At 44.5% G+C, this 70654-nt stretch overlaps 5 protein-coding genes, 1 long non-coding RNA gene and 1 pseudogene across 9 annotated transcripts; 4 read left to right on the top strand and 3 right to left on the bottom strand.

The window, feature by feature from the left end:
- Positions 1 to 19487: 19487 nt before the first annotated feature.
- LOC123451790 lies at positions 19488 to 24156 on the bottom strand. Its single transcript, XR_006632501.1, has 3 exons — positions 23740 to 24156; positions 22118 to 23555; positions 19488 to 19913 (listed from the first exon to the last, which is right to left on the bottom strand). It is a non-coding gene; the product is annotated as an uncharacterized LOC123451790 (long non-coding RNA).
- LOC123451789 (auxin-responsive protein SAUR36-like) lies at positions 21373 to 22035 on the top strand. The gene has a single exon (XM_045128330.1). The coding sequence runs from the start codon at positions 21463 to 21465 to the stop codon at positions 21898 to 21900; it is 438 nt and encodes a 145-aa protein (XP_044984265.1). The 5' UTR covers positions 21373 to 21462; the 3' UTR covers positions 21901 to 22035.
- An 8654-nt stretch (positions 24157 to 32810) lies between the features above and the next one.
- On the bottom strand, positions 32811 to 38446 carry LOC123451788 (aquaporin NIP1-3-like). Its single transcript, XM_045128329.1, has 4 exons — positions 38083 to 38446; positions 37148 to 37570; positions 36184 to 36245; positions 32811 to 33237 (listed from the first exon to the last, which is right to left on the bottom strand). Exons 1-4 carry the CDS (start codon positions 38386 to 38388, stop codon positions 33027 to 33029), a joined length of 1002 nt encoding a protein of 333 aa, XP_044984264.1. The 5' UTR covers positions 38389 to 38446; the 3' UTR covers positions 32811 to 33026.
- A 159-nt stretch (positions 38447 to 38605) lies between these two features.
- Positions 38606 to 40441, top strand: LOC123397068 (annotated as a pseudogene).
- A 7987-nt stretch (positions 40442 to 48428) lies between these two features.
- On the top strand, positions 48429 to 51605 carry LOC123451786 (CASP-like protein 5A3). 2 transcript variants are annotated; one of them, XM_045128325.1, is made up of 4 exons: positions 48429 to 48829; positions 50868 to 51000; positions 51158 to 51376; positions 51467 to 51605. In XM_045128325.1, exons 1-3 carry the CDS (start codon positions 48564 to 48566, stop codon positions 51356 to 51358), a joined length of 600 nt encoding a protein of 199 aa, XP_044984260.1. In that variant the 5' UTR covers positions 48429 to 48563; the 3' UTR covers positions 51359 to 51376; positions 51467 to 51605. The 2 variants fall into 2 exon arrangements, with proteins under 2 accessions (XP_044984260.1, XP_044984259.1); XM_045128324.1 differs by having other exon boundaries at positions 51158 to 51605.
- Positions 51456 to 54752, top strand: LOC123451787. Of its 3 annotated transcripts, XM_045128328.1 has the most exons (10): positions 51456 to 51548; positions 51854 to 52224; positions 52351 to 52399; positions 52503 to 52684; positions 52802 to 52861; positions 52936 to 52987; positions 53544 to 53908; positions 54032 to 54124; positions 54218 to 54275; positions 54402 to 54752. In XM_045128328.1, coding segments are annotated over exons 1-7 (771 nt in total). In that variant the 5' UTR covers positions 51456 to 51546; the 3' UTR covers positions 53599 to 53908; positions 54032 to 54124; positions 54218 to 54275; positions 54402 to 54752. The 3 variants fall into 3 exon arrangements, 2 of the variants coding, with proteins under 2 accessions (XP_044984263.1, XP_044984261.1); XR_006632500.1 differs by lacking the exons at positions 51456 to 51548; positions 51854 to 52224; positions 52351 to 52399; positions 52936 to 52987 and having other exon boundaries at positions 52657 to 52684; XM_045128326.1 differs by lacking the exons at positions 51456 to 51548; positions 51854 to 52224; positions 52351 to 52399; positions 52503 to 52684; positions 52802 to 52861 and having other exon boundaries at positions 52936 to 53908; positions 54209 to 54275.
- A 10458-nt stretch (positions 54753 to 65210) lies between these two features.
- On the bottom strand, positions 65211 to 65878 carry LOC123398143. Its single transcript, XM_045092649.1, has 2 exons — positions 65724 to 65878; positions 65211 to 65627 (listed from the first exon to the last, which is right to left on the bottom strand). The coding sequence occupies exons 1-2, from the start codon at positions 65782 to 65784 to the stop codon at positions 65368 to 65370; spliced, it is 321 nt and encodes a 106-aa protein (XP_044948584.1). The 5' UTR covers positions 65785 to 65878; the 3' UTR covers positions 65211 to 65367.
- Positions 65879 to 70654: the final 4776 nt, after the last annotated feature.

Here is a 70654-nt window from a genome sequence, read left to right as displayed (position 1 = left end):
ATGTGTATATATATATATATATATATGTGTGTGTGTGTGTGTGTGTGTGTGTGTGTGTGTGTGTGTGTGTGTTAGTAACTTATCAATTACACTTATAAGTGAATGGACACAACAGAGTAAAGACCCTCACTTGAAATTGTATGGAAACAGTATGTGGTCCCAGAAATTTTGATCTGTTAGAAACCTTTGAAGGTTTTCCTCCGTCTCCTTGGGTTTATCAGTTGTCGCTATATCTATTTTATCTGGGTCAATAAACCCAATATTTAGGATGTTCCTATTTTTACAATCCAGAATCTTCATTCTGCATAATAGAGTACAAGTTATATATAGACAATGAATTGAAATAACTAAACAAGTTATATGTAGACAATGAGTTGAAAAACTTACAGACAATAGCAACTCATAAGCGATTTGTCGAGGGCGTCAGCATTGTACATCTCGAAGAGTTCATCAAAGTCGATATGGATTTCTTCGGGGCGGCCATAGTACTCCCGTGGGACACTCACCACGATCATCGTTCTCCCATTCTTTGATTCACTTAAGTACCATGTATGCAAGTAACGCATATTTGTTGGGAGATCATCTTTGCTGACCAAAGGCGCTCCCATGACAAACTGTGGTTTAGGGGCTACCACAGCCTTGGGTAACCTGTCGTCTTGGGAAGCCAGAATGTCTTCAACCGGGATACCCCATTCATCCGCCCACTTCTTTGCTAATTCCAAATCTTGCCCCTGCATCGGAGGGGGGACATTCTCGGGTAACACCCTGAGGGGTGGGATCGACTGTTTGGCATGTTGTCCAAGCTGAGGAACGTCTGATCTTTTTTTTGCTTGTAGTTGAACTTGATTTGCTCCCACTTGCACTTGCACGTGATCTACTCTTTTTCACTTCCTTCTGCAATGTGCATGTATAGTCATCAGGCTTATGGTGTAAGTCATACTGTGATGGAAGGGTCGTGAAGTATTTTGCATATGCTATTTGCTTCTCGGTGTATTCCGGGCGGGGCTCGGGTTCCTTCTTTTTCATCTGCGCATCATGATGTTCCTTTGCTATCCTGGCGTTTTCCTCGGGGGTACGATCATAAGGTCTGATAGGAAGATTAGCATGAGGTACCTTTGGGAGGGGCGACAGTTTGCGCTTTGGGGGGCTCCGTCGCTTAGAAATCATCGGCGGAACGTTCTTGCTGGCATGCTTCCGCTTAGTATCCGGAGCGGTCGGCGGTGGAGACGAAGGACCCAAGTCCGGCGGCGGTGATCGAGATGGACTCGTGTTGTGCTGGCCGACGTCATGTGGAGGGCTTGGAGGTAATGGAGGAGTAGGTGACCTGCGACGACTCGGAGGCGGTGTTGTCCTTGGGGCCGAGCCTGGAAGCTTGATGTAGTTCTTCTCCCATAGGATGACTCCACCCAGTACTTCTCCGAGTGTCCTCTCATCTTCGGGTCCAGCTATGTCGAGCTCCATATCATGAAACCCCGCCATGATTTCATCCACCCCGACTTTAGCAAAGCCAGCTGGAATCTCACGGCCATGCCAGCGTGCATCAGGGCCAGAAGGTAAAGCTTGTCCGACGGCCACCTTCATGGATATGTTCTTGAATTTCTGATGGAGTTCACATGATGTTGACTCCTTGATTCCATCCACGGGGTAGCCGGGACCGCCCTCTATCATTCTTCGTGCATCGTCGGGCGGGGCCTCAGATTCAGCCATGCTGCTTTTCCGCTTAGATGGGGCACCGGTAATATCAAGTGCAGGATCTTCCTGGCGCGCTACTCCTCTAAGCTCATCAATCTGCTTCTGTTGCTCGCTAATCCTGGCAAGCAACTGGTTGAACTTGTCATTCTCCTCATCCTGCTGCCGCTTCTTTGCTCTCGCCCGGCTTCTGTAAGTGTCTTGGTCTCTGGCAAACCCAAGCCACCACGGGTAAGAAGGACCGAAGCCTCGCGTTCGTCCTCCATGTTCGTCATTGCCGAGGACCAGTGTGAGCAAATCTTTCTCTCTATCTGCAGTGAACTTTCTTTTTCCCTCCTTAATTTCCTTCACTATCTTTTTCCAATTCTCCCTGGGTATCCTAAGACCGTCACTGCAGATGAGGTCCCATGTTTCTTCGTCGTACGAACCACCATGCGCAAGGAACCAATTTCTTGCTCTCAATTCCCACTCATCACGGAGTGGTTCAGGTACGATCCCTTTAGCTAGCAGATCTTGCTCTTTCTTATCCCACTTTGGAATGGCAGTTTCATAGCCCCCTGGCCCTAGCTTGTGGTGATATTCCTTCTTGTCGGCATTTTTCTTGTTCTTTTCTGATAATGCCTGGGCATCTTCTGACTCCTTGTACTCTTGAAATGCCTTCCAGTGATTCGCCTGCTTGGCTAGATACCCCTCGAATACTGGCACTTTCTTTGTCTTCAGATAGTTTTTCCATAGCTTCTTCTTCCAGCTACGGAACAGTTCGGCCATCTTCTTTAGAGTCCACTGCTTGACTTTGGCCCTCAGTTTGTCTGCGGCGTCTTCATTCTCACATTCTGGCAGGTTGAAATGTGACATGAGATCATTCCAAAGATTATCTTTGTACCTTTCGGTGACATAGTCACTATCGGCTGCCCCTTTGCGCTTGTTCCACTCCCGAACGCTGATCGGGACGTGATCCCTAACGAGAACTCTGCATTGCTTCTTGAATGTGTCAGCAGCTTTCTTAGGAAGCTTGGGTTCGCCCGTAGGCAATATCACCTCAAAGGTGTAATGCGTCCGTGCATCCAACTTTCTAGTCGGGCCTCGTTTCGTAGCTTTGCTCGATGTGGAGGCCTAAGAGGGAGAAACATTCGTCAAATGAATGTATATGTATACAATATAGAGCTATCTCCAATATTTTTCACATATTACAAGTGATTGCCGAACTTCATATGTATACCTCGCTGGACTTTATTATTTCTCCACCGGCTTCTCCATCAGTGGAGCTATCACCTTCTCCGTCATTGGACCTATCTCCTGCCCCATCGGCTTCATCTTCGTGTCGGTCGACCTCCATTCCATATCCGGAGGGGTTTAGATATGACGACGGAGATTCAGCTGGTTCAACGTCGGGGCCGTCTTTGATTATATCTTCGAGCAGTTCTTCCTCTTCGAGGTTCCTGATATGTGGATCCATAGTTCTGCAAAAAATGGACATTTGATTAACTAATAAACTAATAAACTATATAAGAGGGGTTGGAAACTTCGAAGTGTCGTTTTATATAGGAGGACCTTTAGTCCCGGGTCTTGGCTAGAACCTAAACTCTAAAATGTGTCTAACCGATTTCTTAACCTTTAAGAATTTAACAAAATGGCGACATTCTAGATGTGTAGAAAATGATCCTATTTTTCCTGATCTCATCTACCCTTCTATATGTCACATTGTCTAGTGTCAAAGGACTTTGTTGAAATTTGTACCAAAAAAGAATTATTCTATCACGAACTCCGTTCCAAAACAACTTTAGTCTTGGGTCGTGGCTCCACCCGGGACTCCTAGATTTCTGCATAGTATTCAAAGTAGGAGTACTTTTCCAATTTGAGCATTCAATAAGCAAAACCAAATGGTAAAATAAAGTAGTACTCAAATTAGCATGCATTCAATTATAAGCAAAACTACATCATCTCTTTTGTCCGTACATCGTCGAATATTATCACTAATACTCCTCGAATACTATCATACATATAGCATCACTGATACAGCTAGAACCGTAGCGCCCGACGGGTATCGTCGCGGGCGGTGGACACCCAAAGAGAAGGAACCATCATAGGATCATAGCTCTAGTGAGATCCCCGAAGAACCTGTCAGGTATGCTCGAACCTGCCCTCCAACGCAACCATGTAGCGACGGACGTGCTCATCCTCCTCGCCGACACGGTGACGTACCACCTCCGCGGTGTCCGGAAGCCTCGGCACCGTCACTGGCCCACGCGACCGCCACCAAACAAGGATCGGGTCAACAACGGGCTGGCTCCTCACCAACCTACGCCCCCAGAAGGTAGCACCTCCCAATACCAGCCGGGCGGAGCCCAGTCCCGGACATGGCCCCTCTGATCAAGCAGGTGTCCTCCGCCGAGTCGACGACGAGGATGCGGGATAGGCATCGTAAAATGAACTAAAAAAATAAACTAGTTCTATTAAATTTCTTGCTAAAAACAAACTATTAACACTTAAGCATATACAATAGCAAAATTAAACTATTAACACTTAAGCATATACAATAGCAAAATTAAGCAATAATCTAAGAAACACTAATTAAGCATCTATATACGTAGAAATGTCTTCTTCTTCTTCTTCTTCTTCTTCTTTCTTATTTTCTTCTCCACTTCTTCTTCAACTTCTCTTCTTCTACTTCTCCTCTTCTTCTATTTTTCCTCTTCTTCTCCTCTCCTCCTCTTCTTATTCTCCTTTTTCTTCTTTTCTTCTCCTCCTCTTCTTATTTTCCTTTTTCTTCTTTTCTTCTCCTTTTTCTTCTTTTCTTCTACCGACCGGAGTGTTGGGGAGGAGGGGGCGGGGGGCTTACCGGCCGGAGGCGTCGACGACGGCGAGGAGGACGGCAGGCGGCGGTGAGGAGGACGGCAGGCAGCGGCGAGGAGGACGGCGGGCAGCCTGACGGCGTCGTCGAGTTCGTTGGTGTGCCGCGCCGGGCAGGAGAACGAGGAAGAAGGAGAGAACGAAATGCGATTTGGGTTGGAAATTTTCTAACTCCCGCTTATATAGGTGGACCTTTAGTCCCGGTTCGGGGCTGGAACCGGGACTAAAGACACCCTTTAGTCCCGGGTGGAGCCACGACCCGGGACTAAAGGCCCTTTTTCGATAGACCAAAAGGCGGGAAGCAGGGGCCTTTAGTCCCGGGTCGGGGCTCGAGCCGGGACTAAAGACACCCTTTAGTCCCGGGTCGTGGCTCCACCCGGGACTAAAGCCCCTCCGCTGGCTGCACTATAAGTTTAGTCCCACCTCGCCCAGCGAGGGGGACTAACACTAGTTTATAAGCCCCGTCGCAGCATCTCCATCGAGCTCCTCTCTAAAGCAGTCTTACGGGCCTAAACTGACTATAAATTTAAAAATTGAAACTATATTTGAAATTATGGAGAAAATTAAACCTGAATTCAAAGTGAGGTCACTTTGAATTTAGGTTTAATTTTCTTTATGAATCCTCATATAGTTTCGATTTTTTTCTATTTTCAAAATTAACTATTTTGTTATTTTCAATTAAAAACTATGTTTATTAAAATTCTTTTTCCATATTTGAGAATTTGACAAAACTATGATAATAAAAAGTGTTTGAAATTGAATAAATAATTCAAAACTATTTTCTATTTTCAAAATTAATTATTTTGACTATCCAAACTATTAACTATTTTGTTATTTTCAATTAAAAACTATGTTTATTAAAATTCTTTTTGCATATTTGAGAATTTGACAAAACTATGATAATGAAAAGTGTTTGAAATTGAATAAATAATTCAAAACTATTTTCTATTTTCAAAATTAATTATTTTGACTATCCAAACTATTAACTATTTTGTTATTTTCAATTAAAAACTATGTTTATTAAAATTCTTTTTGCATATCTGAGAATTTGACAAAAGTATGATAATGAAAAGTGTTTGAAATTGAATAAATAATTCAAAACTATTTTATATTTTCAAAATTAATTATTTTGACTATCCGAACTATTAACTATTTTGTTATTTTCAATTAAAAACTATGTTTATTAAAATTCTTTTTGCATATTTGAGAATTTGACAAGAGGACTCGAGTCCCGGGTCGGGGCTCGAGCCGGGACTAAAGACACCCTTTAGTCCCGGGTGGAGCCATGACCCGGGACTAAAGGCCCGTGCTCGGCAGGCGGCAGGCGAGGGGCTTTAGTCCCGGGTCATGGCTCCACCCGGGACTAAAGCCCCTCCGCTGGCTGCACGATAAGTTTAGTCCCACCTCGCCTAGCGAGGGGGACTAACACTAGTTTATAAGCCCCGTCGCAGCATCTTCATCGAGCTCCTCTCTAAAGCAGGCTTACGGGCCTAAACTCAGTGTAAATTTGAAAATTGAAACTATATTCGAAATTATGGAGAAAATTCAACCTCAATTCAAAGTGATGTCACTTTGAATTTCGGTTGAATTTTCTCTATAAATTCTCATATAGTTTCAAATTTTTACTATTTTCAAAATTAATTATTTTGACTATCCAAACTATTAACTATTTTGTTATTTTCAATTAAAAACTATGTTTATTAAAAAAAATTGCATATTTGAGAATTTGACAAACTATGAAAATGAAAAGTGTTTGAAATTGAATAAATAATTCAAAACTATTTTCTATTTTCAAAATTAATTATTTTGACTATCCAAACTATTAACTCTTTTGTTATTTTCAATTAAAAACTATGTTTATTAAAATTCTTTTTGCATATTTGAGAATTTGACAAAACTATGATAATGAAAAGTGTTTGAAATTTAATAAATAATTCAAAACTATTTTCTATTTTTAAAAGTAATTATTTTGACTATCCAAACTATTAACTATTTTGTTATTTTCAATTAAAAACTATTTTTTTTGAGCTAGTTGACCCTGAAATTGAAAAGCACTACAAATGAACTCTGAAAATGTTGAAAGTTGGCATGCTATCATCATTTCACCCCCATAGCATGTGTTAAAAAGTTGAGAGGGCTACGACAAAAACTGGATGCACTTCGTGTACAAAACGGACAATCTCTCTCGAAGTATCAGCATTTCGAACGAGAACTCATCTCTTACAAAGGGATTTCATTTTTTTGAACTTATTTGAACTCCGTACTTTTTGTGTGTTCAAAATGCACCATTCAAAGGCACATCACAAAATTTCAACAATTTCTGACTTAATTTGGTATATTTCGTGCATTTACTTTTTTTTGAGCTAGTTGACCCTAAAATTGAAAAGCACTACAAATGAACTCTGAAAATGTTGAAAGTTGGCATGCTATCATCATTGCACCCACATAGCATGTGTTAAAAAGTTGAGAGGGCTACGACAAAAACTGGATGCACTTCGTGTACAAAACAGACAATCTCTCTCGAAGTATCAGCGTTTCGAACGAGAACTCATCTCTTACAAAGGGATTTCACTTTTTTGAACTTATTTGAACTCCATACTTTTTGTGTGTTCAAAATGCACCATTCAAAGGCAAATCACAAAAATTCAACAATTTCTGACTTAATTTGGTATTTTTCGTGCATTTACTTATTTTTTTGAGCTAGTTGACCCTAAAATTGAAAAGCACTACAAATGAACTCTGAAAATGTTGAAAGTTTGCATGCTATCATCATTTCACCCACATAGCATGTGTTAAAAAGTTGAGAGGGCTACGACAAAAACTGGATGCACTTCGTGTACAAAACGAGAACTCATCTCTTACAAAGGTTTATTAAAATTCTTTTTGCATATTTGAGAATTTGACAAAATTATGAAAATGCAAAGTGTTTGAAATTTAGTACATTCCATACATGCATTAGATAAAAGGTTTAATACATTATTACATTATTGCACCAATATTCCTATCTATTATTTCTGTTTTCTTCTCGGTCGTAGCCATGGAGAATCTTCATCATTCAGTAGGATGCTTGGGTCAGTTTTCACTTTGAAGGGCGGAATTTCATGAAACTTATTATAATCTTCTGACATGTCTGTCTTGTCATCTACTCCCACGATGTTTTTTTCCCTGAAAGAACTATGTGGCGTTTTGGCTCATCGGACGATATCTTCTTTTGCTGATTTTTTTTTCTCGTTTTTGTAGACATGTCCTTCACATAGAAAACCTGAACGACATCATTGGCTAGGACAATTGGTTCGTCCATGTACGCAAGATTGTTGAGATCCACTGTTGTCATGCCGTACTTTTGGTCTACAACTACCCCGCTTCTTGTCAGCTTCACCCATTTGCACCGAAACAAAGGGATCTGAAAAGTAGGTCCATAGTCAAGTTCCCATATCTCCTCTATGTACCCGTAATATGTTTCCAAACAGTGCCCATTCTCGTCTGTTGCATCAAAGCGGACACCACTATTTTGGTTGGTGCTCTTTTTATCTTGGGAACCGTGTAAAATGTATTCCCATTTATCTCATACCCTTGGAAAGTACATATAGTCGAGATGGTGGCCTGGCTAAACAGTACAGCTCATCTCCAACGGTGTCGTCATTCATGAGATGTGTCTGCAACGAACTGCTGAAAGTCTTCTCGTGTTCCCCTTTAATCCAAGAGTCAGCCTTCCCCGGGTTTTCGGAGCGTAGAATATTCTTGTGTCTCACGATATACGGAGCCACCACGGTGGAATTGTGTAGAACTGTGTAGTGTGCTTGAGAGAAAGAATGCCCGTCCATACATACTTTTGCTTTCCTTCCTAGTGTGCCTTTTCCTGTCAGCCTACCCTCATACCGAGATTCAGGAACACCAATCGGCTTAAGGTCAGGAAGAAAGTCCACACAAAACTCAATGACCTCCTCTGTTCCATAGCCCTTGGAGATGCTTCCTTCTGGCCTAGCACGGTTACGAACATATTTCTTTAAGACTCCCATGAACCTCTTGAAGGGGAACATATTGTGTAGAAACACAGGACCGAGAATTCTAATCTCTTCGACTAGGTGAACTAGGAGGTGTGTCATTATATTGAAGAAGGATGGCAGGAACAACAACTCAAAGCTGACCAGACATTGGACCACATCAATATGTAACCCTTATAGACTTTCTCGTTCGATTACCTTCTGAGAAATTGCATTGAGGAATGCACATACCTTCACAATTGCCAGGCGAACATTTTCCGGTAGAATTCCCCTCAATGCAACCGGAAGCAATTGCGTCATAAGCACGTGGTAGTCATGAGACTTTAGGTTTTGGAATTTTTTGTCTTTCATATTTACGATTCCCTTTATATTCGACGAGAAGCCAGTCGGGACCTTCATACTGAAAAGGACTTCAAAGAAGATTTCCTTCTCTTCCTTAGTAAGAGCGTAGCTGGCACGCCCTTGAAACTGCCCTGAATGCATGCCATCTCTTCCTTTATGACGTTCCTAGTCCTCCCGTGCTTCCGGTGTATCTTTTGACTTCCCATACAAGCCCAGGAAGCCTAGAATATTCACGCAGAGATTCTTCGCCAGGTGCATCACATCGATTGCCGAGCGGACCTCATGGACTTCCCAGTAGGGTAGCTCCCAAAATATAGATTTCTTCTTCCACATGGGTACGCGCTTATCAGGGCCGTTAGGAACAGGTTGGCTGCCAGGACCCTTTCCAAAGATTACTTTTAAATCTTTGACCATATCAAATACTTCAGCACCAGTACGGATGATAGGCTTCCCCCGGGGTTCTGCCTTGCCATTGAAATGCTTGCCTTTTTTCTTTAAGGGATGCTTGGGCGGAAGAAAACGACGATTGTACGGGTACACATTCTTCCTACATTTGTCCAGATATATAATTTCTGTCTGATCCAAACAGTGCGTGCATGCATTGTATCCCTTGTTTGACTGTCCTGAAATGTTACTAAGAGCAGGCCAATCATTGATGGTTACGAAAAGCAACGCTCGAAGGTCAAATTCCTCTTGTTTGTGCTCGTCCCACACACGTACACCTGGTTTGGCCCACAGCTGTAAAAGTTCATCAACTAATGGCCTTAGGTACACATCAATATCGTTGTCGGGTTGCTTTGGACCTTGGATAAGCACTCGCATCATAATGAACTTCCACTTCATGCACAACCAAGGAGGAAGGTTGTAGATACATAGAGTAACGGGCCAGGTGCTGTGACTGCAACTCTGCTCCCCAAAAGGATTCATGCCATCTGTACTCAGACCTAACCATAAGTTCCTTGCGTCAGCTGCAAATCTCGGGAACTCTCTCTCGATTTTTCTCCACTGCTGACCATCAGCGGTGTGCCTCAACTTATCGTCTTTCATACGATCTTCCATGTGCCATCGCAACAACTTCGCATGATCTTTATTTCTGAATAGACGTTTCAACTGTGGTATTATAGGAGCATACCACATCACCTTGGCAGGAACCCTCTTCCTGGGTGGCTCGCCCTCAATATCACCAGGGTCATCTTTTCTGATCTTATACCGCAATGCAGTGCATACCGGGCATTTATCCATATTCTCGTACTTCTCACCGCGGTAGAGGATGCAGTCATTAGGGCATGCATGTATCTTCTGCACGTCTAATCCTAGAGGGCAGACAAGCTTCTTTGCTTCGTACGTGCTGGCGGGCAATTCGTTCTTTCTTGGAAGCATCTTCTTCATCAGTACCAGCAACTTTTCGAATGACGAGTCAGTCACACCGGTCTATGCCTTCCACTTCAGCAATTCCAGTGTGCTATCCAGCTTCTTCTGGCCATCTTCACAAGTTGGGTAATCCTTCTCATTCCGACATTCAACACATGGACAAAACATATAGCCACCACCATGCTTGTTCGCATCGGCTGCATCTCGAAAAGAATGCACGCCTTCTGTGTAAGCGGCTGTGCGTCGATCACCGTACATCCATGGTTGGCTCATCTGCGTTATACGACCGTATATCAAATACAATCACGATCCTAAAAATTAGTACCGCACGGTCTAAACGAGGAAATATAGTTGCCAACCTTTTAGAATAAGTAGAAATAAAGAGGAAGAGGTTTAAGCGTGGCTCGGGCATCTCATATCGTAGTTGTGTTCGGTGAACTGAAGCGGCATCGCTCTAACACACATTTCAACAAACACCTCTAGTGCATAAAAAAATGGAGAGCTAGCACACACCCACACTCTTCCATCCAAGAAAAATGCAAGGAAGAGGGGAGAGGGGGCTGTGGCCAATATATATAGGCAGAGGACTTTAGTCCCGGTTTGAGACACAAACCGGGACTAAAGGTGGCGCACATGCGGGCTGCACACCGCGTAGCCCTTTAGTCCCGGTTTGAGACAAAAACCGGGACTAAAGGCTCCTTACGGGCCGGGACCAAAGCCTCGTGGGCGGCATTGCGATTTGGGGCGACGTGGCCGGGCCTTTAGTCCCGGCCCAAAGGGAGGCCGGGACTAAAGGGTCCAGGCCAAAGGCCCGTTTTCCACTAGTGACATAGATCCCTAATTTTCTGTGAGAGCCCATTGATGTATGCTGGAGTGGTGATATCGGTATGTAACGGAATTATCGCAGATAGGAAATACTTTGTTGATTTCCACGTAATTACTACAAGGGGAAAGTAGTATGCTATGCAGTTGGTATGATTTATATCATACTTACGGTGTGATGCCGTATTTGTCTAGCATGAGGCTAGTAAATTACGATTCTATAAGTTTGGTCATATTATTAATTTCACTATCTTTGATAAGATATTAAACTAAACCAATCTGGGTATGCACATAAAGTATTATGTATAATCAAACATTGCTTGTGAAATGAGTTCAATGAAGTTGTCCATTCGAATGGATTTATCCCTTGTTTAGGATAACTTGCTCTTACTTTGAGAATTTGAGCAATTAATTTAGTTATATCATTCATGGTTTGTGTGACAAGAGACACACTGGAAATCATTTTATAAATGTTTCCATGAGTACCATGAAGTATCTATATAATACAACATAATGGTTGAGTAATCCACATATCTTCTGAATGTGTTCAAGGAAGAATGAGTGGCTCATTTAGAATTGTAAGGTGAGAGTGCTTTAAATTATTTTCCCCTATCACACATGTGGTGCACATAAAATCTGATGATGTGAGAAATTTTGCAACTGGTTAAGTTGTGACCAATAGAATTGTCCATAATTTTCTAATCGACCCCAAACCAGGATTGTAAGGCTTATAGCCAAATATTTTGTAAGATTTAGAAAATTATTTTGTACGCAACAAAACTAAGTATGAATTGATTCATACATTCAAAATTTATCAAATATAATGTCCAAGAAATAGGATATTGGACATTATACTACATGTATTAGTACAACTATAGGCAAACAATATTTTTGAGAATAATCGGGATATTACATGAGGTCTCCCATATTACTGAAAAATAATCATGCACACATATCATAGGCGCAAACGAATTGATCATTCTTTTATTGCACTATATTTTTGGTTCTCCTTGTGATGAAGATTTGAGAACATCATTTACCAGAATAGTTTCTGGTCGTATGTTTGCAAATTCAAATACCCCAATGAACTTATTTTCCTTTTTAATAAATTTGTGGTGTGGCTTGACCATATGTTTGAGGGTTTGGTAATCATAGGTACGATGTTTAAATAACCACACATTTGACAAACTTGAGAGTTGTCGTTGATCGTTGAAAAATGATATATTCCCTAATAAGAAATAATTCCATCTTTGGTTGTATTTTAGCCTCCACTTTACTTTGAATACATCATGGTTCTATTTTGTGACCAATGACTTAATTATTATTCACAATACTAGCAAGAATTTCAAATAATGGAATAGCACCCGTTGGGTGAATTTGATGATTTTATGAAATTCCATGTTTCTTCATCATGAAAATGGTAGGACTATCATAAGAAGATGTAATGTGTATTGAGGGCTTTTCAACTGGATCTTCAAATGAAAATATTTGATCATGAGATCTTAACTTAAAGTTGATTGAGTGACAAAAATGTGAGCTGCGATAGACCTGATGTCTTTGAGAAACGAATGGGAGATCATTAGCGATGTGCTCATGGCAGCATGTTTCTCTTGAGAGAATATTCAAGGTGAATCTATATTCATCCATTGTGTACGTAGTTTGAGAACCAAGTGAAGTTGGTGACATATAAAATGCATATCTGCATCAATAGAATAGCCATGTGTTACATGAAATGATCATGCATTATTCAGTTTACTTCTTGGAGTAAAATAAAAATATATGGATGTAATGATCTTGTTGAGCATAATCTGCCAAGGTGATGCTTGGTGAACATGGGGTGTAAACCTTCAATATAGTCCATGCGATGAAATCGTTGCTAATGTTTTGGGCTTCATTCATGCGAAAAAGTGTGACTTTATAGTCATGGCCAAAACATAGACTTTGCAATTTTAACATTGCTTAGTCACTATGAAAATAACAACCACAATGTGATGTGAATATTGCAATAGTGTTTGAGACACTCGTTATAAATTATGGTATCCATCTTGATTCATGGATGACACTATAATTAGAAATAGTTACATACGCTCCATTGTCATGCATTTTACGAATGTAGTAGAAGGTAATCACAGGTATATGCAATTATTTTCATAGTTTCCTATGACATATTCAACCAAAATGTGCAATAACAATATTTACTATGAGAGTAAAATATTTTGTGAACAACAATAATGCTTCAGAGGAGCAAATTTTTGTACGGCTGATGCCATATAGCCATATGTGTAGACCTCAATTTATATAGGATAACACTTTAAAGATAATCACCAATATGGTGTAGATCTCGCAGTAATAGAAAACATAGTCTGACTATTGTGAGTAGATGTTTATAATTCTATTACCTTATGTTATGTTATTTCTAAGAAAATTACTATGAAGGTAGTCATCTGTCAGAATGACATGATGTAGATCTTACAGTAATAATGGATAGTCTGCAAAATTTTGCAGTAGATGCCAATATTACCTTATGATTTCTTGAGGTAGTCACGTCTAATATTAATATTTGGAAGAGCACTTTGAAGGTAATCATCTTGTAAAATTGACAAGGTGTAGACCTTACAGTAATGGTGAATAATCTGCAAATGGTGCAGTAGATGTCACCAATACCTTGTGATTCACAAATAAAATTTAGGCTATATACACATTAATATTTGGAAGAGCACGTTGAAAATAGTCCTCTTGTCAAAATGACAAAAACATATACCTCACAGTAGTGATGGATAATTTGCAAAATATGTTGTAGATGCCATTCAATACCTTGTGATTCACAAATCTAATTTATGGTAGTCATATTGAGTATGATCCTCCATAATCCTTGTTTCTTATTTGCGTCCAGACTTAACGCATAGTTGTTCTAAATTACTATAGTATGAAGAATGCTGAGGCAAAACATATAGAAGATGACACAATGCCACCCCTGATGTATAATGGTCTGACCACTCGAACAGTAATACTATGATGATAATACACGCAAAATGCATGTTTCAGTTAATTATACATATTTTACAGTAAGCCTAGGGTGCTTGCACGCAAGTATTGCTAAGGCTCATGGCCTTATCTGGGAATCAGGGGAAGCAGAAGTAAACTAAGCCTGATGGAATATTTTACAAGTGCTATATGTACATAACACAGCTTCAAAATGATGGATGACTAAACCATAAGTTTAGTCAATCCTAGTTACGCATGTCATGTACTCTGAAACTGTAGGCACGTATTTGATATACATACAAGTACAAGGGCTAAATTAAAACAATGTCAAAAAGATATAAATTTCCCTAGAATGTAAATCATGAAATATTAAGGACCATAACAAAAACATGGCAGAGGATAAGGTTCCCGATCCTCTCCATCTTCCTAGAGCGGTTCGTGATGGAGATTTCTCCCATAACAGCCATTGGTCATGTAAGAACGACGCCGCACGACCGCCATGGTGCGCTCCCGTCGTGCACCATCGGAGCTGCCTACGCTGGCTGCCGCCCGGGAGGGGCTGGCCGCGCCACATGCCTTGCTGCGTTAGTGCCGCCTCCGTCGATTCCATAGGAAGCCACGTCGAAGGACGCCTCGTACGGGGCTCGGGCTTGGACAAGTCAGCCGAAGGAAGAGCCCGCACCATCTTCGCCGCGGGTAGGACCACGGCCGCAGGCACTCCATGTCGGATGTCAGGAGCTGCATCGGGCGCTGCCTCGCCTCCGTCGCGGGTGCGTCGTCGCCGAGGAACCGTTGTGGGCTCCGTCGCGAGCCATGACGGGGAGGGTGTCGTGGTCCGCACGCCGCGAGGTCGAGGCCAGCTGTGCCCCTCCATCAACGCCGAGCCTCCGGTCTGGAGGCGCTTGCCACGCCACCATGCCTCGCATCGCAGGCCCGGGTCACTGATGCGCCACGGTCGGCCATGCCGGAGAGGGCCGCTTATGCGGCCTTTGCTATCTACGTCTGGGAGAAGGGAAGGAGAGGGAGAGACCAAACCATGCTTTGGAGGACGCCGCGATCGAGCGCCGGCACCTTGGCTCCTTCAACGCGTCGCCTGCATGTGGTCATCGGCGACGAGAGCGGCATCCTTGAAAGCCGGGATGGCCTAATCTCTCTCGTGTTTCCTGCCATGGCCGTTCATCACGGGTTTGCCATCGGCTTCGTCAACTGCGAACGCTTCTTCGAGTCGCTGAGACGAAGGAGAACGTGCTGATAACGTGTGAAAGTAAAACGAGAGAGAAGTGAACAAATGATGGAATAGTTACTTTCATTGATAAATTTAAGGGTATATATACCCTGGTACAAAGGCGGTTACAAAGAGACAGTTGCTACAAGTAGCAACCGACATAGCAGGGATTAACCCTTTAATTAATCTAATTAATTTATTCATAACAATTTTCTCCCATGAGTGATAAGCTACTACCAATTATGTGTTGGAATGTACGGGGACTTAACGAACCAGCAAAGAGGGCAGCAGTGTGTCAGATGGCAACATCACTGCGAGCTGCAATTCTATGCCTCCAGGAGACGAAGATAGACGGATGGACTCCACAGCTCGTGCAAGAGATAGGAGGAACTCAACTCACCGAATGCATCGCCCTCCCGGCGATCGGCACGAGCGGCGGGGCGACAATCCTATGGAATAGAGAGCTTGCTACAATAGTCTCGCATGTTGTAGGAATTTTTGCTATCACTGCTAAGGTCACCTTGCTAGGCCAGAGCCAATCTTTCCGGCTATCCTCGGTCTACGGACCAGCGGACGACGCCAAGGCTTTCCTCCGCGAGCTATCCTTTTCTACGCCACCGCCAGCGGAGCCGTGGCTTATAAACGGCGATTTCAACCTTTTCTACGAGGCTAGGGATAAGAACAACCTAAACCTCAACCGGAGGCTCATGGGCAAATTCAGGCAGGCCATCGACGCCGCCGGTTTGAAGGAAATTAGATGTAGAAACCGCCGCTACACGTGGAGCAACGAGCGACAAAACCCGACGCTAGTAAGCATCGACAAGTTCTTCTGCAACCTACCATGAGAATGCCGATTCCCCTCGGCGTCACTGCATGCGGCATCCACGGCCACCTCCGATCACTGCCCGCTAGTCCTCACTGACACAATAGCAACTCCACGCCCAGCCATGTTCAAATTCGAAAGTTTCTGGCCTAGGTTCCCGCGGTTCCACGACACGGTTGAAGGGGCTTGGAATAGACCAGTGCAGTCTACCCGCGCCTTCCGTCGTCTCACCACAAAGATGACGCGCACCGCACGGGACCTGAAGATTTGGAGCAAAGCCTTTTTCAGTGATGCAAAACTACAATTCCACATGGCGGTCGAATTAGTCCTTAGGTTCGATGTAGCGCAAGAAAACAGGCGTTTATCAGACGCAGAGTTCGACCTTAGAAAGTTACTAAAGCTACGTATGCTCGGCCTCGCCGCGGTCGAGCGTGCACGCCGGCGACAGGCATCTAGACTCACATGGTTGCGGCTTGGCGACGCGGGAACAAAATTCTTCCACATCAAGATGAGAGCAAGGAGGCGCAAGAATTTCATCCACACCCTAAAGGCTGGCGACGGCATAGCTACGACACACGAGCACAAAGACGAAGTCATCTATAGGCATTTCAACGAAGGGTTAGGGAAGAAAGCTACCCGCACCGTGACAATAGACTGGGCTTCATTAGATCTTCCATCAGTTCAGGGGAGAGGTTTAGACAACCCCTTCACAGAAGAGGAAGTGTAGGACGCGGTAAAGGCATCACCTTCGGAGAAGGCGCCGGGACCAGATGGTTTCACGGGGACTTTCTTCAAAGCGTTGGCCCCAAATTAAGGAAGACGTTATGCAGCCCTTTCATAGTTTCTACCACCTGACTAGCGGAGACTTCTCCAAGCTTAACTCCGCCATGATAGTTCTTCTGCCAAAAAAGGAAGGAGCCTCCGAGGTGCACGACTACAAGCCGATAAGTCTAATTCACTCGATCTCCAAGCTTATAGCTAAGGTCCTCTCCAGAAGGCTAGCTACGGTCATCGACAGCATAATCTCGCCAGCGCAATCAGCTTTCTTGTGCGCCAAGTCAACGCAAGACAGTTTCCTCTACGTGCAAAATGTCGTTAGATCTCTCCATCGAGAGAAGACCCCCGCGCTACTGCTAAAGCTAGACATCGCAAAAGCCTTCGACAACGTCTCCTGGGAATACCTATTAGAACTACTGCAGCACCTAGGGTTTCCAGCAAGATGGCGGGACTGGATAGCGCTCCTCCTTAGCACTGCGTCGTCTGCAGTAATGCTAAATGGCTCCGCGGGCAGACCTATCTGGCACAAAAGGGGCCTGCGACAGGGAGACCCGTTGTCCCCCCTCTTATTCATTTTAGCCATCGACACCATGCACAGGCTCCTGTGTAGAGCCACCGAGATGAACATGCTCCAGCCACTGCCGGGCAGGGAGATCACGCTACGGCTCAGCCTCTATGCAGATGATGCCGTCATTTTCGCAAACCCCATACGGGAAGAAATCGACTTGCTTATGGGCATCCTAAAAGACTTCGGAAATGCCACGGGTCTTCATATCAACCCTGCCAAGTCTACTGTCTCGGCAATACGCTGTGAAGACTTAGACCTAGACGCCGTGCTTGCAGCTTTCGGAGGGGAGAGGGTCGGCTTCCCAGTGAAATATCTAGGACTACCACTCACCCTTGATAGGATCCGATTGATACATATTCAATTCATCCTAGATAGGATTAGGGCTAAACTAGCAGGATGGAAAGGGAAGCTACTGAACATCGCAGGGAGACGGGTACTGGTTCGCAGCGTACTCACCGCGCTGCCAACCTTCGCCCTATCTGTCCTGCGAGCGCCCAAGAAATTTCTCGACGAGATAGATAAGGTTAGACGGCGTTTCCTATGGGCACACGAAGAAGAAATCAGCAGAGGAAAATGCAAAGTTAGCTGGCCAATAGTATGCTCTCCAACGAAGAGCGGTGGGCTAGGAGTGTTGGATATGAATCGCTTCTCCAGAGCGCTTTGGCTAAGATGGCTATGTCTGTCCTGGACAAGTCCACAAAGGCCATGGAACGGCATGCAGCTGCCATGCGACGACGATGACAGAGCTCTTTTCAGCGCCTCCACGACAGTTACCCTGGGAGATGGGGCCACGGCCTCCTTCTGGAACTGCCCCTGGACAGGTTCGGGGGCGCTAAAGACGGCATACCCGGCGCTCTTCAAGCACTCCCGTAGAAAAAATAGGACTGTAAAAGAGGCGCTACAAGGCAACACATGGATAGCCGACCTTGCGCACGGAGACACCACGCACCTTTGGGCGGATGTCCTCCGCCTGCACAGGTGGATTCAGGACACGGACGTCCAACTCATAGAGCACACAAGTGACAAAATCAAATGGAGACATGAGGCCTCGGGGCTTTACACTGCTAACTCAGCGTATAAAGCTCAATTCCTAGGAAGCACATGATCAGAAATTAGCAAGTTTATATGGGAAACTTGGGCACCGCAAAGACTCAAGATATTCACATGGCTGCTGGACAAAAATAGGCTATGGTGCAACGACAGATTGCAAAGGAGGGGATGGCAAAACGGTTACTTCTGTCAGCTATGCCTCAGAAATCTAGAATCAGCGGCTCATCTTTTCTGAGAATGCAAGGTGGCAACAACAGTATGGATGGAGGCGGCGTCTCGCACCGGATGTGCCTCACTAAGCCCAACAATTTGGACACATAAAAAATCCACCAGAGAGATCATTTCCAAGATGATAAGCAAGGCAAGACCGGAGTACAAAAGAGGCACCAGAACAACGACCGTGCTGATCCTGTCAGAAATTTGGAAGGAAAGAAATGAGTGCACTTTCAGAAACAAAACAACAAGAGCAGCAAATATATCCACCTTCATCACAACAACACTAGAGTTTTGGAGGCAAGCAGGAGCAGTTTTCGTTGAGCACCCGTTTGGGGAACTAACGTGAGGAGTCCGGCGCCTGTAGCATGCTATCTTTTTTTTTCCTCTTCTTTTTCGGAAGTTTTTCCTGTTATGTCCTTGATCTTCTGATCAGCCCCCCCCCCCCCCCCCCCCCCCTTATTTTGTATTCCCGCCCTGCTATCTGCTATTCCAATATATGCCAGCCATCAGCTGGATCTTTCAAAAAAAAAAAGTGCTAACTGAACAAACATTTAAGCTAGACATGCTACTGAAAGTCTGAAATCACTGCAACAAGCATCTCTATCACACAGCCTGTGCAGTGGCTGTGAAAATGGTTCCGCAAACAAGTATCACCATCATGGCAAAGGAAAAACAAAATATCCTTCTCATTTGATCTGTGTTAAGGTATGAGTCAAGTACTTGTTGTTTTGTTTGGTTTCAAGTGCTCATTTTTTTTATTTCTGTTTGACGGTTTGGATGCATATCATGGCTTGATCTAGGTATTGTCGATAGTGATCAATTCAGTTTATCGAAGATATGGATTTTTTTTCAAAGATCCCACACTACCTGGCTGTTGGAGTGGGGCTTCCGTTCTAAATATTCTCACTCTAGCGAATGACAGGAAACGTGAGAACACCATTATTTTTGTCTCACCCAGACCAAGGGTGATGGGGGTAGCCGGGTAGGAGCTCAGAGCTGACCTTTCCATTTGGAGAACAAATAGAAAATTGTCCGAGGCTAAAAGATTCCAGCAGTTACTTGTAACGACGTAATCCTTTCAAGCCAATTGACAGCCAACCCAAATCTTCCATCGTGTCATGATCTCTCATACATGCAATTCTCTTATGTTATTATACATGGTACAGCAGCAGCTACACTTTCGACGTGCTCCTGTTGGAAATATCATTAAGCTATTTATTAGTTAGGCAATATACAATACCAGCTAAGAATATACAAGCATGTTAATTGACTATACTATATCAAGCATGTGTTCAATATGCTGTGCTGGGGGAAGAAGAGCAGGGAAGTCTAGTGCGTTGGGAAGTAACCGCTGGAGCATTTGACTAGATCTAGAAAACAGTGTCTACAAAAGAAAGCTACATTTCAACAAAATAAATGGGCACATGGAGGCTTGAGTGGTCCACGAAGAGAAGAAAAATAGAGGAAGAAACCATTGGCATAGACCACATAATTGCTGGAGATTATAGCTATGGGCAGCAAGGGAGGAGGTTGTCAAGAAAGCAAGATAATGCAGAAAGAATCTGTGGAGGGCAGACCACAGGGAATCTGGAACTAAAAGCGAGTATCCCAGAAAAAAATGGTATCTGATTAGTGGACCCCAGATTTATTAATGCGGTGGAAAACTATAAGCAGTTGGTTAAATACAAGCATGTTAATTTACTCTTCAAGTGGATACTCCGTCAAGCATATGTTCAAAATACCGTTAGAGATGACCACAAATAAATCGTGTACTTACAAACACGAAGCTCTGCTTGAGGAGAAAAACATGGAATTCTATGAGTTAAAAAAAGTACAATGGCTGCTGGAGTTTGACTGAATCTAGAAAACAATTTCTTCGAAAGAAAGCTACATTCCAACCAAATAAATGGCTTGAATTGTCCCCCGGGAGAACAAAAATGGAGGAAGAAACCATTGATGTAGACCATATGGAATCTGAAGGAAGCAATTGGTGGAGATTATAGCTGCGGCAGGAGGTAAAGAAGTGGTTAAGAAAGCAAGATAAACGCAGGAAGAATCTGCGGACTGAACAATCTGATTAGTGGCAAAGTCTCCCAGATTTACAAATCCAGTCAAACACTATTAGCAGTTGATTGAATAAACAGTTTTTTTTGGGGTTCACTTTCCTACATCTCGCATCAACAAGTTGAATCAGCCTAGAAAACTAAACCAAGGCTTGTACAAACAAACAAGCTGAATCAACTTGTTCTAGTATGTTTATTGGTCAACTGTAGATAGTAGTTCTAATATTATAACGTTAGAAGAAAACGTATACAAACAAACAAGCTCACTGAAGTAAACATCTGGTAACCAGAAGATTCAGAACCAATCTAACCTGTTAAGAATGTAAAACTAAGCAGCATGAGGAAGACTGCCATAATGGAAGAATAAGACTGACATAGACTGGACCAACAAAGGGATAACTAGAGTGGACCAAAAGTGCAGACTAGGAAGAAAAGAGGGTATCAAGCTCAATCATGCAGAGCAAGTAGCTACCTTGGAGGATAAAACCCAAGACTTTGTCTCTGGCAACTAGTCATACCGATGGTTACACACCCATAGGACAAACACATGGCTGCAGTGTTCCCTAGCTGTGCTATAAATACATGGAACTAGCACACAGGCGTCTTCACACCACCCAAAAACATCAAGTACCAACACACATTTCTGCAAAAGTGCATCTCATCAGAAAAAATACACCATGATCACTCCTAGGAGCCTAGTTCAGCAGGCAAAGAAGTGGCAGCAGATGGTAGCCATCGGGAAGCGGAGGCCAGCGGTGATGGGGGCGATCTACGACGTCAACCTGCGGAGTGCATCGACCATCGCAGACAAGGGCCACTGCATCGTCTACACCACCGGTGGAGAGAGGTTTGAGGTCCCGTTGGTGTACCTTGGTACGATGGTGTTTGGGGAGCTCCTGAGGATGTCAGAGGACGAATTCGGGTTCACGAGTGAACACAGGATCACGGTACCTTGCGACGCGGCGGTGATGGCGTATGTCATGTGCTTACTTAGGAGAAAACCGTCAGAGGAGGTGGAGAGGGCCGTCCTTAGCTCTCTGGTAATGCCACGCAGCAACCAGAGTGGCACCGCCATGGTTTACAAGGGTCTTGGCCAGTCGGTGGCTATATTTTAGCTAGTGAGAAGTGATGTGTTCTTGGTGTATATATGTGCATCCTTTTTTGGTAAGCCTTCATGTGATGTAATGTGTACATAGATGTATGCACATAGCCAAGTATATAAGTGAAGAACATATTTGCAGTTGGATCTATAACCTTTTTTTCGACAGCTGTTGGATCTATATCCTGATATTGTTATTTGGTAATATGAAACAAAGGGGATATTGTACTGACCTGGCATACTTGGTCCACTCCAGCGCTCAAGATCTCAGTCTCTAGCAAAAAATTTCACCAGGTTCTAACAGAAGACCATTAAAAAATTCCTCTTAACTTCCTCCAGTGAAGGCATGCAATCCTGTTAGGCTACTGACAGTAATATGGAAGATGTTAAAACAGATGCTAGCAAACTACTACCTGTTTCTAAATATAAGACGTTTTGGCTGCTTAAACTGAACTGCCAAGATGTCTTGTACTCCCTCTTAGTTTACAGAGGAAGTATTTTGGAACAGAGGGTGTACTAGCTAAAGTAACCTCTTTGTTCTAAATATACATGGTACTGAAATGTGGGAACTTTTTTCCACTCTCTTTGTTCAAGCACAACCTATGGGCTATGGCATATGCTCACCACAAACATGGACCATTCTTAAAAGAATCCGCATGAAATTTGAGAGCAACATAGGAGCTTCCAGCTGCATCTAACCGAGCAAACACTAGACATGGTAATGAAATCACTCCAATAACCATCTCTGTCACCCAGCCTGTGCAGCGGCTGCAAAAATAGTTCCACAAACAAGTAGCGCCATCATGGCAAAGGAAAAAACAAAATCTCATTCTCAACCCAATAGCGAGCTGGTTGCACTCTCTAGGGGCAATATTCCCAAAAGAAACCTAACCCAAACAATAATCAAGATAGCTGAAAGCGAAACTCACACAAGCAAATGAGTCAGATCATCCGTACCGAAGGGTGGGTCTAAGTGTCAACTGCCACGACAAGGCAAATATATATTTTTTTTAGAACCGGGCTTTCTCCCCTTTCCATTACTTTTCAATAACGGAAATATAAAGTTTTAGGACCAGAAAAAGAGAGGGAAAGGGAAAAAAGCGAGTTCAGAGCAATATCAGGAAACCCGCCACTCACGCCTGTCATCAGGAACATGAGTTGCGGGGCAAAAACCTGATATCACTCAAAACCACACTACAGGAGATATAAGTCTTATAACCATCACATCTATCATCAGACCAGGCTCATCCAAAAGAGCACCAAAAGCTAAACTAAGAACAAGTTTTACTCCCAGCAAATCATAAGAACCTCATGCACCATCATGAACAGCAGATCATCATCATCATAAAACAACATCACCATTCATCCCAGATCTCTTCATGCTCCTCTCGCTCTGTTGCCTCAGCCCTCGACGGTTCGCATAAACGTAGCATTTGAGCTGCACTTCTCTACTATCCCAACAAAGAGCATACTTGAAACTACGAAACAAAGAGTTCAGTGAAATCAGCATCTACTATCCCAACGGAAGTACATAAGTAAACCAGGGCAAAACGGATAAACAGAGCATCTGAAGATCCCATTGACAGCCTTCACACGACGACCCTTTTTGACTTCTTAGGCTAAGGGTAGACGAACGAAACTTGCTCTGATGGGCTTCTTTCGATCCATTTTCTGCAGTAAGAAGTCATACGGAATGTTATTAGCAAAGCATCAACAAAGATACAAGCATCACTTATATTTATAGTAGAGCTCAAGTCAGATACAGGAGCAACGAAAACAAGCAATGTTGGGACTTGGAACTGTGGAAAGGTTTCTAGTTTGAAAGAAGCAATGAGGCCTGCAGAAGACCATTTACGTCTATCCATATAAATGCCCATCCCTCGGGCACAAATCAACAGTTCAGCACTGAATTTGCATGTTGTTCCTCTTTTTTTTTTTCCTTCCTTGCTCCTTAAACAGCTCCGCGAGGCGCTCCGGCTCTTCCGGCGGGAAGCGGATGGGGATTTCGTTGACGATGAGGTCGACGAGCAGCGCCAGGTGGCAGCTGGGTTCCGGCGGAGGGCGGAGGAATGTCGGCGGCGGCCGATTGGGGAGGGTTAGGGTTGCGGTGGGGGGATTGGGGGCGAGCCGAGGAGCGAGGGGTGGCGCTGCTGCTACCAATGCTTGATCCGCCGATGACAAGGGACGGCGAGGAGCCGGCGGCGGCCGGTGAGGGGAACCGGCCGGGGATGAGAGAGGATGCCGGCGCCGAGCACGCGCGGGAATATGGGCCCCTTCCTCTGCTCGCGGATCCTCCTATTCCCTCGCTACCGATGCTGTATGGGCCGGCCCATTTTGGGTTTTTTCCATCATTTTTTGAAAGGTAGGGTTTAATTCTTCTTCATTCTTTCTTCTGTTTTTTATTTCTTTTACAATTACAGGAAATTGGCACGTGCATTGCAACGGGTACAAAATATTTACTGCCAACATTAAACAAATATCTACTCCCTCCGTTCCTAAATATAAGTCTTTGTAGAGATTTCACTAAGGACTACATACAGATGTATATAGACATACTTTAGAGTATAGATTCAATCATTCTGCTCCGTATGTAGACCCTTAGTGAAATCGCTTAAAAGACTTATATTTAGGAACGGAGGGAGTATTTCTTATTTTGACTATATTTGTAAAACTGAACTGAGAACGGTATGCTCGTAATATTGGACTATTATTTCTAGTGTATTCAATTGTTTGTTACGGTCAAATGAAGAGGCGATAAAATTGCTAGTGTGACCATTGTGGACTATGGCTTATCCATGAGTCAACAAACACTCATTATAGCTTATATCCACTTGTCACGGACAAATATGCCATTATTCTGGCTGATCTATAAGCATTATAAAGGATTCAGGTTATGAGAAGCAAATACTCGTAGCAACTTGAGATAAATATACAACATATGATTTTTACATCTCCCATACACTTCCAATGCTGCAACATTAGGCAAAGTGACGTGCCGATTTTATGTGAATGCTATTTATAAAACTAAGCCAGCTTGTTAAAAATAAAAAAGGCATATTTTTGCTTAGCAATGATAAACAATCTACACTAGAATTTTAATGTTTATGGGAGTACCAAACTTGCAAGTGGCTTATGTGATATGTCCAATGCATTTAAAAAAATAATAGTGCGGACGAAACCAAATTAAGAATATCACCTTCTTTATTAGTAGGTAGATATAGATTTCTTTTTTCCTATTTTTAATTTTTCTTCTAGTTTTTTTTTTTTTTTGCTTTCTTTTTTTTTAATTTTTGCGAAAATTTTTCAATTTGCAAAAAAAATAAACTACAAATAGTTTGAAATCTTAAACATGTTTCAAATTTGCGAACATTATATTTGAGTACATTAACATTTTTTAAAATCAAGGAAAAATATTTGAACTCGTGATTTTTTATTTTCTAAGATTTAAAAAAAACTATTTTGTAAATACTCCTAATTTTTGTCAAAATCACAAATATTTTTGAAAATCTGCAAAGAAATTATGATTTCCCGGACAATTTTGAAAATCATGAACGTTGTTTAATTCATGGCCATTTCTCTAAAATCATCAATATTTTATTGTTTTCATACAAAAACATTTTTACAAAAGCATGAATATTTTTTGATTTTGCAAACAAATTTTTACCCAAATATGTTCCAAAATCATGAACATTTTTCAAAATCACAAACATTTTTTCATTTCCGCAACATGTTTTTTAAAATGATGAACATATTTTGAAATCACGAACTCTTTTCGGAATCCTGGCTATTTTTTAAAATGCATAAACATTTTCTGGGGTTTGGGAAAAAAACATGAAGATTATTTTTTTCCAGAACTTATATTGAAATCCCAAAAAGAAAGAAACGGAAAAATACAAGGGCAAACCTTCCCGCACTTGTGCCACCCCAAATCGTGCGCAAACATGGGTGTGCGTTTCGTGGCTATTCGACGTGTGGGTCAGGCAATTGGACGTCCCTCCTTTGCTTCATACTATTTCACACTAACCATCAAACATGCCCATATGGACCATCCTGCGCGGGCCAGCCTGCGGGCATAGAAATTTTGCCCAACATATGGTCGAGGTGAATGAAAGTGTCGGGGAACAACACCTCATAATTGAGTTATTGACTTTCATGAATATCAATTATCAATGTGTGATGGCACTGAGGGGATACTTTGGAAACTGGGAGTGCATAATTAGAGGAATGGAACTTAATCTGGCTTGAGATGTTGATTGTGATAAAAAAAAAGGAACTACGATTGTAGGTGGAGTTACATAGAGTTTTGGAGGAGCAGTGGTACTCATGGTATAAACTCAACCCCAATGTACATCGTCGATCGGCTTGGGCAAGGTCGGTACCGTCGTCGTGCCGGATCGACTACCGATGACCGTCGTCATTGTTTTTGTGCTGGCGTCGTCGAATTTGTGGCAATCGATGGGTCTTGACGCCGGCGATGGCGTGTAGGGTGTTGTGGGGGACGACCTTTCTATTTCGCCAGACATCAATGAGGTGGATGGTCTACGGTGAGGATAGGGGTGCTAGCATTGGGGTGGGGCGGGAAGATTGTGTGCGAGCGGGATAGTGAAGAACTTTGCTAAGACGACTAAGTTGGAATAAAATTGAGTGGTTGGGGAAGTTTTAGGGGTGGGGTTATATTTACGGAAAATTTGGATTTCCCCCTAAAATTCACGCTTGCTCCTCATATTTTACTTTTAGGAGATTTGCTATAGATCCTCTTAGTTGCCTATAACAAAAAAAAGCAGAGTACACTCTTCGGCAATAGAGAAGAGAAAGTGACAAAAAAACAAGAGGGGGGAGAAAACAGAGTACTATAAGATGGCATTTCCCTGTTTCTTAAGTTTCTCTGGAAAGAAGAAGCAAATCCAAGCATTAGTTGGTCCATTTCATGAATTTACCTTATGGTTAAGTATCTAATAAACCATACTAATATGGGGAATGTAGAATGTCAGTACATATGTTATACGTTGTACAAAAGATATTTTAGGTTGTGGATAAGAAATATGTGCATGTTCGAGAAATCCGGGGGTACTAGCTGAGATAAATTTTGAGTCGATAGCGCTTATGGGTCAAAGGAATCTTGAATTTCCGAAATATGTTGAACAAACCATGGATGAAGGACTATAGCACACGAACTTTCTAAAATAAACAGAAAATACTAGATAACCTATTTCGTATATGAAAAAAGAAATATATGAATAATATTCTACTTGCCTCTTGCATATGACAAAAATGAAAAAAAAATTGGGGTTTTTCAAGTCTGTGTGCTATAACATGCCCTATAGTCATAAAAAGATGACATATATGCTGCATGTCGATATTTTTTGAACGAACTGTGCTGAAAAGGCATTCAATTCCATCATCATGTAAGACGGCACGGACGAATTATCATTCTAACAGAAAAACTCCACATCGTTTGATAGGAGCATGGTCACCCACCCTAAGTAGCCAATAGCTAAGCAAGTGTGTGCATAACGCTAGCAAAATTAATGATATGCCATTTATAGAGTTGGGAGGCCACATGAACAAAATCAACCGAGAACAAAAGAAATCCCTTGAACCTTATGATAAATGACTGTCAGGAGATGGTCCATAGTAAGAGCAAGATATCATAGATATTTCCATAGACTACATACCCATTTGTGAAAAATCATTAATATGTCGTGTATTGATAGATGGTTGAAACAATCAACTATGATGTATGTAATTTATGAATTATTTATAATGGTCTCACATGTTGTATGGAATATCCTCAATGACCTAAGATCCATATCAATAATTTCGATTAGGGTCATTTGCATTTCTGTCCCCAACTCGAACCACCTACTCAGATTTGTCCCTAGTTTTGAAACTTGCTCAAATTTGCCCCTTTGACGCTAGGTGTCCTTATAGAAATGCCCTTCGGGTCCGTTTACGTCCGGTCAAAGGGTTTTGACCGTTTTCTTGACGTTTGCTAGACATTTATGATACACTCATGTCACACACACAAACATAACTTGAAAACTAAATAAAATTTATTAATTAATTGGCAAAGATAGCTATGCCTCCACATACATGACAATTATGAGTATGTTTTGGAGAGGTATAGTTGGTCATGGCTCATCGCAAGCAGGTGAAACTAGATGGATATGTCTTGTTACAATGGTTTAGTAGGAGGGTAAGGTCGACGGGAATATCAATAGTGATGACTCCAAGGAGGTCGGCCTTGATGGCAGTGCAGACACAGACAGCGGCATCAAGATCAGCCAACCCACTAAGAAGTGGACAACATTGCTCGGTCTCCGGCACGTTGATCCGGAGCTTCAGTAGCAGCAACACATTGCTGCACACCGTTATCTTTAATGGGTTGATTGGGCATGAAACACCAGTCGAAGGCGCTGGTGCAACAAGTGGGGTATGGGCGGAAGGTGATGTAGGGACAATTGGTGGGTTACCATGCACAACAACACTGAGAAGAAGGTTGAGGGCAAAGAAGAGGGCAATCTTTGTTAGCGCCATACTTAAGCTTTGAGCAAGCTAGTTGGTGGTTTCTTTGGTAGAGGTGTTGTGTGAGATGTTTCTGTTTTGTGGTTCTTATATAGTATAAAATTGAGTGGGTTATTTACGTCCCCCGGTATGTCAAGCAATCATTGATGACTCATAATTCTATACCATACATACCTTATATCTAGTATGAAATTATCATGTGTTTTCCAAGACGAATGCAATATTTACATACTTCTTTGTTTAGTAACATCTATTTAGTTCAAATGATATAGAAAGGAAGCATTTGCTTATTTCCTATAAAATTTTGATAAAGTAGGAAACTTATAATAACTCTAAATTTGTAGGCATATTGGTGAGAAATTAATGAAGGCCTATCGTAATTTTGTATGGATAGGAGTAATATAAGATTTCCTTCTACATTGATTCATGGTGTGACTTTTTCCCTATAAGAAAGGTTGACTTAAATAGCACCTAAGATTTATAGCATTACTCAAACTACTACGTAATAGGTTGACGTTGGCGCGCACCAACATGTCGGTACGTTTCATCAACTAGTCACGAATCGGACGACTCCTTTGTGTCCAGTTGAAATATCTTTGCTGTAATTTTTTTCTCCTGAGTGCTGGTTATTATGCTAAGACAAAAAAGATAATTGAGCATGCGATGTATGTTCATGAAACAACTCTAACATAGACCCTTCTGGAATAATAAGAGGAATGTGATCGTATAACGACTGAGAACATGGTATATTATTATCAAGAAACTTTTGTGAGTTAAAATTTTGCATGTAAATGGTGTCATGAACTCCTCATAAGAAGTTTTGTAAGAAGGGATTATTTTTAGAATGTTTGATCATGAGAGTAAATAGAGATGATGTCATTCCCGCATTATCTATTGTCGATTTTTTTGCATCACTATTTCTTATTATAATTTACTCTTTATCATTGATAATTTACACCATGTTACTCAACTTTAATGCCTTTCCCCTTCAGTTTGCATGCAACACACATAGAGATGGTCATCGCAAAAAAAAACACATAGAGAGGGAAATTCTTAGGAAATTACCGTACAACTGAAAAATAGGGCAAAACAACACAAGAAAAGGCATTTCTTCTTGAGCTCCAAAAATTCTAGAAAGTTTCTTGAGTTTTTTTGCTAAGGGGGGCACAGGGGTCCCATGGACGCCTTTCATGCGCACCTATACGAGTGGGGCATGTGGGCATTGCCTCTTGACGTCCATTGTCCATAAATTCCCTTCTGACCCAAATGTACACGCGAATTAATCGGGAATTGTCGCCGCTACGAGGCGAAACCGAGGCAGGGCACTTTTGTCCTCCGACGGGGTGATTCTGTTGTAGATCCATCCCTTACGGAGGAAGAACTTAAAGCCATCATCATCACTATCTTTGTGATCATTATCTCCATCAACATCTTCATCAGGACCGCCATATTCATCAACTCCCTTGACACCATTTTTCTAATCTATGAACTTTTATGTGAGATCTTTTGTTGAGTATAGAGTGTGGTATTGATTAGTACTTGTTGTTGATGCTTATAAACTTTATTGGTGAAATATTCAGATGTTCAAATTGTTATTCATATATTTATCTCCACTGATCATGATCCATATGATGTGTTATGAGTGGTCCGTTCCGTTCTGAAGGGCATGTGATAAACCTTGTTGCTAGTAATCTTGTGAAGTTGAATCTAGTTCTATATTTTGATCTTGTGTTGTCGTGTAATTTTCTAATGGTGATGTGTGAACGTGACTACATATCACCCCACTGTTAAGGGCCTAAAGGAGTGCATCATGTGATTAGTTTTTTCATGTATAGGTTTCCGGAGTGACAGATAATACCGTACTCTAAGTTTATTACTGTTTTTGAGGGGTGTTGGAACCCTAAAGTTTATTACTATGGTTAGATGGTATATTAATTTTTCTCTTATATTTGTGGCTTACATAGAGGGTATAATTATAAGCATGTTGTTTGTTAAATCAAGAACGACACATTATTATAGGCTCCACCGCACAACAAACTACAAAAATAATGAACAATAACTCAATGAATCTTGATGAACGTAACTGAGTGAAACTGTTATGTGTCCTCGAGAATGCATTGATCCCTATAAGTAAAACAATTGATTTTTAATTATAATAATTAAGGATTGGAACACTCGTTGCACCGTTTCACTTTTGTTACTATTTGCTTTCCTGCGATTACTTGCTTTCAAACAAACCATCAAACCATTTTTGCATCTTCTACAGTGAATTCTTGCTAGTTTCTATCAACCAATTCCTTCTTCTCCTCATTGAGTTCGACACTCTTACTTATAAACTGCAATAGATCCCTTATGCTTGTGAATTATCAGAAAGACATAGTGAGTTAGTTATTTTATCAAAGGAGACCATAGTCCCCCATTTTCATTCAAAAAAATAGAGTCTTCTACAAGTAAGAAACAACTTGTTTCATACACCCCAAGAGATACAACTATCATACACCATGAGTGCTGACATAACTAGGGAAGATACATACCCCCTCACACCCAGCAGCTACAAACCTATAGAAGCATAACCACAAGTTGCTGAATTAAACTTAAACTAGAGACTTTATACTACCATACAGGAGAAAATAGTGAAACAATATAATAGAGCCCCAAATCACTTCCCTAGTAGGCACATATCATCTTAACGCAGGCCCCCGACTATGCCCTTTCCTGAATACTTCACTCATCACAAAACAGGCATTCGCCCCCCTTTATAGATAAATGCAAACCGCACTGATACAAAGTACATGATACAAGGTGTTGAGGAAATTTGGTCAAAAGAAAAATGGACAAAACTAGCTGAGGACGCTATCCGCCAACTGGTTGCCGAGAAGAAGCACAGGAGACCGTCACCGTGGGCCCGAAGGACCTGATCTCACCGGCGACGCCCCCAAGAGGGTAATGACGTGAAGCGCTGCCATCGTTGCGCCAGGCGAGCCGAACTGAGGTTTTCGCCCTGAGATCCGGAAGGAAAGGAGAGGACCACGACGGGGCCCCTAGAGGAACACAACACCGAGAGGTGATGTCATCATCGGCGCCATGGTGCAAAGCTTTCGCCCGGCCTCAACACCCACCACATTGAAGAAACTCCACGACAGGGACCCCATCACCATAAGTCAGGTGCACCAGATCCAGACCAGGGCTAAGCTAACATCAAGGACGACAGCTACACCAGGATCCTCCACCACAGCACCCATTGCCATCCTCATGGCCAAAGAATGTCGTCAACACCAGCTACACCGGGGCTCGCCGAGAAGCCAACCAGTGTAGACCACCACCCGGGGCCGCCACCCCAGCATCCAAACCGCCTCCTCGCCTCTGCAAGTCCACGAGGTCCGCCCAAGGCCACACCTTGGCATGGGTGATACTCGCATAGGGTCGGACCCCCGATCCACGTGACAAGGAGGGCGCCGACAATGAGGGCCCGATCCCCACTGGATTAGCCCCCAAAATCGTCGAGGTGGCCAGGGATGGGGCAAACCGGCAACACCCAGTTGCCCGCGTACGGGCTACCCGCCCATACGCCGCTGCCGAAGCCGTGGCTCAACGCACAACCGAGACAGCAGGCCTCCATGGGCGGGACCTAGCATCTCCAGATCTGACCGAGGAAGGCCCTCAAGGCTCGCCGTCCCATGTCCCATGCGCCTCATCGGAGCTCCATCGGCCCGAGACGCCGCTCGACAGCCACCAGGCCTCCTTCCACGCTCGCCCTTCCAGATATGTCGTCCTCCGAGCAGCCTGAGGCAACCGCCATGTACCCCAACCGCAAGAAGGGCGGCTCGTGCCGCTTCGAAGAAGAAACCACGTCTGTCTTCCCCGAGCACGCCACCGCCACGATCCCAGGGTGTGGCCAGCACCAGCACCACATCGTCGGCGGCCTCGGCACCGGCCACACCCGCCACCTCCGTGCCCCACCGCAGATCGCCGCGCCGCCGCCAGATCCATCGTGCACACGCCGCACCCCCCGGCTCGGGCGAGCGCGCGTGCGCCCACTCAGCCGCAGCAGCAAGGACACCCACCCGCGCCCCAAGCACCGCCGTGCTCCTCGCCGCCGACATGCCCCGCGCCGAGCGTCGTGCCCCTGCCGGTCACCGCGTCCTGCGCCGCGTCGGAGAGGAAGATGGCCTCGCCGCCACCCACGCAAGCCAGGCTTTGCCTGGTCGCGCACGCCTACGACGGCGAGGAAGAGGGAAGGCGGGGAGGGACCGCGAGCGGCGGCTGCTAGGGTTTCGCCCTACAGCTCGCGGGAGCGGGCGGGGCGAAGTGGATCACTTCTCTTTCTCTATTTCCACTTGTTTGATGTCGTTCTGAATACTTCACTCATAAGCGAGGTTAGTTTATACTACATTAGAAACATAAGTCAAGGTTGTGGTAGAAGAGAGCCCTCAGTTGCAGGGCATAACCACTAGTTTCTTTGAAGAGGAAATCATTACAATTAGAATTAGGGGACCCAATCCTTACTAGTGAAATTAGACAATGAAGAGAAAGTCAAATAAATTTACAATGCGATCGGAGAATTACAACATGTCATCGAAATTCACTACCCACAAGCAATAACACTGTGAAAATCAGCTAGCTCATCCTTGCACTTCGTAAGAAGGACCCAGTCCTGGTGATCTCTCGCAGTGGCTTGTTGGTAAACCGGATGAGGTTGTAAGCCCATGCACCGGCAACAGCGCCACTAATTGGGCCAACGATATACAACCAGATGCTGGTGTATCGGCCGGCAACCATTGCCGGGCCGATGGTTCTTGCGGGGTTCATGGATGCTCCTGATATGGGCCTGCACATCACAACCGTGTCAAAAAGTAAAAACATTCTCTCAACATAATGAAATGATAAAAGTAAATCTGATACATTTTATTACTAAGTTCATTTCCTGAAACTCATTGGAGAGTGCAAACAAAATATTATGAAATTTCAACCGCTTCTATACACAAATTAATGCTTAGATTCGTATACAAAAATAATTAATGCTTAGTATGTTTTTCCAAATGTTGATATTGTTAGTAGATTTATCATGAAAAGTACTTCCATAATCAACTTTTTACCACCGTGTACTTCTATTTTATTCCTATATGCGGGGACGTAGGCAGGCCCCAAGCTCTCTACACAGGCCATGGCCTGGGGCATGACAACAACTCCATTCGCTGACCGTAGCCTCCACGGTCACTGTTCGCTACTGTAGCTGGAAGTTGGGCTGGGGCAACCGTTCCGACGTATACTAGTTTTTCTAAGAAAAACAATCTACCTCCTCCGTTTCAAAATAAGTATCGCAACTTTATACTAGCTCTAGTATAAGATTATATTAAGTTTAAGATATTTATTTTTGGGACCGAGAGATTACATCGCACTCTCACTTGTTAGGTCATATGGTAGCTGACCTGGTCAGCACATGGATTCCACCCCACACAAATATTCTAAGATAATCACATGAATTATCTTAAATAAAAGACACATACCCCCATTGTTTTCAAATTGATTTTACTTGTTCCCAAAATTTATAGGTAATAAATCAAATTGTATACTCCATAATTGTCTAATTCCAGATTGTAATTTATGGTCATGTAATGCAACTTAAAATCCTTTAAGTGTACTTTCACATTGCAATTTCGAATAGTTTCCGTGTTTTTTCACCTAATGACATCTAATTTTTTGTATGCACTCACATGAACAGTAAGATGATACTTTGTCTGTGTAGGAAAACTAATTTTACCACACCAATTTACAAATGACATGTGATGTACAATAGCAGGCTGTCCTAAGTTGCGGGACCAACTAGTTACAGTGTTGGTTGACATTGCGTCTGAGTTGTCCACCGCATGGACATGACATCTGAGACGCCATGCTGCTTTGTGCTCGAGCTTTTGAAACGGACAAACCATGACGATGCAACAAATCACAAGTTTGTTATGCAAATACTAGTATTCTTTGTTCCTGATAATGCCCACACGTGTGGGCGTTAAGGGGTGTTACCCACACGTCCCGTGTGGTGTGTAAGGGCGTGTTTGGTTTCAGGATGATGTGGAGTCGGACGGGTTGATTTCATCCCTAACAGTCGTTTTCGTGTTTAGTTGGGTTAAGAACCGGAATTTGATCATCCGCATGCAGCGAATATCCCCTCCAGATGCTTCACCAAGTGATTCCTCCGATTTGCATGTGTTGAAAATAGAAAGAAAATGTTGCTGAAAATATAAATTATAGGCTTGTCAAATGCAAAAAACTCTATTTGTTCAGAGATGCAATCTCATCATTTATATCGAGGATGCGAGTGGCATCAAATTCTTCTCATTTCATCTCTCCAACTAAAGACCGAGACCGAACCAACCCATGATATTTTTTTTATCATCAATTGAACACAAGGATGGAACCAACCCATAACTTTGGAATGGAACCATGACATTCCATGACTTTCGGTCCTCAAACCAAACACACCCTAAGAGAACAACCCACACGTCCGACCTCCTGCCTCACGTCACCGCATGCATGCACGTGGGTATCTTTTTAGATTTCCAGTTTTAAAAATATTTTATCTTGTAAATGAAAAATCCGATTAAAGATCCGTTTTCATCATTAAATCAATCGCGACGAGATCTTCGAAACTAGATCTCATATCAATATGTTTTGATGAAAAAAAATCCGGGCAACAGTTGCCATGATGTTATACTGTAGTTTCCATGGTGTTTACACTGAAGTTGCCATGATATGTTTCAGCTATTTTTTCTTCTACATTTAAAACTAAATTTTGACATATTATAAAATGGGAAATTAAGAAACTAAACTTGCCATGAACCATAAACTAAAATTGTCATGGTGAATTACCATGATGAAAAAATTACCATGGTCAATTAATAAAAATTGCCATAAAAACTAGTTAAAAAATATAGCGGTAGCTTTAAATCTAGAAGAAAAAATAGGTAGAACATGTCATGACAACTCTAGTGTAAACACTATGGGAATTACAATATAAAACATCATGGCAACTTTTGGTCAACTTTTCTTTCATCGATCATGGTCAAAATTCTAAAATTGACATGATTTATAAACTAAATTTGTTGTAATGGATTACTAAAAATTATCATGATCCATGCATTAAATTTGCCGTGGTTAATTATTAAAAATTATCATGGTCAATTAATAAAAATTGCCATAAAAAATAGTTAAAAATATAACGATAGCTTTAAATCTAGAAGAAAAAAAAAAGATAAAACATATCATGGCAACTATAGTGTAAAGAGTATGGCAACTGTTGCCCGAATTGTTTTTTCATCAAAACATATCAACATGAGATCTAATTTTGAAAATCTTGACGAGACGGATTTAATGATGAAAACATATGTTTTAATTAAGAGATAAAACATTTTTAAACCGAAACCAAAAAAGATTAAACAGACGTGTGGGTGAAGTGGTTAAATGACCACACACCAGCCCAGTCCTACATGACATAAAAAAATTATCAAAAAATGACAAGATTAGTGCAAAACACAAACGGACGCAGATCCATGCGTGTGAACGGTTTGCAAACGCCCACACGTGTTAGCATTATCTTTTTTTCTTTTCTTTTGTGGTAAATCAGTTAATTATTCACACTACGAGATAAGTAAGCGTAAAAGTGCCATGTGTAAGGAAGGAACTCGTCAACATGTTCAATCAGAAGATGGCTTTGTTGACAACCAAAGTCCAAAACGGCGAGTAAAATAAAGTAAATGTAGGAGTTATCGTGGAATACCCGGCAAAGAGCACGTTTAGCAGCACGGTAGCTCCAACGGCCAGACCGGCGAGCTCACCAATCTGCAAGAGTGAGAAAATGGCCCGAAACAATTAGTTGAGTAGATAGAGATGTATCTGTAGTGTTTGTAATGACTTCGTTAATCTTTAAGCTTCATAATTTTGACATGATCTTCGATGGGTGTGTCGCCGAGAAAAACAAAAAGGACTGAAGCGTCGGGTGGTGTGAATGTGTGCGTGTGTGCGGCTGCGTTATAGCCGGTGTTTTTAAAAAACAGTTTTGTTAAGTCTCTTCACTAAGACTTTATTATATCTCAGTCGCTATTATAATCCTTTGATCTTATATAAAGATTTATAAAAAGTTTTTTTAAATTTTCTTCTTCTTATATATTATATCACTTGACTGAAACTAAGGCCCAGTTCTTTTTCCAGAGTCTGGGGATTCTCCCAGAATCTGACCCCTCCCCAGCTTCTTCCAGAATCTTGAAGCCTTATTTATTTTACAATCCTATCTAGCTAGGGTCTAATTAGCTAGGATTGTAAAACAAATGGGGGTCAAAGATTCTGGGAGAAGCTGGGGAGGGGTCGGATTCTGGAAGAATCCCTAGATTCTGGCAAAAGAACTGGGCCTAAGTCTCAGTCAACTGAGACCTAACCACATCCTTCAAAAAAATAGCACTCCCTTCGTCTCAAAATATATGTCGTTGTTTTAGTATTAAATTTTACTCCCTTCGTTCTTAAATAATTGTTGTTAAAGAAAATTAGAGTAATTTTCTCTAACTATCTGTACTTCCTCTTTTTAAATAATTGTTGTTGTAGTACAATTATTATTTATAAACGAAGGAAGTATTAATTTAGTATTAAATTTGCAATATTTATTTTGTAACGGAAGGAGTAGTAGAAAACTAAATTAATGGCTAAGACAAGGATTGTGACTGCACAATACCCCTCCAAAATTTACTTACGGCTCTGTTGTCGGTGGCGACTCCGGAGATGACGAACATGAGGTAGAAGGTGATGATGAACTCCAGCACCAGCGACTGGACGTCGGACCCGGCCGGCACCGTCCCGAAGAAGTGCTCCGGCTCGCTCCCGAACAGCAGCCGCAGCGTGAGGCTCGCCGCCGTGGACCCGACCACCTGCGCCGCCGCGTAGGCCGGGACCTGCCTCCACGGGAAGCGGCCGCAGGTGGCGAAGGCGAGCGTGACGGCGGGGTTGAGGTGCGCCCCGGAGATGTGGCCGACGGAGTAGACCATCACCATGACGGCCAGGCCCCAGGTGATGCAGATGCCCGGGAACGTCACCGTGCCGGCCGTCCTCTTGTTCACGGCCACCGCCGCGCAGCCGGCGAAGATGAGCAGGTACGTCCCCAATATCTCGGCGAGGACCTGCGCCCATGATCATCCAAGAATGTCGCCATCAGGTCAATTGCTTGATTGCTTGTCCAAGTTAGACTCATAATGATAGGGTAGGGACTTGTGACCGGATTGCAAGTATGAATATGATGCGAAGACTGGCTGTACGTAGCAGCCAGCACAGCCAGTAGGAGACATTTTCAAAGGCAAACAAATAGTCCTTCGGAATTTTCCTCTGGCCGAAACGATAATAATATTGTTGCGTTTGGATTGTTATATCGCTACCGGCTAATCACGTGTACCTTGCAGACGAAAGTTGTCATCTTTGTCCACTTGTTTGACTCTTCTGGTGTTTGAACTCTGCCATGTTTTATTCTTACCTGAACTTTTGTCCATTAGGTGTGAACAACTGCAACTACTTTTGTGGTGGATGGATGGATGACCATGCACGCCCGAATCACATAAGGATTCTCAGAACCGAAAACAAGAATAAAAGTTCCTGGATGAAGAATAATTAATCTGGTTGCGTATGCAAACATACACACCTTCTGCACGAATTGAACGGAGATCATGGGCTGGTTGCTGGTGCTGATGAGATCTTGCTCTGAATTTTCGCACCCTGCTGGGTGATTCGCTCCTCCTCTTCCTTCTTCCAGAGCTCCGGCGTGGTCTTGCTCTTGCAGGCCGTTGGCTCCATGCTCTCCTCCTCCTCCTGCCATGCGCGCGCTTCCGCTCTCTCCCTTCATCCCTCTCTCTTTGTCCGGCTGTCTATCTCTATCTCTATCTCTATCTCTATCTCTTGTTTGGATCCGCGTGTTGATCAGTATGCTTCTGCTATTTATGGGCTCCATGCTGCCATGCTCAAGCTAGATAGCGAGGTGAGGTCCATGCGTGATGTGTCCTCCTAGCAAATGTTATCTTGTGATTTATTGGGTTGACCACCGCATCGCGAATCCCCCTAAAGTCTGGAGACGGTAGCTGTGCACCGGAAGTTTCTTGGAAGAATGCAAATGGATTTTATTTATTTTTAGCCTCATCAAAATCGGCAAAATTTCCTTGCGCACGGCCATGTACCACAAGAGTAATTTGGATATAGCTAGAAGGAGAGAGGGAGATGGATTGGTGGAATAGTTAATGTATTGCTTGATCCTCGTGGCATCTATACTACTAATAAAAGATCAAACGTAAACTTCACTAGGTACACACACCTATTACCCCCAAAAAACAAATACCAATCACCACCACACAATTAGACAACAAATAAAAATCTAACGGCCTTCCACCATCCACGCAGCACCACCGTGTGCATTTACCAATTAAAGTAAGGCTCACGTGCTCCACCTCCTCCTCAAAGGAAAATGAACGCCTGGTCAATTAGGAAACTGTAATCACGAGTGCCTATCTAATCCCACAAAATCAGCCTCCTCCTCCCCCTCCCCGTCCGCCCCCTCCTCCCCCTCACCGTCCGCCTCCTCCTCCTCCCCCTCCCCTGGCCTGCAGCGTCCCCGCCGCCGCCGGCCCACCGCCCCACCCCGCTGTTCCAACGTTGCCCAGCATCCCCGCCGCCGCCGGCCCCTGCGCCCGCCCCGCGCATCCATCCCCGCCGCCGCCGGCCCCTGTGCACGCCCCGCGCATCCATCCCCGCCGCCGCCGGCCCCTGCGCCCGCCCCGCGCATCCATCCCCGCCGCAGCCGGCCCCTGCGCCCGCCCCGCGCATCCATCCCCGCCGCCGCCGGCCCCTGCGCCCGCCCCGCGCATCCATCCCCGCCGTCGTCGGCGGATTGGCAAGCGGGGTGAACTGAGTCCGGCTCTAGGTGAAAGCAGGCGAGGCGGAGGTGCAGGGCCTAGCCGACCGGGGCCGAAGGAGGCGAGACGGAGGTGCGGGGAGCCGTCCAAGGAATAAGCAGGCGACGCAAGGCGGAGGTGCAACGAGCCGGCAGGCAGCTTGGACGCGCCCGACGGAGCCATGCCAGCTGGGAGCTTGGGCAACGCAGGTGCTGCTCCGGCTTGACGCGCCGGAGATATGCCGCCTCGCGCGGCTCAACCACGCGTTTCGCGGCGCCGCGGGGGGCAGACTTCGTGTGGGAGGCCAAGCTGTCGGAGAACTACCGCCACCTCATCGGTACGTATAGGGCGGGGGCGAGGAGGGCAGGCGCCGGCGCCACCGGGCCGGCACCAAGGAGATCTACGCGAGGCTCTCCAGGCCTGTCTCTTTCGACGACGGCACCAAGGTCAGATATTCTTCTACGTAAATATAGGTCCCTTTCCATGTGCTTGTCTATGAATTTTTTTGGCAACGCAAACAAGACCCCTCATGAGCTTGTCTATATGATTTTGGCCAATTAGTTTTGTGCTTGAATCATTGTTATTTACCGAGTCTGATGTCTTAATCCACATATCTGTTTATCCTAGCCAAATATTGACATCTGAGTCGTTTCAGAGTTAATTAGTGCAACAATACGTCACAAATTGAAGCCTGAATGCCTGATTTAATTATTCTCTGAAATTTGAAACAATTTCAGCACCGAAAACTATCTTGGTTCCCTTTTTTATCTTCAGGGGCTAGGACTATTTTTAGTGCTAAATGGCTTATATTTTGTGTGCTTTGTAATTGCAGGAATTTTGGCTAGAGAAGAGCAAAGGTAGGGTTTGTATGGCGCTATCCTCCAAAGCTCTGGTCATAACTGCCATCGATGACAGGAGATATTGGACGTACATGCCGACCACAGAATCAATCTCAGGCTCAGTCTTTTCAAGCTCCCTGGCTATGTTTTCTTTCAGTAGCAACAACTTACTACTATTGGTCAGTCTTCTCGAATCCCTAGAACAAGAATCTTCATGTTGCAGTGGTTCAGTAAGGACATTGGCAAGGGAGCCAATGCGATCACCGTCAAGTTGACCTAACTTAATGGGGATTTCATCGTTGTAAGCGTGGACCTCTGCCCCAGGGATATCTTTATTGGACACTGTGACTGTATTTCCCGTCAGTTCACAGGATTTATCTTCAGGCACTGCAGTTAAATGTGAAGGTAGCAGTCAGTTTTCAAGACATTTGATGTGCAGGGTCTCTCCTGGCTCACTTCCATCAATAAACATGAAAAAAGTATCCTGACGGTAGCATGACAAAATGAAGATGTCGAGGACCAGCAGGATTAATGTCTATTAGGGGATGGAACGGACACTGTTTACATCCACATCCCAGATTGATTCATGGAATGGCGCCATGCTTCCTATCCTTACTGAGAAAGTTGTCGTGAGTTCTGCTTACCAAACTTGCACTGATGAGATCCAATCTTATGTGATGTTCTTTATTTTAAATTCACTGATTTCAATTTTAATGGACTAAATCTACTTGTGTCAATAGTAGTCCATTTAAACATTAAAAAAATGTATTCCAAGGGTCCATGATATGTTCCAGCCTTAATCTATTCTTACAAGTTACAGTCTAGAAGGTCCTTAGTCCGGTGATCTGTATATGAATATGTTAAATTATTTATGTAATTTCACTGATAGGCAAGCCTTGTTCTTGGATCAATGGACAAAAAGGCACACTTAAGGGCATCATTTGAAATTGTTGCATAATTGTTAAGATTCAACAAGTTTTGGCTTGACTCCACATTAATCTCAGGTTCTATATTTCCTTTGATAGGTTCAGAAGTTGCCAAGCTCTTCCGGTTGCTTGGGTTTAATTTAGTTCCCCCTGTTTTCTACCAAGGAAGGTGACGACCTCTCCCCCCCCCCTATGTTCAAGTTATTCATTAGAGAATAAATCTAGGAGCAGAATCATATGTGTAAGTATTTCATATTTCATTAGGGAAAATATACTGCTTGTACTCTGGCATGTTTGTAGGCACGTATCTAAAGACTTGACCCTTTTGATAGATGTAATGAGCGGAGAATCACCCTGATGTATATATATTTTCAGAGCCGGGTGTCACTGCCATATCGCCGACTCGCACCTGACGTTGCAAAGGTGAGTGCGTAATGTCAAACGAACTTTCAGATCACATGCCCTCTTTGTTGTATTCACTGCAGCTTACATGTATGGATTCCCGCTGCCAGTTCGGTTCCTCATCTTTGTTGCCAGCTTATTAGCCATTTCTTCAATATCAGGTACGAGCTTTAAGGCGTGATAATTAACTCTGCATCTTAGTCGGTTAATCTCCGTCGGAACATTGTCATACCTGAAGTTGAAGGTTTGCACTATATATATTTCTGCTGCTTCATGCACATTAGAGATTTTGTAGTGGAATTTGAGAATAACAGAACCAGAGATGATAATTTTGTGGTTAGTGAAACTCAGTGTATGTTTTCATCTGCTATGATATGATGGTGATTGATGATTGTATGTACTGAGGCTTTCTCACTACAGGTTCAAGTCCGTCGTCCGGATGGTACAACTATCCATGCGTTCTTGGGGTTATGGGATGAAAAAATGGAAATTGCTATTGTCACGGCATTCAATAGACCATATGTCTACCATGTGGATACATGTGACACTCTAGATCTGACCGAGACACAGATAAGTTTAATATGTTTGCTGATGGCCGTGACTTCACGGCACTTTGATGAGCATAAAACACAATGATCCTCATTTCAAAGAACACTCGTAACAATCCTAAGATTATGTTACATGTTAACAAAAAAACTGCTGCTGAACATTCCGAGGAACTATGATTTATGTCTACAAGCAAGAAGCAACATGCGTGTCACTGAATTTTCTCTGTTTTCCCCTTGTATGATAGAGTGCTCACTAGCCAAAGGTGTGGAAATAAATTATGTACTACCAGCTTAGTAATTTGTATTTTCTCTCAACATGTAACTTATGTGGCTATGTGTTGCTCAAAACTAAGTATTCTACTATCTCATGATAATCTTTCGTGTGTTGCAAACTTTTTTTCTAAGATTACACGTATCTCATGTTAATCTTTCTTGTGTTGTAAACCTTTTTTCTAAGATTATACGTGCGTTGCACGTGCACGATTACTAGTATATATAGAAGTATAATGGTCAAGTTAGAGTACAATACAAGGTAGGACAAATCCTAGTCTATCTCATATTCCTAACTAATCAATACACTCAACATCCCCCCGTAGTCATAACGGTAGCGACGTAGACGGTGAGACTGGAGATGATCGAGTCTGAAGGTAAGCCGACGGTCATCCCCGCACAGTCGGAACGGTCGATGCATCGCGAAAGTTGTGGCTGGAGTGGAAACCAAGGAGGTTGCTCAAGCAAGGTGGTAGCCCTTTGTGACGTTGTCGAGGTAGCCGAGAGCGTAGGATGGTGTAGCCGTGGTCGAGGGAGCCGTGCGGAGAACGCCATGATCGATGTCGAGTCGGGGTAGCCGGTGTCGAGGAAGTCGTCGTGGAGCCGCAGACGCAAGGAAGCGCCGAGTAAGGGATGGGCACAGTGGTGTCAAAGTAGTGATGCGTCGGGAAGGAGACGTAGTTCATGACGCGTCGCGCTTGGTGTGCCAAGCCCGGTGACACTTCGTGGACGAAGGCATGCATCGGCGTTGCCAGCACCGGGCATCCGTAGACGAATGAAGACGATGTTGACAATGCATCGCTCCAGATTTGTTAGGCCTGGGAACACACCAGTGACGAAGGCATGCGTATGTGTTGCCAGCATCGGACATGCATAGATGAGGGACCTGCACAAGTTGTACGCCACGTCGAGGAGAGGGGCCATCAGAGAAGGAGACTCAACGACGGTTGCGGCGCAAATCGGCAGGGGGCCGATGTCACCCGTGGTGGTCGGAGTAGATGAAGTGGTCGGGGTAGACGACGACGACGCTGGCGATGAGCTCGTGTCGGACGGATGACGAAGGGGGTGGACGGGCGGCGCGGCTCGGGTGGGCGAGCTACAACGACACCGAAGAAGAGGCGCGTTGTGGCTCGGGTGGGCGAGCCGCAGCATCGCCGAAGAGGACCGACGACAGCGGCCTGACGACGGCGGCGACGACTCGTTGGGAGTGCGGCAGCGATGCTTGAAGTAGGCGAGGAAGAACCCGACAACGTGACGAAGAACAACACGGACGGTGACGTTCCCGTGCCAAAAGAGGCAGCGCGGCGCATACCATGTAGAGTCGATGCGTAAAGACGATGAAGTGAACCGCGCCGTGGCGCTACACCTCGAAGGGGCGCCGCGGCGGCAGCAGGCGGGTCAGGCGACGACGGGAAGACCTCGGGGCGACGACATGTACCACGTGATGCGACGCTACGGCCCGAGGGGGCGACGCAGCAACGGTGCGCGGGTAAGTGCAACCACGGGGACGGCCTCGGACGGCGACAAGGACCGCATGCCGCCGCGCTACATCCCGAAGGGACAGTGTTGCGGCAGCTTGTGGGTCGGGGCAACCGCGAAGAGAACCACTGGCCAGAGGCGACGGCCCGACGGACGGCGACATGGACCGTTGATGATCCAGATCGGGGTACTTGGAGACGTCGCATACTGAAAAACTACCAAACTGAAATTCAAAGAAAATACTAGGTGAAAAAATGTATATGACTTAGAACATGACTACATGTGAATTTGATTTCTAATTCATAGGTAAGGAATGAATATTGACTAACAATAAAGAGTAACACAGAAATACTAAAGAAGAAAATGCATGACCTAAACATGAAGAAAAGGGCACAACTAGGAAGTACTCAAGAAAACACATACTGAAGAAAAAAAATCGATTGCTCACTTAATTAATAGTACACGGCAGCTTTGACCAGACACTCTTCGACGCCTCGTCACCCGGCCCTAATTAAGTGCCCGAAATCTGAAATGAAAAAAGGAAAAAACTTAATCCTGAAAATGACAACTACTGTAGACTGAGATGGAAAAGACTATAGTGATAAGTATCCATATAGGAATAATTCTCGTTGTTCCTAAGTAACATCTTCAAACTCTGAACCTTCCAATTAAAGAATTAAGTAACAATCATGAACCGAGAATGACCCCGATGTCACAATTGACAAGGCGAGCCAAAACTCAAGATTACATCATTCGAACTTACTACAGTAATATATGGAAAGAATGGCTAAATGACAAGACTAGCAAAAATTACATGACAAGGGCGAAAAACTTAAAAAGTGGTAATTCATAGAAAAAAACATGATTGAAGAACAATGATGAGAAATAAGATTTACTAAGAGTACAAAAAAGCAGATGAAGTAATAGACTGAAGTGAGAGATATAAGACAGTGAAGAAAAAACTAGATAGAAAATTTTAAGAGCTGAAAGCAAAAACAAAACTGATAGTAAAATAGAGAAGGACGGAATTGGAAAAACTACTGGTATTAGTGGCGTATTTTACCTTGACATAATAAAAATATCTCAATCTAAAAGATTACCAGTACTAGTGGCAGATTTTACCTTGACATGTAAAAATAAGTCAATTTAAAAGATTACTAGCAGTAGTAGCAGATTTTCCAATCCCGTTGTGACTCAAGAAAACAAGACTGTATTCAGAGTTTCCAATTAACATGTATGTAGACACCAGTACTAGTGGCAGATTTTCCCTAGAATATACTACCTCCGTCCTAAATCTTTTGTCTTAATTTGTTTAAATATGAATGTATCTAATCATATTTTATTTTAATATTCAAATACATTCATTTTTACATAAATCTAAGATAAAAATTTTGGTACGGAAGGAGTAGTAGATAAGTCAAAAAGTTAACTGAAAGAAGGACACTTGACAATATGTGACTTCCCATTCCTTTATAAAAGAGGCATATTTTTAAAGTACTTTCTAAAATATGAAGTCTAATGAAACACACACAGAAATCTGAAAATACATGCAAACACAGGGCACAGCTGCGCCCCCCCCGGCGCGAAATAGCGTCATTTGGGGATGCGCCGTCGAAAAACTCGCCTTAGGGGGGGGGGGGTCGGTTTCGCAGTCGCCCCTCAATGGGCGCCCGAAAGGGTTTTAAAGAACAATTTAAATCGTCCCAAATTTTGTCAAAAAACAATCAAATTCATATGAAAGTTCATAGATTGATTAAAATTTGTACAAAACAGGAAACCAACATAATTAAACATTAAATCTAAACTAATACTAGCTAACGCCGCCGTCTCCTGCCGCTGCCACCCGTCACCGCCGCCTTCTACATGCCGATGAGCTTGTAGAAGGCGGTGTAGTCGCCGTTGCCGCCCGCTCCAGCGCCGTCCTTGCTGCTCCCCTGCCCTGGGTCGCCGAGGCGAACAGGCGCCGACGCCTCCTTGTCGCTCTCGTCGAGGATGACGATGCTGTCCTTCTCGCAGCCGCGGCGACGGCGAAGATCTCCTTCAGGGCGCGGTGCTGACGCTACATTTTGCCCCGGACATAGTCGTCCCTCGCCCATTTTAGTGCGGCCTCGTCGTCGTCGGTGGGCATGGCGAGATGCTCCTGCTTGACGGGCAGGAGCCCCGGCTCCGTCTTCGGCCTCACGAGGCGGGAGGAAGAAGCGTCGGGCTCGTTGATGACAATCCCGGCTCTGGCTTGACGGGGAGCAGCGTCGGTGATCCAGAGGAGAGGGAGCGGGAGACGGATGAGGAGGACATCGTCGACTCCATCCTCCTCGACGTCCAGGAGCTGTCGCGGTGGCGGGAGAAGGCTGAGGGGGGAGGGTACTCGTACCTGGGCGTGTTGTTGTCCTCGATGTGCTCGAGGATGGCCTCCAGCATGCGGCTGGGGACGCCCCACCATTGGCGCCGCCCCTCGGAGTTGTGCCGTCCGCGGGGGTTCGACCCCATTGGTGGCGGCGAGCTGCTCGGTGTGACGGCGGTCGAAGAAGGCCGTCCAGGGAGCGTCGCTGTCGTGGGCCTACCGCGGAAGATTGCACGAGTTCTTCGGCAAGGCGGACCTAATGTGCGCAATCTCCGCTCGTCGGTCAGCTCCGGTGGGAGGTGGCGGCACCGGGACGCCGCCGGAGCTGAGCCTCCATGACCCTGGCAACCGCATGTCCGGCGGCATCGGGTACTCCGCCTCGTAGAGGAGGTGGGCCTCATCCTCGCAGAGGTGCCGACGATCGAAGCCATTGGCGACAGCTCCATCGCCGGGGAATCGCTCGGCCATTGGGAAGGAGGAGCAGAGAAGGCGAAGAAGGCCGAGGACAAAGAAGAAGAGGGGAGAGCGTCGGTGAAGAAGTGGGTGGGCACCAGCGGGGGTGGGGCGCCTTATATAGCCGCGGGCGGGCGAGCACGCGGAGCGTTGGCGTGTGAACGCGTGGGAGGAGCCGACGGGACGTGCATCGCCGGAACGCGCGTCGCCGCGCCTTCACTGCACCGCCCGTGAATCAATGGAAGGCTGACCAGCGGCGCAGGCTTCACATTGATTCCCGCGGGAAACGACGCGACGAGGACGACGACCGCGCGCGAGTCGCTGACTCGGCGGGCCCATCATTTTTTCATGCCAAAAGGGTTTCCGTCGGTGTCCCCGAGCGCCCCCAGCGCGTTGTGTTCGGCATGGGAAAGCCGGAGCCAATTTCGGCCCGAGCCGAGAAAAACAACCTCTTGGAGACACGACTGGACCGATTTCGCACTATCGACACTAAAAAAGTCGCCCGGGAGAGCCTGTTGGAGGGGGGGCGGAGTGGAGATGCTCTTACAATCCATAGTACACTCACCTGGAGCCACCCAAGGTGAACCATCTCAGGTAACGAAACACACAGCCCTCCATTTCCCTGAGATTTTATTTATACATGCATGCTGCATTTTTGTATAAATCATATAAATACATGAAAAAAAGTGCTAGAGTTAGATAAAGCTTACTTGTGTCCTTGTTTACTTGGCAGAGAAGAACTCGATAAAAATGCATTCACCTTCCTGCAAAAAGGGACAAAAATACTACCTATGTAAATGAAAATGACTTGGTAAAATGACACATGAAAATGGGAATGAATGACCATAACAACTAAAACTAAAAACAAAACTGAAGAAAAACAGAGAAACAACTGATGAGAAGACAAGAAGAAAAACAACATGAATAAAAACTTCGTCAAAATCTATCAACACGTGATCTATTTTTACAAAATATCGATGTGCAAAATCTGACGGTGAAAATGGTTTGAGATTTAGATGCATGGTTTAAAAGATACAATGTTTTGAATAAAGGGATCTACGAAGGAAAAAACTACCAAGTTACGACAAATGATACACATATAATGCGTCACTTATCGCAACCTTAAAAAATAAAGTGATCTTTCAAAGGAGTATTTTTAATAATTAATTTCGCACAAACAGAGGATGTGCAATTTGTAACAGCCCAACTTGCATGGCGACTCCCATTTGGAGCACAAGACACGCTGGGTGTTTGTATGAGCCGACCGAATTACTTTTTTCCCTTACGTTTTTACATTTTTTCTTTTCGTTTTTCATTTATGTTTTCCTTTTCTTTTTTTCCTTTTTTCTTTTTTCTTTTTCAATTTGTGAACATCTTTTGAAATTTGAACATTTTATGAAATCATGAACATTTTGCAAATACATCATCATTCTTTTGAAATTGAGAACATTTTTTAAACTCGTGAATTAATTTTACAAATTTGGGAACATTTTCTAAAATACTGTAGTAAACATTTATCGAATTTGTGAACATATTTTGGAAATCATGGGAAATTTTTTAAATCACAAACAAATTTTCGAAAATTTGTACATTTTTTAAATTCTTGAATATTTATCCTAAATATTTAAAGTTGTTCGAATTCGCTAACTTTTTTTAAATTCATGACCATTTTTCACAATTTCATGAACATTCTCTTAAACCATGAACATTTTTAAAGCTCTCAAACATTTTATTGAAATCCTGAACCTTTTCGGAATTCATGGACATTTTTTCTAAAAGTTCACTTCTTTTTTGAAATTTAGAACCTTTTGGTATCCCGAATTATTAACAGCACGAGACGGCTGGCCGAGAATAGGAGGTCCCAACTCGCATGCCCCTGCTGCTATCGATCCCCCTTCCCTTCCTCTCAGTCTCCGGAACCCTAAGTTTCTCCCCAAAAATCCTGTATCCAGCTATTTGCTGAGTTCAGTAGGGGCGCGTGGCATGATTGCGCGGGCTAGTCATCCGGCGGTGCATCCGGCCCCGATGGTGGCGCAGGCGCAGGGACAGGGGCTGGCTCCGGCTGCGGCTGTGGCGGAGCAGGCGGGGAACGGGAACGCGCCGCCGCCCGGGGTGCTGATGGAGGACCTGTTGTGGGCGCCCGGGACGCGCTGCGGGCTCGGGAACCGCCTCGCGCAGGCCCTCCTCGCGTCCGCCGCCGTCGCCTTCATGGCTTCCACGAATGACTTCCAGGTGGTCACCGCGTACCGGTGCGTACGTGCTCCCCCAATTTCTCTCCCACTCGACAAATTTGGTTTCCCTTACTAGGTTTCGATTGACGGCGCTCACACTACAACACGGCCGTTGATCGCTAATTTAAAGGAGTGTCGTGCTGATAACTGAGTACATATTAACAAGAGCTTAGTTGGTCTTGTGGTGGCCACTAACTGAAAGGAGTGTCGTACTGATAACTACTCCCGTCTAGTTCTCCCCAACTACAATTATTTAGGTACATAGGGAGTATTAACAACAGCTTAGTTGGCCTGATGGTGATTGTGCTATGCCACTGGTTTAAGGGCAGCTGCCGGGTTCGAATCCATTTTTCGCTTTATATTAAATAAACCGACAAGAGATTACAATCTGAATATCTGACTGGATATATAGTTCTTGCCAGGACAGAATCTGGATACATGTGTATGCTCTGAAGCACCAGCTCTCTCTTCGCTGAACCATATATATGCTTGAACTGCACAACAGTAGTACATGATAGTCCCCAATCCGATAAAGCTGCATGAACTCGAATGCTTGCATAATACAACAATTATCGGTAGCAAGTGACACTGGTGCAGATGTTGAGACTAGCAAGCTCATAGCGATAATAACATTCAGATGAAAAATTCTCAATATCTGAAATGGATAGCAGCCATAAACAATTTTCCCTGTCCATCAGTGATAAATCCACTAGTGCAAGCTTGTACGAGAATGACCAGCAGCTCGTAAGATAGAGCTATAGCAAAACCACCAACTATGTTAGGCCCAGAACTTTGGCTCAAGAGGCTACAGTTAACGAGGCATACATCATTGAACAGGGAGCACGCATTATCATCCTCATTTGTATAAGAACAAAGATACCACGGAGGTTGATATGTGTATATGCCCCTTTCTCAATGCATCTGCGTATACACGCAAACCGGAGTCCCGTTTCCAATAAGGTCTTTATCAGAAGAGGTCAGCTCATATGTGCGAGAAATTTATGCATGCTAGTTGTCGAAGACAGATCGAACTCCCTTTAGTTCTGCTCAAGTATGTAGGTCCATCAGTCCTAATTGCCCAAGCTCCTCTCATTTCTGCTACCAATCCGTACTGAAACTTGCGGCCCAGACGGAGCAGCCGAGATATATTCTTGCATTTGTCTAGTCTCTGTAGCCAATGAAAATCAATCACTTGAAGACTACTAGGGTTCAAAGCATAGAAAACAAAGACATGCTTGTGGAGCCGCCGGACCCAAATACTACAAATTACAGGATCCCTTGGAATAGAGAGGTTCGTGAGAACTGCAAGTTGTATGCTTCTCTGATGCACTCTACATAAGCAAGTTGCAGAAAAAAAATTAGTAACCCAGGGCCCCGTTGTTTTGCAGCAACATACTTTATCAAGGAAGTGTAGTTCAAACCCATCTCTGAATTAAGTCTTAACTCTTAAGTACAAGAAGAACTCCTGGATCCCATTTTCTAAGAGCATCCAGGCTAAGTGACAGAAAGAGAGGCGAGCCAGTGTCATAACTGCATTCCTTGTGGATGACAAACATGGTGTGATAATTCTGTGGTCGCACCTTGTTAAACACATAGCAAGCTTCTGCCATACCACATTTGCCAGGACTAAACCATTCCTTTCCCATGAAGGCGTTATATCCCTCCGCCGGCGACCTCCAATGTGCAACCGGCTTGGAGATGCCTGTACCAGTTCTCCTCTGCTGGACAAAGTTCCATATTCTGCCATATACTGGGACGCCGCATAATCAGAGGCCATTCTTTGTGTAGTTCCATGCTAAGTAATCAGAGATACCTGGTCCACCTGTAGCAATCTGTTCTATATAAAGTGCGTCATCTCCCGTTGAGATTTGCAACTGATGTTATGTGAAGAGGGTATACGGGAGCGGGATAGGTTTCCAGTAGAAATTAGATGTATCTAAATTTATTTCTTTGATGCAATTAGATAGTTTTGTTCACTTAGGTTATCGCTTTTGGAACTCGAAACACGGGGTTGGTTTTCTTGCATAGATGAACTCACAGTTGTTCTTTTCACCAGCTACCTTGTAGCAGCAGCGACATTGCAATTCCTGTGGAGCTTCCTCCTGGCCATAATTGGTGCATACGCGCTTCTTGTCAAACGCTCACTCCGGACTCCCCGACTTACCATCATCTTTTTCATTGGGGACTGGGTAAGTCACATTTTCCCTGCCATTCTTGTGAGCTCATACACTAAAAATATTTTACATACATGAACAAGCAAAGAATCATTTAACAATCACATGCGGTTTTTTTTCTCCTAAAACGCACAAAGATTCGGCTCTAACACACCCGACATCTCATCTGAAGGTCATAGGAGCGCTGATTTTTACTGCAGCGAGTGGGTCGGCAGCCATCACCTTTCTCATTGACGACATGCGAATGTGCTCGGAGAACCACTGCCCAAGCTTCAGGGCCGCTACCGTCCTGGCTTTCCTGAGCTGGTTCCCGATCGCGCTGTCCTGTCTCTTTAACCTCTTGGCAGCGATCCACCGAGTGCAGAGTTTCTAGTTGGTGGAACAAGAATCGGTCTGTTTGTCCAACTAATCTACTAATATAACTATACCACAACCAAGATTTCCATAGGTGGATATTCATATGGTATGGATATTTCTGTAGAAACTCGTGACTAGGGACAGTAGCTTGACTGATGATCAGAAGGGTGGTTGTGGAGCTCTGCAGTTTATCTACAGGAGCTTATGTAAGTATGTAAACCTTGTTATATATTACAGAAATAAAACTGACTAGGCTAGCGTCACTGGCATGAGTTTGAGAGCTCCAGCATGTTCTCTGATGTATTGACACGTCTTCCTTTGACCCCTCTGGTTCTCCTCCGGTTTTGTACTGGGATTTCTTCTTGGTTTTTGGTTCTAGACCTGTCTGTTCGGCTCATCGCCCTTATATTTGCTGCGTGGTTGTGTTTTGTGTTGATGCGTACTTTTTTGCCACGTTTCCTACACTTCCAATTGCGGGCATGGTTGGATGCTGACACATATATTTGCTTAGGCGGTTATCATATCCATGCCGCCCCTTTGACCGCCTAGAGAATTTGGTGTATTTGGTGGTGGATTCTTCCTTTCTTCTTTCGGCTCTTCCGCTCTCAAGGCCGGGGCGTCTGCCCGATGTGTTCGCGGTGGATCTGTTGCTACTGTATCACGTGGTGGTGGGAGAGGTATGGGGACTGCTCGCCATGGTGTGCTGGCTGTTTTGCCGGCAGTTCCTGCTTCGGTTGCAACTCCGTCTGGTCGTGGATGTGCCATATGGTATAGGGGACGGCGGCCGCCATGCTGTGTCTACTTATGCGGTGGACATTTCGCTTCGGCCACAGTCTTCTCCCTTGGTTGCTGATGGGCGCGGAACAACCCTGCTTTCTGTTGGTATGTTCGTCGATCTGTTGATGCGTTTTCACGTGTTCTGTATGATGCAGCTTCTATTTTCTCTTTTCACTTGCTTTTCTTTCTTATATAATACAATGTTCCTTATGTCTGTAATTATTTTTATAGACCTGGCTGATCCTGCTGCAGCTTGCCCCCCCCCCCCCCCCCCCCCCCCATCGACAGATTCACCAGGGAAAGCCTCCTCTTTAAGCTTCTTCAAGTATGCCTTTTGTTTGTTTGATCTTTTGTGTTTTGTTTTTTCTTTGTCTCACACTGACATCTTTTTTTTATTCAGTGCCAGCGGCTTCTTTTCCTGCGGTTCATGGTTACTGTTCTGGACCATCGTCTTCATCCGTTTTGCTGGACCCTCCGCAACGGCCTGTGGTGGCTCCTTTGGGTTCTGCGCCATCGTTTGTGGCAGGTTGTCACACTGATTTCTGCGGTCGGTCTACGCCATTGGGTATGATGCTTTCAATGCTTTTTGTTCTATCCTTTGACTGATTGGTCATTGGCCTTCTAATGATCCAATAAGTTTTCTTCTCCAGTGTTTCCCTTACCGTCTGTTGATCCTATGCAGGCTTATCTCAATTAGAAGAAAACGAAAAATCTTTTGAGCTATGCTCGGGCAAGAGCAAGGGTATACATTCTGTTATTAGTGTGCTCGTTTTTGTACGGCTCCCTCTTTACTTATACAGCGCATGTTCCTAGCAGTTCCACGTTTGCCCCCTCCGTTTTCTAAGGAACATGTTGCTTTACTGAAACGGTACTATGCTCTTTTTACTGCATTCATTTTCCCTTTCATTTTAGGCCACTGCATTCCTTTAATTTAACTTATCTGCCTATGTTTGGTATGTAGCTTCTGTTCATGGTCGTTCATCATACTATGGGTCCCAGAGTATATTTGTAGTTGTTGTCATGCGTTATACCGATTTCATGAGCGGACTAAGGGTGGTCATGGTGGAAATTATGACTGGCCAGTCTATAAAGGTTGTTATTGTGCTAGAAAAGTTTGGAAATGCAGGCAATGAAACTTTTCTAGCACAATCACAAGCTTTATAGATCTGCTGCGGTTTGATGGTGACAGTGCTTTGTCTGAACTTTTAAAGTTGATCAGGCATTATAATGCTATATATTCTGTATCTTTTTTCTTGGTGCCATGTTGATGATACTGGCGGCTTGGCACGGCCACTATGCCATGTCCATGGCACCACCCGCCTCCTCCTCAGTGCCATCTCCCCCCTTCCTGTCCTGTTTCGCTTTGCCATGTAAGCATTCCTCTGCTCCTCCTCCAGCTCTCATCCTCCTGCTTCTTCTCATAGGTGGCCAATGAACCATGCTGGAATGAGCTCGAGCCGGTGCCTTTCATTCTCCTAAAAGGACAGACCCAGTGCATAGAAGCTCCCACACAAGGTGGGGGTCTGGGGAGGGATTATAGGAACCTAGTCTTACCCCTGCTACAGTGCAATGCAGAGAGGCTGGTTCGAACCCAGGACCTCTTTGCACAAGTGGGAAATACTTCACCACTGCGCCAGGCCTGCCCTCGCCTTTCATTCTCCTCCTTTGCGCAATTTTTTTTCTCCGTGCAGAGGTGGAAGATGACAAGGAGCTGCCTGCCTGCTACCCCAAATGGATGCGCTACCCAGTCAGCCGAGTGACGGCAGATCGAAGTGGAATGGCCTCTGTGGTGAGCCTCACGTGTAAAAAAAAATCTCACAATGTTTAGGAATTTAAGAATTAGCAGCATCTATTGTTGTGCATTGCTAGATTTGCTAACAAACTGACTCTTGTGCTATTGATTGATTTGCAGGCTCACTGGTTTTGATTCAGTTGGAAGGGCTCTCCGGGCTTAAGATAATCGTGTTGTTGTACCTGAATGTATATAATCGGCTTCTCAACTCATGTATGTATATGCATTTTTTTTCATCATCAAAATATTGTTGCTTGCCCGTTGTCCTACATTTGTAAGATTGTTGAGGAGGTTTAGTTCTTGCAGGTGGCATAAAACTTGAGTCGCCTACAAATGATTTTGCCTGTCCCAGTCTTCAGTTCACGTACACTGCTAAATCTGTTTTGAAATTTTCATTAAGTAACCAATTTGTGTTCATGTTGATTTATCCATTGTGTTGTGTCGTTAATGCACTTACTGTACCATGATTTCTGTGTTCCTTGGCTTCCAGGATGAGTTCATTTGGCGCATGGAGACAAACGAGGGCAGGGGGAGAGAGAGAGAGAGAGGAGGAGAAAAAGGCAAAACCTGAACCACCGACAACTGCTTGGTCTTGCTACTCCGGTCGTGGTGTTTCTTATGTGCATTTTTTATTTGCAGAGAACTGGGCTCTATCAGATTCTATAGTTACAGGTTGTTTCTTATGTGCAGTTTTTTCATCTATTTTGTTGAAAAGAAGTATGCTTTAGAGAAAAGAGAAATTAAAAAATGCCTTTATCAAATAAAGACCTGGCTTCTTATTTTGCTTGCCAGGCTCAAGATCTCTAGCTATCAATGAAATTTCCAGAGTAGTTTTTGTTGATATGAATTATGACGTTGTTGTACGTGCTTGGCACCTCCTCATTATGAACCTAGGAATAGTCATATGCAGGTTCTAGTTTCATTAGAATTACAAAATTTCTTAGTTCAGCAGTCTTGCCAGTGGTGGCAAGTTTGACTTTGGGGTGTAGGTTCTGCTGCTGGTGACACCACATGAATTTTTCTTTTAGCTTGAATGGATAATCGAACACTTGAATTTAGCTTGATACATATCCTATGATACCTAGCAAGCCCATATTGTAAAATTTGAGCAGTTCCCATAACAGAATCTTATTGGAAAATTTACCTTCTGCTTTAGAATGCCCATATATTATATTGCTCTATAATTCAACTTATTCGCAATTCCCATAACAGAATCTTCTCTTTATCATGTTATTCAGTTCTTACCATACCATTTTCTAGCTAAATGTGCTGATATACCCCTGTAGAATTAGTACTATTTTTCAGCTATATGATGTTAGTCAGTTACTTCCATTTTTGGATGATTAATTATATGCATGAAGGTTCACAAAATGGCTTCTATTGCCTTCCAGTCCACATGGTAAACTGAAAAGTTCATTACATGAGGACTGATGACGATCTTATATACTTATATGTATATTTTTTTTGTTATGCAAAACACGTGAGAAATCACTGATGCGCATGGATGACAGCTTAACAAAACCGACAGGTCCTTTTCTGCACTTTCTATATATATGTGTGAGTTATGTTTGCTTTGGGTTCGGGGGCATATAGTTAATCCTGATATCCCAGTATTGTGGGATGATATTCCCACTGATGATGAAAACGTTATTATTTTTTTAAATATTACATTTTTTTATTCCTTTTGAAAAATATTGCACAAATTTAAAAAATTCAAATATATGCCTGCCTCGGCCCAGGCGCGGCCGATAGGTGGCAGTCGGCCTAGGCGCGACCGATAGGCGCCCGACTAGTGGCGAAGCCACGTCGACTGGCCTGTCGGCCAGGGCGCAGCCGATAGGGCTATCGGCCAGGGCGTGGCCGATTACTGGCCACCCGAGCCAGCCCCTTCCTCCTCTCCTTCCTCCTTCCTCCTTCTTCCTTCTCCCTTCTCCCATTCTACCTTATCTCCTTTCTCTCTTTCTCCTCCTTCCTTCTCCCCCCACACAAAAAATCTTCCATTCCCACGTTTTGAACCGTACTTTTATTGTGTAAGGAGGAGGGCAGCCAAACTATCCGTCTCACTCGTGATGGGGTAGTTTGCGGTGCTTGTTTTGAAGCTTTTTTTGGTGGTGGTGGTGGAGGTTGAGGTTGAGGTTGTAGTGGTGGTGGTGGTGGTGTAGGTGAAGTTGGTTGTTTTGGTGGAGTTGGAGGTGGTGGTGGCGGTTGTTCGTTCGTCATTATTCTCGGTGTTCGTCAAGAGTCGTTCGTCGTTTCTGCACACGCTTCAAGGGCAATTTTTTTTTAGATTAGTGTATTAAGTAGTTTATAAACTTTTAGGTGCTTCTTTAGATTAGGATATATTTAGTTTAGAAAATTTAGTTGTTTAACTAGTTTTAGGTGGTCCGGTAGATTAGTATAAATTTAGTTTAGTGAATGAAGTAGTTTAATTATTTTTTAGGTTCTCCGATAGATTTGGAAAATATAATTCGGTTTGTCCTTCTTCTAATTTTTTTCCTTGTTGAATAATATGTTAGGTCAACAGAGATGTCTGATTTAGTGACGTTATGTTTGCACTATGGTCCTGGTACCGTTCAAACAAATGAGATGAGAGCTGATCTTAGTGAATTTCGGTACACTAAGGTGCAGGTGTCCTCCCTTAAAACATGGTCTGTTAGTCAGTTGACAGAATGGCTTGCGCGATGTTTAGGGTTCAATATTGAAACACACACCGTCGGTGTTCATGCATTATGGACCCGGTCTAGTGCAAATATTTTCTGGTATTTGAAGCATATAGAGTGGGACGACCAGTGGGTGCGCTTGTTAAAATCTTGCGAGCGTTGGGGATGTCATCCTGTGGCCTTACTGCTCCCCGTGCTAAAGCCGGTGACTGAACCTGAAGTGAAACGTAGCTATGAGTATGATGAGAGCAGTGTAGGGATGCATGATTCATAGTCAATTCATGCGTCCCATGCTGGGGATGATGTTTACGAAGCAGACCAGAGTAGTCAGGCAGAAGGAGGAGATGCAGATGATTATCTCAGCGGTGAGGCGGATGCCGACGAGATAGATGGGCACATGCAAAACGAGATGCATGAAGAAGATATAGCGGGTGATATTTCTGATGAATCCGCCGAGTCAGATGGAGAAGAGCACGCACATGAAGTGCCTATTCCTGCATCATGGAATCAGGACTTCTCATCTGCAATGTTGGTGAACGACGGTCATGATTTTTCCTGACAGTATCACCAGAACAACATTGCAACAGGTGCCCTCTACCCGAACAAACAAGCTCTGAAGGATGCCATCCTTAATTGGGCAATGTCCACTCAAAGGGTATTTGTAGCTCAAGTTTCTTGTCCGGATAAGTTGATAATGTTTGCAGAAACCAGGGTTGTCCCGCAAGGGTGCATGGATATCTCCCTAAGTACGACACAAGCTGGGCAAACTCGTACTCTTCATTTTCTTAGGCCTGATGCTCTGATCCGAGCAAGACAAACTCATATTGACTGGATGATGAAGGAAGACAGTGGTAGTGTTCTCAAGTGAGGCTGGATGATGAAAGAAGGCAGTCCAATGCCTCCTTTCATAGACTCAAATGACCAGGAAGATGGCGGGAAAACGAGGAGGGAAATGAGGCGGGAAAGTTTTGGCGGGAAATAAGAGGGTCAAAAGTTGGCGGGAAAGGTGGTGCGAAAAATTTGGCGAGAAAGGTGGTGCGAAAAATTTGGCGGGAATGGAGACGTGGAAATATTGACGGCAACGGAGGAGGGAATGAAATGGCGGGAAAGATTGGGGGAATATGGGCGGGAAATGGAGCCGGAAAAATAACTAAGGTTGAAAAATAATAATTCCCATGCACCTATTGGCTTAGCCAAGAACAATTAGTCATGTCAGGGACTTATTGGTCTTGGCTAGGACGACACGAACTAATTGGCCTAGCCAAGGCCGATTAGTCCCTGTCATCCACCCACATGTAGGTTGATAAGCCTGTCGGCCTAGCCAAGGCCGACTGGGACTAATTGGTCTTGGCTAGGCCGATTAGTCCCTATCGACCACGCCTAAACCGAGGCACATATATTTTTAAAAAAAATTCACATTCGAGCATTATTTTTTAAACAAAATAAAAAAATGCAATATTAAAAAAAAATAGTGATGAAAACTATATGCAGATGTTCCAACTTTTGCCTTGCCATTTTGGTGTGTATTAAAACAGATGCTTAGCTTGCCTTTTCCTTTTTTTTTTTTGCCTCTTTTTGGTCTCGGTAAGTACATGTAATTGTTCCTAACCCCACTTTGGCTGTTGAATGTAACTTTAAGGTTTCAGTAAGGATGGACAGGTGCTGCGTGCCATCCAGATCTTCGTCTTGGATGCTGGGAGCAATTCTCAAATTGTTTGTGCATGAATTGATTGATTCTCCTTTCTCTTGCGAAGCGTCTTATTTATCTGACGTGGATTCTTATCTCCTTGTCCATCATCCTGGGCGTTTGGGTACCCGAACCGAACCGAATTACCCGAATTGTCAGGTAATTCAGGTATCGGGTAAAGGTTCGGTTCTTATTTCTTGACTATTCGATTTTAGGGTTAGGGTTCAGGTTCTAGTCTTGGAAAACCCAAAATACCCATACTACCCAAATTATTCATACTATTACACTAACTTGTTACCCATATTACCAAAAATACCCATAATATCTGAGTTATTCATATCAAAAGTTGATGTATGCTCCAAATATTTTGGATATTATGGGTATCCGAATTACCCGAACCGAAATTTTTGGTAATTTGGGTTCGGGTATTTTTTTGACAGAAACAATTTTAGTTTCCATTTTCGAATACTCGAATTACCCATAAACCGAACTACCCGAACCGAAATAATTAAAATATCCGAATGCCCAGACTGACTTGTCCACACACTTGCTAAATGCACATTTCTTCTTTTATTTTTAGATCTTTGTTCCTGCACATACTCTCTATCTCTGTACTTGATTGAAACTTTTTCTTCTGTTATCCAGTCTCTCACTACCTTCTTGCAATTTTGCCTACAGTATATACAATCGACTCACGTGGCTGTCTTTAGTTCTTTATACTCGGGTAGGAACTCTAATGTAAATATGCCTAAATATGGTCGTACACAAATTCGAGTCAATGAAATTCTGCCAGCTCTGCAAAAATCATTTCCATTTTGTACCAGCTGAAGTGCAACAACTCTGGGCAAAAGGATCAGCCAATCGATCCTAGTGGTAGCCAGCCGGCCATTGTGCCGGCTGGACTCATCCCAGTGAGCCCACCATCAAAGCGTGATCTGAAGAGAGTCAAATCAAATGAAGGAAAAGAGGGAAATACTACTGCTGCAAAAACCACTTTGGCAGGCCTAATGAGTCTTCTATGATGAAACTGTCGTGGGGCTGGTAACCCGCGATAGTCCGTGAGCTTCGCGACATGGCGAGGCAATATGTTCCCTCTATTCTTTGCATTGTAAAAACTCAGATAGAGGAAACCCGTGTCGAGAATTTAGCAGATACTTTAGGTTTCAATAAAAGTTCTGCAGTAAGTAGTTCTGGCAGAAGTGGTGAATTAGGCATTTTCTGGAACAATTCAATAAAAATCAAGACTAGTGGCTACTCTGAGTATCATGTGGATGTAGAGGTCGACTCTTTGTCTAGTACGAAGGCAAGGTTCACTTTTGTTTATGGAGAAGCTGTGTGAAATTGCAAACATGTGACAACCCGATGCCGACGTTTCAGAAGATTCCCTTTTCTTTCCGTTTTCGTCGTGTGGGTATGTTCATTTGTCGCATCATCATCGTATCAATCACATCATCTGCATTGCATAGGCGTCTCCGTTACCGCTCGTTTTCAAAACTTGCATCCGTTGTTAGTTGCCGGTTCTCGTCGTTGTCCGTTCTGAGTCCGACCGCACGCGCCCGCGACGACGTCAAACCCTGTTTTAAAAGTGTGCGTAAAACTTTCTCTGATCGGGTTGAGCTTTGACGTGCAGTATTATTTTAATATAGGGAGGCCGTCTGTCAAATTTCGTCGCGATCGGAGTCCGTCTCGTACCCGGACGGTCGACCGTAGCGGCACCGTATTCGGTCTACCGTCGGACGTGTGTCGGTGTTTTTAAAAATCATTGTCGCGCCGCCCGTTTCCTCTCTCGTCTCCGGATATCTACACAACACAGCCACGTACCCATTCCCGCGTGCGAAATCGTCCGAATCCGACCGCACGGTTGGATCCGGAACGCGATTCCGGTTAACCGAGCCCCTCTTTTCTCTATAAATACCCCGGTGCATTTTAGACAGCCCCCTCTCCCTCTCCACCTCGTTTTCCGTGCCCCTCCTAACCCTAACCGCGCAGCCACCCACCTCCAGCCTCCTCTCTCCTCCCGTGGGCCCGCCCAGGCCCATCTGGAGCCCACCGGGCCCGAACCGCCGCCGCCTCGCCCGATCCTCCCGCAACCCCGTGCTCCCGTGCCCTGGTGGTGAGCCGTCACCCCCCCTGCGCGTCGCCCCAAGGTTCCCCGTCGGCCTCGCCTCCGGCCGTCGCTCGCCGGTGAGCACGAGCCGGCCGCTCCCGCCAGCCAAAGCTTGCTGCAACGAAGCCTCTCCTCTCTCACTCACCTCGATGTTCTCCCTCTCTCCGCAGGGGCATGCAGCCAGGACTCTGGTAGTCGCCGTGGACGCTAGAGCTCCGCTCGCTGGGTCCCGGCAGGCCCTCGCCGCCCCTCGCCGGAGACCGCCGGCCGACGTCGCCCTTGCTCCGCCCCAGATCCGCCACCTGCGTGCCCATCGCGTCGGCCGCAGCAACCACCATCGCGAGCCAGAGCCTTCCCTCGTCCCCATCGGATCTGGGAAGGAGGAGACTCGTGGCGTTGGGCTGCCTCCCCCCAGCGCCCTAGGCCAGGCCCAGTCGGCCTCTGCCTCGCCCCAGGCCACCTCCGCAGCCTCCCCTCATGGGCCCGAAGCCCACAAGGTGAGCCCCTCCCTGCTGCCTATCTAGCGCCTGTGGCGTGTTCTTCTATTATGCGTCAATGCCCTGTTTTGGCCTGTAGTAGTTTCGGCCCATTAGTTGATTTTTTTTAGGGTTGCGATTTATTTATTTTCAGGGTTTAGAATATATTAAAACGCCCGTAGTTTAATATCCGTTGGTCGGATCGAGGTGTATTTTATATGGTTTTGGGGTAGCTTCGTGAGTAGAACACGATTCCATAACTTGCATAATTATTTGACGTAGTTTTACGTGCCAAACGCCTAGTTTAGCGTGCTGTCCCAATAGGGGAACGTCCCGTATTTATTTTTCTTGCGGTCCGGAATGCTCGAGCGCCTTAGGTAAAATGCCCATGTTTTAAGAATCCCTTTTTCATGTATTTTAGAGCGGTCATTGGTATTTTTGCGTGTAGGGATTGCCGCTAGTTTATTTTTTCGTGTCTAGGCTATTTTCTCGCATTTTTGTGTGGCAATATTTTGTTGCGCAACCTCACATATTTTATATATTTCCGAGGTAGAAAAATCCCATGAATTTTTCTGTGCAATTAGTTTTAGCTTTTGAGTAAGTTAGTTCGCGCGATATTTTACCGTGATGCCCTTTTGTTCATGTCGTAGGTTTTAATCCGTTCTTCGTTTGAAGGAGTTGTCAACTAGGGAGTTCTTCTTAGATGTTTTGTCTAGCCCCTAGTATTTTTGGCTGCAATAGAAATGCATGTTTAGGTGTGGTTTCATTGCCCTCAAGTTGCTAGAAATAGCGCTGATTTTTTGATTTTTTGCTAGAAATAGCCCCTAGTATTTTTGCTGGAATCTGTTATTTTTTGTTGCTGTTTTGTTTTGCTTCTACCTTGTGATCTGTAGCTCTTTTGAGGTTGGTCCAATGGAGTTAGTTGTACCCCTTGTGTTTCTCTAGCGTGCTGTGAATTTTCATGCCATTTGGAGTTCTGTAGCTATAGGTTTTGCTGCTGTCAATATGCTTTCAGATCGAAAACTGCACTTTCATGAGGTGTTATTTTTACTAAGTCTGAAATGGTGTGTGGGATGCCATTTTGTGTCTTCTTTCCCTAGCGATCCATGATGCCATGCTAGTTGTTGTTAGTTGTTTGTAGTAGTGCTTCTTGCCCTTTTTCGTGTCATGCCTTGCTTGAGTTTATCGGAGTTGTGTAGCCCGTAGTTGTGGGGCGTGGAAAATGCTATGAAGCTGATTTTGGTAGATTGTAGTCAGTTCTTGTTTTGTTCGTAGTTGTTGAACCGTAGCTCCATTTTGATCGTGTCCTACATGAAACTTGCTTAGAATCTCGTGTAGTTTCATCTTCTCTTGCTGTTTGTATGTTTTGAAGTGTTCGTAGCCGTCGTTGCACACATATTGCATTCATGCCATCATATCTTGCGGTGCTTGTAACTTTTGAACCGTAGCTCCGTTGGAGATGTTTTCTATGTGTAAATTGCTTGTCTTGATGCGTAGAATCACGTGAACCTATTTGTTTTGCTGTTTAACAACTAATTAGATGCATTAGTTCAGATCTGGACAGAATTGTAAATTAACATGTGAGGTCGCCTCGGAGGTGCTATATGTCATTTCTGACCTCATTTAAAATGCCTAGATAGGTTGATTAATTGCGCTTCACCTCTTGTCATGTTTAATCACATTTAACATTGTCGTGTACCTAATCGGGATAGAACTAAATAATTAACGTGGAGTTTCGTCAATATGCAACTCGTTGCATATTGAACTTCACTTAACGTGTAGTGTTTGATTGTGTGAATTGACATGCCGTGTCTTGCATGTGTTCAGCTGTTCATGCATCATATGTGTTGTGCTTCGTGTGGTGAATTCCGTGTGTTGATTTGTGTTTCCGGTTTGCTTCGTCTCGTTAGAGTTCCGCAGCGTGCCGGATTGTGAGGGGCCGTTCGACTACGTCCGTTCGTCTGCTTCACGGAGGCATTCTTCTTCCAAGCGGGATCTCAGGCAAGATGACCATTTCCCCAGATACCATTACTATCATCGCCATGCTAGTTTTATCGCTTCTATCGATTATGTCTCGTTGCCTACCATATGTTAAATATCAGCCTCTTAACAATGCCATGAAAACCTTCAACCTGTTCAACCTAGCAAACCACTGATTGGCTATGTTACTGCTTGCTTAACGCTGTTGATAGCGTTGCTAGTTGCAGGTGCAGATGCTTCCATGTGAAAGCATGGGTTCCTTGTTATATCATCATATTAATGCTATTTAATTTAATGCACCTATATACTTGGTAAAAGGTGGAAGGCTCGGCCTTTCTAGCCTGGTGTTTTGTTCCACCTTTGCCCCCTTAGTTTCTGGCTACCGGTGTTATGTTCCATAAATGAGCGCTCCTAACATGATCGGGGTTGTTATGGGGACCCCCTTGATAATTCGTTATAGATTAAAGCTGGTCTGGCAGTGCCCAACTTTGATACTACATTTGCCTAATCACTTAATAAAATTGCATAGGGATTTTCCGGACCCCGAGGATAATTTAATCACCCCCCCGGGCCAGCGGTCCGCATGAGTGTTGGTCCACCCACCTAGCAGTCGGCTGTGCCACCACGGGGCAACTCGAGGTTTGGCTACCGTCCACTATGCATAGACGGTGTGTCCTGAGAACGAGATACGCGGCTCCTATCGGGTTCGTCGACACACCGGGTGGCCTTGCTGTATTAGTTTTACCTTTGACGAAATATCTTATGCATCGGGATTCCGGTGATGCTTTGGGTAATCTCAGAGTTGAGGTTTTCCACTAGGGAATTCGACGAGATCGCGAGCTTCGTGATTGAGGATTTCTATGCGGCTTGTGGTAATTTGTGATGGACTAGTTGGAGCACCCCTGCAGGGTTAAATCTTTTCGGAAAGCCGTGCCCGCGGTTATGTGGCAACGTGAAAACTTTGTTTAACACTGGTTCTAGATAACTTGAATTTAACTTAATTAAAAATATGCCAACTGTGCGCGTAACCGTGACTGTATCTTTCGTGAGTTCCTTCTCCGATCGAGGACACTGTGGGGTTATGTCTGACGTAGGTAGGTGTTCAGGATCATTCATTTGATCATCAGTAGTTCACGTCCGTTATGCGTAGATCTTCCCCCTCTTATTTCTTGTACTCGTAAGTTAGCCACCAAATATATGCTTAGCCGCTGCTGCAACCTCACCACTTAATCTTACCTCACCCATTAAGCTTTGCTAGTCTTGATACCTTTGGAAATGAGATTGCTGAGTCCCCTGTGGCTCACAGATCACTACAACACCAGTTGCAGGTACAGGTAAAGGTTACTTGACGCGAGCGCGTTGATTGATCATTTGGAGTTGCTTCTTCTTCTTCATCATCATCGATCTAGGATGGGTCCAGGCCGGCAGGCTGGGATAGCAAGGATGGACGTCGTTCTTCTTTTGTCGTTTGTTTTCGTCCGTAGTCGGACCCTGCTCTTACTCTTGATGATTATGTAATGTACTGATGTGACTCTGATGTAGCTTGTGGCGAGTGTAAGTCAATTCTATGTATCTCTTCTTTTCAGTACATATACTTGTAACGATATCCATTCTTGCGACACGACGAGATGCACTTATATCCTTGACGAGGCCCTCGTGTCAAATTGAGGATAGGGTCGCATCTGGGTGTGACAAAACACCAGTGCACTCCCATGGGTTGCCCTAGGAGATTTTAATGAGGTTCTACATGCACATGTGCACTGGTGTTTGCAATTCCCCACAGAATTGAGATGGAGAATAAGTGCTTTCGAGACAAATTTATGACAGAGAAGAAGTGCCCTGGGGAATGGTCCTATCTACAAGCCATCATGCTGAAGTTGGGCTTCACACAGAAATGGGTTGACATTGTTATGGGCTTGTTAAATTATCAGTTATGCTTAATGGCAAGAAGTTACAACAGTTTACTCCTTCACGAGGAATCCGGCAAGGGGACCCTATCTCCCCATATTTGTTTTTGTTAGCAGCAGAGAGCCTTTCGTGCTTTTTAAAATCAAGAGATGAGTCATCTAACCTGTATGGTTCGAACGCGATCCAGATCCTGGTCTCCTCGGCGCCGGCAACAGGGGTGAGCCGCTGTCGATCCACCTGAATCCGACATCTTGGGAAAACGCGGTGGCCGAAGCGCACGATGCAATCAACCAGCACCATCTCTCTGCCGATCGAAATCATCTCCCCTTTCGTGCAAATCTAGCCCCTCCTCGATCTTGCCATTGGCGTTCCGCAGGAAGCATTCATCCGACCGGTTGAACAACATGGAGCCCTCAGGTTGTCACGACTCACCATGAACAATGGCACCTATATGGAGATTTCTACCACGAGAGTTTCCCCTTTAGAACGTTTATTTATTTATTTACTGGAAGGAGCAATGGAGCATCATATATCATAGAAGGTGTCAACAGGGATTACAATGGCCGTTCGGCAACATATGGCTTATCACAAGAATCTATTATTGTTCGTTTATCTAGGGATGAGAGCATTCCATTCTGTCATGCTTGCAATTCTATCGTCGACTCAGCTGGGCACTTGGGATTGCACTTAGGGCAATTAGAATTGCACTCAGCAAACGTCTTGTAGCACGGGCGACCCTTCTGGTTGTCACAGCAGTAACAGGTACCAAAGTTACAAACATGATCTCCGCAAAAATTCAGGCTGAACTTGCCATCATCTAACGATGATATCGAGTAGGGGACGGTAGCATTGTTATCGGCACCGTCTATATAGCTCCTCCTTCCTGCCTCGAGACGACCTAAAATCATGCATGTAGTGTTTAAATTGTTATAGGACTAAGTTCATACATGTAAAAACTGAAGAAAAAGAAAACAAGGGAAGAAATAGTACTAACACTGTGCGGTGAGCGCGAGCCATCCCACCAACAGGATGACCATGGCATGAAATCCTCTCATTCTGGTTTACTTTTTCCTGCTTGCTTAGTCGACGGAGTTAACTCTGCGCAATGGGGGCGGGTTACGTGAGACGAACGAGCGTGACCATGGCTGCTACGAACCGATCGATATATAGAGGGTTATAAGTTCTTAATTAAGGAGGAGATAAATGCAATTAATTCTGAAGATTATTAGGTGCTATATATACGTCTACGTTAATCAAGGCAGGACAATTTGCGTCCATGAATATATGTCGCCCTTGGGTAATTTGGTTCCAAACTTGGCTGGGTCAATCAATCAATTATCTCCGCCAAATAACACCCCGGAAGTTCAGGCACTAATTGTTTCGTTCAGATCAATTTCTTTCTAGGGAAACACTTCAGATCATAAGTTTGATACGCAAAGATCTCTCGGTGTTCAGCGCAATCCGCGATATGAGCCTGCCATGGCTGGAGCGATTCTAGTTTTTTTTGGGGTGAGACACACTTGTATTACTCAACTCATAAGGTTCATACAATCAATCACAGCTAGGTCCATAGTCTCGAGCTCCAGGGTGAGAACCGATGTCTGACCGCTAAGGTTATACATGACAATGGCAATGTTGTTATGCTCGAGCTGGTTCTTCAGGGTGAAAACCTAGACTTTGACATGTGGTGGTTGGATCCGTGACGGAGACACTCGGGTGTCGTTCCCTTTTTGACGACATTGCTGTTGAAGAACCTCATGCTCCTTGTGGTGTCATTAGTTGATTTATGCTGATATGGTCATCGTTGTAGTGTGTCGGTCATGGATTTCATTGCTTTGGAGTTTTTTTTTCTTCCTTTTTCTCGCTTAGTCATAAATTTGGTCTTATATGACTTTGATATTTGTCGGTCTTTTTTTTATATTTGTGCTGGTGTTTGGTTGTGTGCATCTTAGCTGCAGATGTTGAATATGTGCTCATTCTGGTTTTATCCTCTTGATATTTTATTTTGAGTAATAAAATCCATCCCTTATCGAATAAAATAAGCTTCATACGTGAATCAACCTGTGGTTGGATTTATTTTTAAGAAACTTTGATTGGATTGTTAGGAGGACAGTGGTATTCACTGCCAATGAGAGTTCAAGTTCTAGACTTGATGCCAGTGCTCGTATTTTTTCGATTTGTTTTAGGCTTTTCGACGAAGTGCGTTCAGTGGCAAGCGATGTTCCAGTCGATTATGAATGCGTCTGTGACTGCTTCGTCAATATTAAAATAATATATCGGCTTATTATTTTGGAGGTGTTCACAGAGGTAGGGTGTACGTGCATCATTCGCAGAAGTGAATGTAAGTGTACATGTATGAATGCATGTGTTTGCACGGGGTGATAACTTCCGCTACTACACCCGCACTAGTACTACTTAGTTGTAACCCGGGTCTTGCTGTTGCGCTACTGCTATCTTTGTATAGTTGTAGTGCATATCCTGCGCTAATACTATCCTAAAACACTCACTACTATTATTAATTTTGACATTTATTTTTGTGTATTTTCACAGTATTTTGTAAAAGGGAATGGAGGGAGTACATGTTTTCATACATTACCAACATATACATACAATATTGAACTGCTCTCTTCTGTAATCATTGGCAACTTTGGATGGATTGTGGCGTAGCATGCACCTTCTACAACCATCGTTCTTTCACCCTATGTTTCCATGCGCTCAAGTCCTTGCTAAACTTCTTGAGGGCTTTTCTGTTTATCAGATCACTGTTCGGATCTGCTATCGGATCAACATCAGGATTAAGGTCGAGGAACTTGTATCTTTGGTGCAACTTACTTAGGAGGAGCACCACCAAAGGTCCTTTGTCATCTTCCCTTATGTTCGTCTCCCTGATCAAGACGGTGTTTTGAAGGATGCACCCTAGGTTGTTGTTGTAGCCCGATGACACCTTCTTAGGACTTATTGGCTTTCCGGTGCCAGGGTGCACTGAGTGGACATCCAATCTTCGGTGCTGAGCTTATTTGTGGTCCGAATCCTCTTTCTTCTTCTTAGTGGGTTGGCTACCACCATCTGTGGTCCGGTTGGAACCATATCTGGTTTCGGTGCCATCGGTGGTGTCGGCGCCGCCACCACCACCACCACCACCCTCCTACTCATATTTGTCTTTGTAAAGATTTAAATATAGACTACATACAAAGCAAAATGAATGAATCTATAATCTAAATTATGTCTATATACATCCGTATGTTGTTCATAGTGAAATATCTAGAAAGACAAATATTTAGGAACGGAGGGAGTAGAAGCGAAGGGAGCTATTTGACCCTTCTCGACTTATCAGATAGTGCAGGTATTTGTTTGCTTCTGTGGCGGACTGAGAACCCTCGACTTCGTCGTTGTGCGACATGTTGACTAGCTGCTAGATTTTGCCAGTTTAATTTTAGTTCTAATAAAATCAATAGTGACATAAAAATTACCTTTGTTTTGCCGGAATGCCGTTTAATTATTGTTCCGACAAACTCCGAACACTTGATATATCCTAATTTTTGACAAAAGGCATTGTCGTAATACACGAATTTTCTTGGCATGGCTTGTTAAAAATAGGACATATCAAGCGTCCGAAATTGCCATAACAAAAAGTGAAGGAATGAGCTCGCATTGCCTTGTTGTATTCAGTCCCTCTTGGATGTTTATATACAGTTACAGAGGGAGAGATAAGGGGCCATAACGGCCACGATGGGCATGGCGCTGCATGGGGATCGTGGCTAGTGGCACGCGAGGTGCATGGGTTAGTTGAGATCCGGGGGAGCCGGTCGTGTGGTCAGCCAGGATCCCAACGGGCATGCGACATATTCCAACACCCCCCGCAGCCACAACGTGGGGAGCTCGAACGTTGAGGCTGGTGCGGAACTCGCTGAAGAGGAAGGTCGGAAGCCCTTTGGTGAAGATGTCGACGAACTGGGAGCTTGTAGGAACGTGTTGGACGCGCACTTAGCCAAGAGCCATGCGCTCGCGGATGAAATGGAGGTCGATCTCCACATGCTTCGTGCGCTGGTGCTGCACCGAGTTGCTGGACATGTACATGGCGCTCACATTGTCGCAGTAGACGACGGTGGCACGTGCAGGAGGCTGATGGAGCTCGTCGAGGAGTTGACGAAGCCAGGCAGACTCGGCAACGGCGTTGGCGACGACGCGGTACTCGGCTTCGGCGCTGGAGCGGGAGACCGTGTTCTGTCGTTTGGAGGACCAGGTGAGCAGGTTGGGACCGAGGAAGACACAGTACCCCGAGGTAGATCGTCGGGTATCGGGGCACCCTGCCCAATCGGCGTCCGAGTACGCAACCAGATCCGAAGCAGCGGAGCGATGGAGCTGCTGGCCGAGGTGCCACGTCCCGCGAAGGTAGCGCAGGATGCGCTTGACGAGCTGGTAGTGGGCGTCGCGAGGCGCGTGCATGAAGAGGCAACACTGCTGCACTGCGTAGGACAAGTCCGGGCGCGTGAGTACTGGAGCGCGTCGGCGAGGCTTGGTACGTCCATTTTGCATCATGTTTTTGTTGGAAATATGTCCTAGAGGCAATAATAAAATGGTTATTATCATATTTCCTTGTTCATGATAATCGTCTATTGTTCATGCTATAATTGTATTAACAGGAAACAGTAATACATGTGTGAATAAATAGATCACAAAGTGTCCCTAGCAAGCCTCTAGTTGGCTAGCTCGTTAGTCAATAGATGATCATGGTTTCCTGATCATGGGCATTAGATGTCATTGATAACGGGATCACATCATTAGGAGAATGATGTGATGGACAAGACCCAATCCTAAGCATAACACTAGATCGTATTGTTCGTATGCTAAAGCTTTTCTAATGTCAAGTATATTTTCCTTCGACCGTGAGATTGTGCAACTCCCGGATACCGTAGGAGTGCTTTGGGTGTATCAAACGTCACAACGTAACTGGGTGACTATAAAGGTGCACTACGGGTACCAACGAAAGTGTCTGTTGGGTTGGTACGAATCGAGATCGGGATTTTTCACTCCGTGTAACGGAGAGGTATCTCTGGGCCCACTTGGTAGAACATCATCATGAGCTCAATGTGACTAAGGAGTTAGTCACATGATGACGTGCTACGAAACGAGTAAAGAGACTTACCGGTAACGAGATTGAACAAGGTATAGGCATACCGATGATCGAATCTCGGGCAAGTTCTATACCGACAAACAAAGGGAATCGTATACGGGATTGATTGAATCCTTGACATCGTGGTTCATCCGATGAGATCATCGTGGAGCAAGTGGGAGCCACCATGCGTATCCAGACCCCGCTGATGGTTATTGGCCAGAGAGGTGTCTCGGTCATGTCTGCCTGTCTCCCGAACCCGTAGGGTCTACACACTTAAGGTTCGGTGACGCTAGGGTTATAGGGAATTGTTATATGAGGTTACCGAAAGTTGTTCGGAGTCCCGGATGAGATCCCGGACGTCATGAGGAGCTCCGGAATGGTCCGGAGGTAAAGATTGATATATATGACAGATGGTTTCGGACACCGGAAGTGTTTCGGGCATCACCGGTAACGTACCGGGACCACCGGAGGTGGCCCCGGGGGTCCACCGAAAGGGGGCAACGACCCCGGGAGGTAAGGTGGGCCAAGTGGGGGAGGGAACCAGCCCCTAGGTGGTCTGGTGCGCCTCCCCACTCAGCCCAATGCGCAGGGGAGAGGGAAGGGGGCAAACCCTTGGCACAGGTGGGCCTTAGGCCCACTAGGTGGTGCGCCACCCCCTCCCACCCTAGGCGCCGCCTCCTTTCCAATCTGGTGGCTGCCGCACCACCTAAGGGGGGAACCCTAGGGGTGGCGCAGCCCCTCCCCCTCCTCCTATAAATAGAGAGGGGTTTTGGCCCTTGGGAGACAGACTTCTCCCTCTCCCTCGGCGC

The sequence above is a fragment of the Hordeum vulgare genome, chromosome 5H (assembly GCF_904849725.1).
Source record: "Hordeum vulgare subsp. vulgare chromosome 5H, MorexV3_pseudomolecules_assembly, whole genome shotgun sequence".
In the NCBI taxonomy this organism is placed as follows: domain Eukaryota; kingdom Viridiplantae; phylum Streptophyta; class Magnoliopsida; order Poales; family Poaceae; genus Hordeum; species Hordeum vulgare.
Note: the sequence above shows the minus strand (reverse complement) of the source record. Positions and strands in the feature narration are given on the sequence as shown.

Coding starts and splice junctions, on each gene's coding strand:
- LOC123451789 (XM_045128330.1), top strand. CDS start 21,463: ATGATCACTCCTAGGAGCCTAGTTCAGCAGGCAAAGAAGTGGCAGCAG.
- LOC123451788 (XM_045128329.1), bottom strand. CDS start 38,388: ATGGAGCCCATAAATAGCAGAAGCATACTGATCAACACGCGGATCCAA. Junction 37,571..38,082: donor CCGTTCAATTCGTGCAGAAG/GTGTGTATGTTT, acceptor TCATGGGCGCAG/GTCCTCGCCGAGATATTGGG. Junction 33,238..36,183: donor CTAAACGTGCTCTTTGCCGG/GTATTCCACGAT, acceptor TGTGATGTGCAG/GCCCATATCAGGAGCATCCA.
- LOC123451786 (XM_045128325.1), top strand. CDS start 48,564: ATGATTGCGCGGGCTAGTCATCCGGCGGTGCATCCGGCCCCGATGGTG. Junction 48,830..50,867: donor CAGGTGGTCACCGCGTACCG/GTGCGTACGTGC, acceptor TCTTTTCACCAG/CTACCTTGTAGCAGCAGCGA. Junction 51,001..51,157: donor TCTTTTTCATTGGGGACTGG/GTAAGTCACATT, acceptor TCTCATCTGAAG/GTCATAGGAGCGCTGATTTT.
- LOC123451787 (XM_045128328.1), top strand. Junction 52,685..52,801: donor CGGTCGGTCTACGCCATTGG/GTATGATGCTTT, acceptor GATCCTATGCAG/GCTTATCTCAATTAGAAGAA. Junction 52,988..53,543: donor CATGTTGCTTTACTGAAACG/GTACTATGCTCT, acceptor TTCTTCTCATAG/GTGGCCAATGAACCATGCTG.
- LOC123398143 (XM_045092649.1), bottom strand. CDS start 65,784: ATGAGAGGATTTCATGCCATGGTCATCCTGTTGGTGGGATGGCTCGCG. Junction 65,628..65,723: donor GCTCGCGCTCACCGCACAGT/GTTAGTACTATT, acceptor GCATGATTTTAG/GTCGTCTCGAGGCAGGAAGG.